The following is a 71,766-nucleotide window of genomic DNA, read 5'->3' as shown; positions in this document are numbered from 1 at the left end:
ACTTGAGCCATACCCCCAGCCCTAATCTACTCTTTCAAAATACATAGATCTGTAGTTTTTAATACAGAGTTGTGTCTCTATCACTATATTCAAATTCCAGAGTATTTTCATCATGCTTAAAATCAAATCCCATGCCTATCACTAATCACTTCCCATTTCCCCTTAACCCCTGACAACTACGGGTTTACTTCCTGTCTATAGATTTGCCTGATCTGGACATTTCATGTAAGTGAGGTCACACAGTAGGTAGCCTTTTGTGTCTGGTTCTTTTCCTTCACGTCATGTTTTCTAATATTCATCTTGTATGATGTATCCAAAACCTCATCTCTTTTTATTGCTATAGTGCATGGATATAGCACATTGTATTTGTTGCTAGAAATTTGGGTGGTTTCAGCCTAAAGGCTGTTATGGGAACATTTGTGAGAAGTTTTTGTGTGGTGGTGTTTTCATTTGTCCTGGGGATATAATGGTTATGTGGTAACTCCGTATATAGTTAACTTTTTGAAGATCTGCTAAACTATTTTTTCCAAAGTGGCTGAATTATCTTATATTCTCACCAACAACATATGAAAGGCTAATGCATCCTTTTTGTGTGTGTGTGTGCAGGTCCTGGGGCTTGAACCCAGGGCTTGGATACTATCCCTGAGCTTTTGTGCTAAATGCTAGTATTCTACTATTTGAACCATAGTTCCACTTCTGGTTTTTTAGTGGTTAACTGGAGATAGAATCTCATGGATTTTCCTGCATAGAGTTGGCTTTGAACAATGATCCTCAGATCTCAGCCTCCTGCGCAGCTAGGATTACAGGTGTGAACCACAAGCTCCTGGCAGGGTCATTTCTCCTCCTCTTCCTTCTTTTGCATGTGTGTGGGGGTGGGGAGGTTAAACTCAGAATCCTGCCCTTTCAGGGCCGGTGTACCCTGTGTCCAGTAAGAAGTCTAATTCTACCTTCCAACACTTGTTATTTTCTATTATTATTAATATTATTGATGCTGTTGTTGTGGATGTAAAGCAGTATCTTACTGTGGTTTCCAGTTCTACTTCCCTGAATGACTAATGATATTGAGGAGGCATTTATTGTATTTTATTTTTTGCCAGTCCTTGGGGTTTGAACTCAGGGCCTGGGCAATGTGTGTGTGCTCAAAGTTCTACCACTTATGCCACAGAACCACTTCTGGCTTCTTCCGAGTAGTTCATTGACTTTCCTGGTCAAGCTGGCTTCCAACCATGATCCTCAGATCTCAGCCTTCTGAGTAGCTAGGATTACAGGTATGAGCCACTAGAACCCAGTGGAGACTTTTTTTTTGGTCGGTCGAGGGGCTTGAACTCTGGGCCTGGGCACTGTCCCTCAGCTCTTCAGCTCAAGGCAAGCACTCTACTGCTTGAGGCACAGGGCCACTTCCAGTTTTCTAGTGGTTTATTGGAGATAAGAGTCTCACGGACTTTCCTGCCCAGGCTAGCTTTGAACCATGATCCTCAGATCTCAGCCCCTTGAGTAGCTAGGATTACAGGCATGAGCCACCGGCACCCGGTTTAGAGACATTATTTTTTATGATTTAAAATGTCTTGGCCAGAGAAGCATGAAAGCATTAATTGAGGAGCTTTTTACAAAATTTTTCTTCTGGGCTTTATACCACTTTTTTTGTTGTTGTTATTTTCAGAGTGATGAATATGTGTGTTAGAATGATCTATTTGAAGTGTAATAGAAACCTAGTTCTAAGCAGCTTAAACAACAGGAAAATTAATAATTTCAAGTAGTAAAGAAGTCCAGACTGAGACAATTATGGAGCTCAATACTTCCTTCTTTTCTGCTGTTATACTGGTTCTGGGGCTTGAGCACTGAACTTTTGTGCTCAGGGCTAGCAATCTACTACTTGAACCACTTTCAATTTTTTTTGTAGCTTTATTTTATTTTTTGTTTGTTGTGGGGCTTGAACTCTGGGCCTGGGACCTATCCCTGAGTCTTCAGCTTAAGGCCAGTGCTCTACCACATGACTCACAATACCACTTCCAGTTTTCTGGTGGTTTATTGGAGATAAGAGTCTCACAGATTTTTCCTGCCCCAGGCTGGCTTTGAACCATGATCCTCAGACTCCTTAGTAGCTAGGATTATAGGCTTGAACCACTGACACTTGGCAGAATGGGCATTTTGTGTGCATGCTTACCACAGTTCTACCAGTAAGATGGCATCTGGAATTCCAGGCAACCCTCTGGACTTGAAAATGTCCCCTGGGTGAGAAATCTTTCCCAGAAGCCTCTAACTTTTTTCATATTGACCAAGAGCTATATCACATGCCCAAATCTGAACCAGTCATGGGCAAAAGAAATGAGTTGTACATGAATATGACTTAGTAGCAGTGAAATTTACTATTCTTAAATAGGAGCTAAATGAGAGTCCTACTGACAGGGAGGGAGAAACTGATGTTAGATCAGACAAGTGATGGAGTCTCCACTCCAGCTGCAACAAGACGAGGAAAACTATGGATCTGATCTTGAAATAGTTGTTGTCGAGTCACTGACACAACATTAACTTTATATGGTTCAACTTAATAATTCCCAATGGTATTTTAGGCAGACAGATTGCAGGGATGGAGAGAAAATAATAGTGGATCTTATTCGTGTGTGTGTGTGTGTGTGTGTGTGTGTGTGTGTGTGTGTCTTGAACTCCTGAACTCAGGCCCATGTGCTCTGGTTCAGCTTGCTTATTTATGACTGGAGATCTACTTGAGCAACAGGAGATGGAGTCTTAACTTTTCCACTCAGACTAGCTTTGGACTTTCGTCCTGCAGGTCTCAGCCTCCTAAAGTAACTAGGATTATGGGGATGAACACTAGCATCCAGCTCTTGTTCCTTTTTTTTTTGGTTGGAGACCAGGACTTGAACTCTGACGCTTTTGCTCACTGGCTGGTGCTCTACCACCTGAGCCATGCCTGCAACCTCTCTTATTCCTATTTTTAATAACACAGAAAAATGCACATGATATGGTATTGTGGTAACGAAAAGAAGTGTACAATCTGAACTGTGTAAATTTTGGTATGCAGAAAAGAAGATGTCCCAAATGACCGTATTTAAAAGTTTATACTTTTCTACCATCAACTGTGCTTTGGTTTGGTTTGTAACCAGAAGACAATGAAGCAGTGGTTGCTGCTGTCCTTGGTATAAGTAGGACCAGATATGTCAGAGGACTGGGGTGTGGTTCAGCCTTAGAGCACTTACCTAGCCAGTACAAGGCCCTGGAGCCAGCTCTTCTTTTAAAGGACCCCCCCCCCCCCATGTGATTCCATTTCAGGCTAAATACCTGCTCCTCCCTCAGGGTTCCTTTGCATTCATTGGTTCAGACTCTGAGGAGCTGAATCAGCACCCAGACTAATTTGCTAAGAGTTAAAAATTACAACAGAAATAGTCTTTTCTTTTTCTTTTTAATCAATTGCTCAAATTTATCAATTTTGCATTGTTCACAATAGGCTTACATTTCACCTTCTGGCCTTCCATTAGTGTTTGTTCTTCATTAAGACTGGTTTAAAAAAAAATGATGGATAGACAGGTAGCTCATTGGTAGAGCATCTGCTCAGCATGTAGGAGGCCCTGGTTTTCATCCCCAGCACCGCAAAATAAGCAAGCGAGGAAACAAATAAACAAGTAACAGTTAAACCAGGCATGGAGGTGGGTGTGTACAATGCTCACAACCTAGGAGACTGAGGTAGGAGTGTCTCTTGAGCCCATACATTCCCGGCCAGCCTGGAGAGATCAAAATAAAATAAAAAGAACTCAAAAGCCAAAAGCCAAAACCATCTCCGCTCCCCCCCCCCCACAGCCCCCCAAAGTGCTGTTTTGCTAATAGTCTTCTCAAGGGCAGTAGCCTAAGGCATTCCCTCACTGAGGAGACTTGACAGAGCTCCTGGCTAGTCTTGCCCTGCGTCCACACAAAGGCTGATAGCTGTTGCAGTTACAAATTTCCCTCTAAACTCAACTCCTTTTGTTGACTCACAGAGGCTTAAATTCCAAAAAAGAAAAAAAAAGGTAATTTGAAAGTGCTGCTGAATTTAGATGCGTTTTGCTAATTTGTTTTTATTATGCATAGAAATATTGGTATAAAAGGTGTTTCAATTATTCTCTGAGGGAGGGACCCTATGCTTTCTCTGCAGCCACAAAGCTTCTAAATGGAGTTCTTTTTCTCAGCCTATAATCGTGCTCCCTTTTAAGTACCCCAGCAGCAAAAGTGAGTTTACTGCAGCCGGCACAATGGGCCTCTTCACTTTTTAGGTTTGGGAGACCTGGGTGACCTACGAAAGTTAATTAGAAGGTTGACAAAGACGAAGACGGAGTCGAATCCATCGCCTCTCCTGCAGCCAAAGATGTCATCCATTAATTAGGGAAATCTTAAAGGTGGCCTTCAGAGAATCCATAGAAAAATCCGCCAGTGGCAGTGCCACGGTTTGGGTCAGATTTTTCCTCTCCCCCATACGGCTGCCCTTACTGGTAAGGGAGGCGGAGGGCCGGCGGGGAGTGGGGTGCCCAGAGGGTGGGTTTCAGCAACTGTACAGTTAACCAGCCGCGGGTGGGGACGGCTTTGATTCTCAGGCTGCCCGGCATACTTGCTCCATGATGTCATCCTTATTGAACCTGCAGCCCAGCGACGACGGGAGGCGGCGGCCACCGCCTCGCAGCCGCAGCCACGAGAGGCCCCGCGCAGGCTGGGCTGTGCGTGCCAGCGCAGGGGTCCCCGCGCAGGCTGGGACGGCTCGGTGTGGGGGCGCCCTGGCCCCGATCGAGGGTGACTCTGGGGTCGATTTCTCTCCTCGGCCCTCTGGATCTTCCCTGGTCTTCCCTCTGGAGTCTCCGACACCAACACAGCACGTCAGGGAAGGGAGAAGGTCCCTGGGACTGGCGCTTTGCTCTCGGAAAGGCTGGGATGGGTGGAGGGATGTGCACCGACGTGACCCCTCTGCAGTCCGGTCTCCTGCCCCTCCCCTGTGAACTTGAATCTAGACTTTCCTAATTTAAACACTTAGAAAAAAACGCCTGCACCGTTTCATTCTGGGTACCAAATACAGAAAAAATGGAGTTAGCTCTAAATGTGCAATGCACAATTATTGTAATATTATTATTACCTTTTACACTATTCAAAAAAGTGCATTCGGAGGCTGGGAAGGTGGCTCAGTGGTAGAGTGCTTGCCTTGCATGCTGGAGGCCCTGGGTTCGATTCCTCAGCACCACATAAACAGAAAAAGCCGGAAGTGGTGCTGTGGCTCAAGTGGTAGAGTGCTAGCCTTGAGCTGAAGAGCTGAGGGACAGCGCCCAGATCCAGAGTTTAGGCCTCACAAAAAAAGAAAAAAGAAAAAGTGCATTCGTATTGTGCAGCCTCCGCCATCCAGCTCCAGAAATTTCGCAGCTTCCGGAAGGGCAATGCTGTAGGCGTGGCACTTAGTTTTGAAACGATTTTGAAGGTTGGTTCTATGGCTTGTCAAATCGCCAGTAAATTCTCTTTAAGGAATTAACTTCCATTAGTGAGTTGTCCAGGTCAAAGTTGGAACAATATAAGGTGGCCCTATTCACCCAGGAACAATTCCCAAGGATTCGGGAGCTCTCCCCAGATCACTGCTGAGTCATACTGTATAAAATCTCACCTGGGCTGGGATGTAGCTCAGTGATCAAGGGCTCGCCTACTGAGTGCAACATCCTGGATTTGAGCTTCAGTACCAAACAAGAAAAAAAAAAAGATTAAAAATAAAAATCTCCTTTGGCTACTAGGCTGCCCTGTTGATTTCCTCTTCACCTTTTGGTTCTGACACAGGCCCTAAAAGGGAAGGGTCACCGTTACCTCATAGCAGCACACCCCCTGTTCTGTGGCCCCACCCACAGCTAGGACCTCCTTTCTTGGCCAAGGCAGTTTCTCCCATGTCTTCCCAGCTTCTCCCTCCTCCTCACCCTGTACCAGGCCAGCCAAGGCACATATAATATTAATAATAACAAAACAGACCCTGCCAGGGCCCCTTTGCTCAAATCATCCCTTCTGCCTTGGTTGTAGGCAGAGCACTGGGGAAGAGGGGAGGGGATAGTGTTTTCCTCTAAGTTCCCAGATGAAAAGATGTAACTATCAAAAACCAACTCAAAGATTTTTTTTTTTTGGGGGGGGGTCTGGTCATGGGGCCTGAACTCTGGGCCTGGGCGCTGTCCCTCAGCTCTTGAGCTCAAGGCTAGCACTCTACCATTTGAGCCACAGTGCCACTTCGGGTTTTTTTTTTTTCCCTGCTTATGTGGTGCTGAGGAATCAAACCCAGGGCCTCATGCATGTAAGGCAATGGCTCTACCACTGAGCCACCTTCCCAGCCCAACTCAAAGATTTTTAAGGGCAGCAAACACCCCTATAAGTTTTGGCATAATTTATAATCTAGGTGGTACCGAATCATTTAAAATAAAACTCCACTGCCTTCACATAAAAAAAAAATGTTATCTTCCCCTCCCCACAAAGGTTTGTGCCTTTTATAGTTTTACTGTAGTCACACTTAGCACCTGTGTTGTTAAATTGCTTGAATTCCTTTATACTTAAAGCTAGAAGGCTATTAAGCTAGAAAAATAATATAATTAATGGATTGACTGAATAATCAATTAAATTTTGGTGCTGGAGGTTATACCCAGAGCCTAAGCACAGCTCTGCTACTTAGCTATGTTCCCAGCTCTGTAAGAGACTCTTCTGGGGCAGATCTCATGAAGTGCTTCTGTGTAGCATTGTTGCCTGCATGAACTTTGCTTGCTAAGGTAATATGGTTAGTCCTCTCTATTGCATATTAGAATCACTAGAGGGGCTTTTAAAACTCTTAAGACCTTAGCTGAATCTCAGACCAATAACCTAAGAATTTCTCAGTGTGAGACTACAGTAATTTTTTAAAGCTTTTTAAGGGATTACAGTTTGCACTTATGGATTTGAGAAGCATGAAGGTTAATTTCGTATTAACTTGATTGGGCCATAGGTTGCCCAGGTAGTCGGTGAAAACATCATTTGTTGGATGCCTGCAAGAGGTTTCTGTCTGAGACTAATGATTGGTAGGCTGCGTAAAGAAGATTGTCCTCCCTCATGTGAGTGGGTGACACCTAATCAGCTGAAGTCTGAAAAATAACAAAAATGCTGGCGGACCTTCTCATGAAGGAGAGGGACTCTTCCTACCTGACTGCCTTTGAGCAGGATATTTTTATATGTATTTTATTAGCTTGCATTAATTATGAAAGTGTGATTTCATTGATACATTTTCACGTTTACAATGTATTGCAATCTCATCCCCTCTATCACTTTCCCTGCTCCCTTCACCCTTTGCAAAGCAATTTCAGAAGATCTTGTTGTTCTATTTTCATAGTTGTAAACAATGCATTTAGATAATATTCTTTTTTAGGGGGGGGAGGGGTCCAGTCGTGGGGCCTGAACTCTGGGCCTGGGCGCTGTCCTTCAGCTCTTCAGCTCAAGGCTAGCACTCTACCACTTGAGCCACAACACTACTTCCAGCTTTTTTCTTTTTGCTTATGTGGTGCTGAGGAATCGAACCCAGGGCCTCATGCATGCAAGGCAAGCGCTCTACCACTGAGCCACCTTCCCAGCTCCTAAAATGTGTAGTTTCGAGGTACATGCTAGAAGTGTCTGCTGCCACGATGGACCTATTGGTAGAAAAATGGACTTTAAAGGTATTGTCAGGAAAAAGGTACACTGAAGAAGGGATGGATAAGTTAAAAAACTAGAACTTGAAGGTTTGGAAAATTCCTAGCCTGCCTTCATCGTGAAAATGGAAAAGGCATGTTTTGAAAGCACTGAAGGTTTTGCTAAGGGATCACTTAGTAGGGAGATTAACATGGGAGCAAACTGTGGATTTGATCTGACATCTCTGCAGAAGCCAAGGATAGAGGTGGGGTTTACACCAGTGAAAAGAAACTGGGCAGAATGAAGAGAGGCCGGCTACATGCCTTATCCCTTAAGAAAAGAGGGTACCAGAAGCCAATTCAGAAATCAGCAGACTTGCTCCCACCACAAGCTCAAAAGAGGCAAAGCTTTCCAAGTGGGCTCCTGGAGGTAACCACAGAGAAAAAGCAAGCAACCTTTTCAGCTACAGGCCTGCTCTTCCCAGCCAGTCAGCTAATGGGACTTACCTTATTCATGTGCCTGTACAGGTCACCCTTCCCTTCTTTCTTCTTTATGCTTTGTAGAGGGGGACTGTGTAACCTATGCCTGTCTCACCACTGCACTTGGCCTGTTTCAGGGACTCATCACTGGGGAGCAATTTTGTCTCAGAACTAGTTGTGCCTTGAATCTTACCTCTATCTGATTTATGTAATAGTTAAATAAGACTCGAGTTTTTGAACTTTAGAGTTGATGCTGGAATGCTTTAATATTTTGGGGACTCAGGATAGCATAAGTGGATTTATAAAGAGAATATGAATTTTGGGGATCAGGAGAATATTATAGACTACATGTTTGTGTCTTTTCAAAATTCGTTTTGAAGCTTAATCTCCATTGTGACTGTATTTGGAGGTAGGGCCTGTAAGAAGATAAAGAAGATTGAAGGTGAAGACTTGATATTCCCAAGGATGCTCCTGTGTGTGTGTGTGTGTGTGTGTGTGTGTGTGTGTGTATGGGGGGAGCGAGCGAGCGAGCGAGCGAGCGAGAGAGAGAGAGACAGAGACAGAAAGAGAAAGAGAGAGAGAGAGAGAGAGCTGTGAAAACACATAGAGAAGGCAGCCAGGAAAATCCTTCTGTTGTTTGAGCACCTAACTGATTGTGTGTGTGTGTGTGTGTGTGCATGCATGCATGCACATGCACTAGTGCTGGGGCTTGAACTCAGGGCCTGGGTGCTGTCCTTGAGCTTCTACTGTTCAAGGCAAGCATTCTACCACTTGAGCCACAATGCTACTTCTGGCTTTTTGGAGTAGTTTATTAGAGATAAGAATCTCACAGACTAACCTGCCTAGGCTGACTCTGAATCACAATCCTGAGATCTTAGCCTCCTGAGTGGCTAATATTATAGGGGTGAGCCAGTGATGCCCAGTTAATAATGTAATATTTTTAAAAACCTTTATTTAACAAATATTGCCAAAGTACCCTAGAAACACATTGTTAAACAGAACCAAACATGATTGCTGCTCTGATGGAGCTGATAATTTAGCACGCAACTGCATAAAAAAGGCAAATATGAGTTGGGTGCACCTGTAGTCCCAGCTGGGGTTAGAAGTAATTTGTCTAAGGAGATTCAGCTAGTGTATGGCAGAGGTAAAATTTAGATCTAAGATTTTGGAGTCAAGAGCCTTAAGACTAGCAAATCATCCAGAAAAAAATCCCCATGCTATTATCAATCTTCTTAATTGATAAAACGAGAGGGAACCTTTCTGTCCTCATCGCTCCCCACTGCCATAGGCAGAAGCCACTTTCCTATCGCACTATCCTGTTGTCTGTGTGTTTGCTTCTACAGCGTGAATCCTATACAACTGCTGATAGAAGCCTATATGTAGAAGCCTTGAATCTTATTTACTTTGAAATGGCATGTAACAAAAACAGTAAATCACATATTCTAAATCTGCCTAATTTGTCCTCTATTCTCAAATTTGTACTATTTCCTATAGATATGAGAGTTCTCACACAGGGCTAGGAGCACTCTCTGAGATGAAAATTTGAAGTAGCAATTTTTTGTGTTATCAGCTCAATTTAAGTGACAGAATACTTAAAACTTAGTTTAAAAAATGAAGTTTTACCTGGCACTGGTGGCTCACACTTGTAATCCCAGCTGCTCAGGAGGCTGAGATTTGAAGATTGTGGCTCAAAGTCAGCCTGGGCAGAAAAGTCTCCATGAAACGTTTTTTATCTCCAATTCACTACTCAAAAAACAGAAATGGAGGTCTGGGCAGGTGGCTCAGTGGTAGAGCGCTTGCCTTGCATGCCTGAGGCCCTGGGTTTGATTCCTCAGCACTACATAAGCAGAAGAGAAAAAAAAGCCGGAAGTGGCGCTGTGACTCAAGTAGTAGAGCACTAGCCTTGAGCTGAAGAGCTGAGGGACAGCGTCCAGGCCCAGAGTTCAGGCCCCACAACCCCCCCCCACCAAACAAAAAAAAACAAAAAAACAGAAATGGAGCTGTAGCTCAAAATGGTAGAGCACTAGCCTTGAGCAAAAGAGTTCAGGAACAGCCCCCAGGCCTTGAGTTCAAGCCCTACAACTGACAAAATAAATAAGCAAGTAAGTAAGTAAATAAATAAACAAATAAAGTTTCAGCCTTCTTGGCATTGGTAGCTTATATTTTTAATCCTAGCTACTTAGAAGGTTAAGATTTAAGGATCCTAGGTAGAAAAGTCTAAAACATTCTATCTCCAATTAATGGGCAAAATGCACACAGGACGAGAGGGGTGGCTCAAGTGGTAGAATGCTACCCCTGAGCAAGAAAGTGAGAGCTTGAGGCCCTGAATTCAGGCCCTGGTACTGGTACACACACACACACACACACACACACACACACACACACACACACGAGGTTTCAGATCTTTCTCTCTCACTGACTAGCTATTTGGGTAAATTGGGCAGAGGCATCTCTTGTTGGCAGAGACTTCAGTGGCTCATTCAAGAGCCTGGCAGAGGAAGAGGCAGTAGAAATGTGTTAGAAAAGGCTGTTGGGTCCCAGCCTTCGCCTTCAAGTAATTCCTCCAAGAGTATCACAGGCTCACTCTGCTCTGCATCATCATCTCCCAAACTGGCTAATCCTAATTTGTGATTGTGGCCCTTTAAGTGCACTTGATAACTACTCATTAAATGATTTAATGGTATAACCAGGCACCAGTGGCTCACACCTGTAATTCTAGTTACCCAGGAGGCTGAGGTCTGAAGATCATGGTTCAAAGCCATCCCAGGCAGGAAAGTTGTGAGACTCTTATCTCCAAATAACCACCAGAAAACTGGAAGTGGTGCTGTGGTTCAAGTGGTAGAGCTCTAGCCTTGAGCTGAAGAGCTCAGGGACAGGGTCCAGGCCCAGAGTTCAAGCCCCACGACCGACCGACCGACCGACAGACAGACAGACAGACACACACACACACACACACACACACACACACACACACACACACACAAATAGCTTGTCCTATGAAAAGGAGGAAAAGAACTTTTGTAATTTGAGGCACAGCACACATATCCGGTTGGAGCAAAAGGTTTCTAAGGACGCCTTGGTTCCCATGTTGGATGACCCAATTGACCACGGCTTCTGGCTGGACATTGACTTAGCCTGGAGACACAACAGTGGTCTCTACGGGGAGAACAGCCCTTGCCAAACAATTCCCAGCACCCTGCTGTGTCCTGCATGCTCACAGTGCTTTCTGGCAGGCTCTAGAGCTAACTGCTTCAGGATTTTGCACGTATTAGCTTCTAGCCTGCTTTTTGAAATAAAAAAGATGTCTCCCCATACACACAGCCCAGCATCTAGTAGGGCAGTCTCTGCTCTTGTCCTCACATTTCATCTCCTGGGGCAGGGGGCGGGGGAGAGTGGGGGGTGGGGGGTAGGAGTAGGGGTGGCAGCAGGACCGCAGCCTCCCTAGTCACCATGCTTGGTAAGGGGTCAGAGATTGGTGACTTTGTCTGCTCTGGCCACAAGTGGTCCCTTAACCTGGATCTCAGAAATCGGGGTCTGTGTGATTCCTGCCGTAGCTTCTGGGTATCTGGTTGTCCTGTCTTCAAGTGCAGCCTTCTTTGGGCAGGGTCAGAACGTGGGTGCTTTGAGGCTTCTTAGAGCAGGAACAGGAGGCCAGGTGGGAAGGGTGTGAGAGGCAGTGGCCCATCCTGGGGAAGATGCAGGACCAGCCAGGCTCCTGGTCATGAAAGAACAGAGGCTCAAACTTTCTGCTTGCTCCTGGATGTCTTGTTATTTATTTTACTTTTTTTTTTTTTTTAGTACCAGACATGAGGTTTGAACTCAGGTTCTGGGCACTGTCCTTTAGCTTTTTTGCTCATGGCTGGTTTTTTCTTGACTTTTTTTTTTTTTTTGTAGTTATTTGCAGATAGGAGTCTCACAGATTTTCCTGCCCTAGATGGATTTGAACCACAGTCCTCAGATCTCAGCCCCCTGAGAAGCTAGGATGCCTGGCCTTGTCATTTTAAAGAAGTACCTCCATGACTGGTCTTGCTCACACCTTGGTGGCATGTCCTAATTTTTATGCATTCACATATTTCTTCAAAATAAACACCATTCATAGGAATGCCTTTAGTTGTCAATCGGTCCTAGAAAGAAGCAACATGACCCCCATTTATTTATGTATTTATTCATTTTAGTGGTTGTAGGACTTGAACTCAGGACCTGGGTGCTGTCCCGGAATTCTTTTGCTCAAGGCTAGTGCTCTAGCACTTTGAGCCACAGCTCCACTTCTGGTTTTTGAATGGTTAATTGGAGATAATCTCATGGGAACTTTTCTGTCCATGCGGGCTTCAAACCACAATTCTCAGATCTCAGCCTCCTGAGTAGCTAGGATTAAAGGCGTGAGCCACCAGCGCCCCACCAGCATGACTCCTATTTATTAATAAAGATACTGAGGCTTCAGTGTGGCTGCAGTGTCGTCAAGCTTTAGTTACTAGTACTGATTTTAAGTTATTTCATCAATGGGCACCTAATACAGATTCTCAGAATAGATCCAATATCACTTAGGTGCCACTGTGAAATTTAAAGACATAGCGACTTGGTTCCTGCTGTCCTGGTAAAGAAGAGTTAAATGGTATGGTTTTTTGGGGAGTGGGTGGGTGGGAGGGGAGGACATAGGTTTGAACTCAGGGTCTTGAGTCTAAGTGCTCTATCACTTGTGTCATGCCTCCAGCCCTTTTGCTTTAGGTTGTTTTTTCAGATAAGACCTTATTCTTTTCGGGGGGAGGCTTGAACTCTGGCCCTGGGCGCTGTCCCTCAGCTCTTCAGCTCAAGGCTAGCGTTCTACCACTTGAGCCACGGCACCACTTCCGGTTTTCTGGTGTTTTTTTTTTTTTTTAAATTTTATTTTATTTTATTTGAGAACATACTGTACAGAGGGGTTACAATTACATGGGCAGGATAATGCATACATTTCTTACCAAGCATTGCAGCCTCCTTCTTTGTTTACCCTTCACCTCCCTTCCCAGCCTCCCCCCCCCCCCCATTTCTGGTGGTTTTAATGGAGATTAGAGTCTCGTGGACTGTTCCTGCCTAGGCTGGCTTTTAACTGAGATCCTCAGATCTCAGCCTCCTGAGTAGCTAGGATTACAGATGTGAGCTACCGGTGCCCAGCTAAGGTATTATTCTTTTGTACTGGTTTACATGGGGCATGATCATTCTACCTATGCTCCTTATGTAGCTGGGATTATAGTTGCAAACTGCAATGCCTGGCTTGACTGGCTTATTTGAGATGGAGTCATCACCGACTTTATTCCCAGGCTGGACTCAAAATATGATTCTCCAGATCTCCCAAGTAGTTCAGATTATAGGTGTGTGTGACTACATTATGTCTGCATTATGTGTTTTTAATGAGTTAATTGGCTTACTGGTTCAGAAAAAATATTTTTTGAGCATTATATACTGAGCACTAAGAATTGGAGATAGGAATACAAAAATAAAGGGGATATGTTATTATTCTCCAGTTCAACCTAGCAAGGAACTTCACTGCTCAAAAACTGTTTAGTGTCTTTCCTCTGTTTCCAAGTGCAATTCAAGATCCCTACCTGGCACATAGGCTGTGTGGACCTGATTTTGGTTGTCTTTCCACCACACTGGGTTTTGTTGCGTTCTCCTATTAGGCTATAGCTCACTTCTATGGCGCTCTGCATCCTGGAATGATTTCCTAGAAGTGTCATCTGAAGAATGATAGGTCTCTGAGCAGAAAGCAATGTGGAGGAGGGAAGGGAAATTTGAGGTAGAGGAGAATTTTGGGGAAGAGGGGTCGGAAGCATAAATAGCTGGAAAAGGCAGAATATTCTTTTAATATGATTTTTCAGTAATAGTTATTATTCTTTCAGTAATGATCCACTGAGTTGAAGCCCTGTTTCAGTGGTAGAGCGCTTGCCTAAGAAATTGTAACTAAAATCAATCAATCAATCTGCAGAGCACACCCAAACTTTGGAAGTTAAGACAGGCAGCAGGTGAAAGTACGAGAGTGCAGAAGTCTGGGAGGAGGTGAGCAAGGCACATTGGAAGGTGGTGGGAGGCCATGTTTTCTGTGATTGCAGGGCCTGGCAGGTAGAGATCTGAATTCTAGCTGTAGCTCACTGGCTTTTTTTTTTTTTTTCCATTTTGGTTCAGTCACATCCCTTATTTGGACCTCAGTTTGTGAGGAAGATCGAGTAAATGTCCAGGTGAAATATGCTCCCTTAAAAATTCAGGCGGTGACAGAGTTGCAGAAGCACTGGAAAAGAGGAGGAACTCCCACAGGGATAGACAGAGCCTGGTGTGGGGGAGCTGGGGTCCTGCAGCTCCCTGGGTTGTGTGGAAAGAGCTGGAGACTGGAGGAGAAGCCAAGGGCTTGGAGGTGGCTGTGGCAGTGACTCATCAGTGTCCACCGAGACAGATCAAACCTCCCCAGGATATTGTTATCCAGTCTGACTTCTCGTCACTCTCAGCCAGGCCACCTCCAAAAGAAAAGCTGCTGGAGCCCCTATAGCTGAAGGCCTAAGGGATGTCTGCAAAGAAAGAAGGTGTGGGGGAAGGGCTAGAGGCTCTCTTTGGACAGTCCAAGTGACAGAACAAGCCCACACCCAAGTTTCTTCTCTGTTGACCCCATTCTGCCCCATGGATGTCACTTGTTTTGTTTTATTTTTTTTTCTATCTCTCTCTTGTTCTTTTTCTCTTTGGGAGTTTTTGGGGAGGGGGAGAGTAAGGCAAAGGAGGTGGGAAGAGACTTTTTTTTTCTCACATGAGCCCTCAGAATTACAGTTCACAAACTATTCAGTAAACTAACCGGCCTCAACCTCCCTTCAACGGCCTAATCTAAGGGGTGGATCTATGTGTTTTGTTGCTTGTCAGAAACAATCGCCTCCCGGCCCATTACATTTACAGCACGTCGCCCTTTAATTGGTGTAACACGCTGAGGCCTGAAAGGAGGAGAGGCCCACAAAGGCACCGTGAATGAGCCTTGACTCACACAAAAACACTCTGCAGAAGTTCAGAGCTGGCCACTAACAAGGAGGTAGGGAGTTAGTTTGAAAAGGGGGTGAAGTTCAGAAATGTGTCACCTTGAGGAGCGTCCCATCAAAGCAATGGTCGCATTGACAAGCTGCAAAGAAAAAAAGTTAAACCTTCAGCGTTGTGGGCCTGCCTGCTGGATTTATTCTTAACACTTGAAGGAGAGGCAAAGAGGAGTTTTTTTCTTCTTCTTTTTCCCCCTGGCCCTGGGCTCTCTGCTCCTCTTATTTACTTCGGAAAGGCTTCAAATAGTCTGAACGAGGGGGGTGAGGGGGAGCATACCTCCAGCCCCCTGCCAAGATCTACTATTTAAGAAATAAATGTATGAAAAGTCATTCTGAATGAGACTGTCTAGAACTACTGCGTCTGATTTTGGCCTCTATGGGAATAACTATTTGGCCCTGTCCTCCTGTCTGTCACCCCTTCCCGTTCTCGCCCCCCCCCCCCCACTCAGGGAGAGCAAGTCCCTGCTTTTTAGGGGCTGAGGGCGGGGGAGGCTGCAGCCTCGACCAGGGTGCAGTCCAGGCTGGAGCATGGGCCCGGTCCCCCCAACACACACACGGTGGGGGCGACATTGTGCTTCGGGGTCCGGGGGACTGGTGTGCACTTGTTGGAAGTGCACATGGGATCCCAGCGTTCCCTTCTTCTGCCTGTCACACCCGGGGAAGCCCCCAGGTGCAAAATTAGACATTCCTAAAGGAAGATGCTAGGGTGTAAGGCCAAGGGTAGAGGTTGGGGACCAGATGGTACCTGGTGGAGGACCAGCGTTCCTCCTGAGCACCTTCCTGGCTCCAGAAGCCAAGAATTCCCGCAGTGGAAGCGGAGCTTGGCGTCAACCCACCCTGCTTCTCATCTCCTGAGCGCCCCAGGTCACCTGCCTCGACTTGCCCCCTGGCAGTCTTTGTGCGGCGCCGGGACCCCGCCCCCGGCGCTGTTCCTGTGAACCGGCTGCCCCGTGCGAAGGCGGGGGCATTTTTCAATGCAGCACCAGCAGCTCCCTCCAGATTTGTAATCCGCCAAAAAGCCGCTGATTGCTGCAATCGTTACTTTTCATTAAAAAAACTTAGAAGCAATTTGGGAGAACCCTTCTCAATGAATACATTTACCCCCGAACGGTCTTTCTTCTCCGCCTCCACTTGATGAGTTTCTCTGGCACGAATCCGTTCTTACAGGCACAGAATGGGCAATCCCTTGATCCCCGTCAATTGTCATCCCGAGTCGGGGCCACTTTGACCGCCAATAGTGGGGAAGTCAGAGCTAATCCTCAGAAGGAATCACGGGAAAAGAAAAGCAACAATAACCAAGTCAAGCGTAAAAAATGAAAGAGAAATCTCTATTATCACTCACTACATTTCCCAGCTATGTACTGAAAAAATCAGCTCGCTTGTCATGCGAGTCAGACACCCGCACAAGAATATGGGGTCGTGGTGGGTTGGTAGACTCACACGACGTAAGGAGCGATATTTGAGAGCGAAAGGCCCCTCTTCTGCTTCTGCCAAATCCGCCTCACATCCGCCATAACCATTAAATACAGACTGACTTTATTCTGTATGGGGAGGCCCAGGGGTGGTTGGTGAGGGAGCCCCCAGCTGCGCACCGACACACACACAAAAAGATCCCTGGAGAGCTGGATGGGGGCGGGGTGTGGATGCTAAAGAAGCGCAGGGCTCCGGGCTCCTCCCGTTCCAGCTCCGGCTGCGGGCCCCCCGGCCCGGCTCTCTCGGGCTCAGCAAGCTGCACCTCGCGCCCGCTCGGGCCCCTGACCACGATCCCCACCCCGCACCAACAGGCACGCAGCCCTTAGCGGCGCAGCTGCAGCGTGCACGCGGCACCGGGTCGTGGGGTCGCCGCCGGCGTCCGTGCATCCCTCCACGGGCGGCGCACGGGGCCGTGGCCAGGCGTGGGGCCTGAGCTCGTGTCCACGTGGCCGCTTTCCACGGCGATACCCAACGAGGATCTGCCACAGGCCTGGATTTGGGTCGTTACAACGGAGTGAGAGGCAGGCCCACGCCAGGCGGGCCCGCCGCGTCTCCAGGAGGGGTCGCCCCAGCAGCGGCCACGCTTTCCTTCCGGAAGGAGCTTCGAAGTCCGGGGCAGGCAGCTGTGGCGTCCGCGATCGCGGCGTGCACGCGGGAGGTGCCCCGCGCAGCCGGAAGTGCCTGGCGTGGAGAGCCCCCCCCCCCCCCGCCCGCGAGGTGACCGCACAGCGGCCTTTCTGCATCCACCTCTTCAGTTGTGCTCCAGCTGTCCGGGGCGCTTTGGGCCTGTCATTCAGTTGTTTTGGGCCTGTCATTCAGTTGAGGGAACGGTGCGTGGTCCAGGCGCGGGGTGTTCCTCCACTCCACCCCACCCCACCCCCGGCTTCGATCACTGGGTGTCCAGGGGGAGGGAGGCAACGAAGGCAGTCGAATCCTTGTTAGATCTCTGGGGGCCCTAGAGGTGCGGCCACACCCTTCTCACCCTTGCCACGTCTGTAAGGCGCCCCCAGGCAGATCCCTCTCCTACCTTATACCTGCCCCCTTCCCGCAGTGAAGCCTGTTGGGCGCCTTCCTCTGGGGAGCCTCTTCATCCTCTCACCTTCCCACTTTGTGCCACACTCACAGCACATACGTGACATGGCCACACACTACATCCCGTTCACGCCAACAGCCACACACCTGTGTACGCACATGAAGAATAAAGGCACTTTCAGCAGTGTGGTGTAACACGTTGGAACAAGAGCTGGGCTCCTGCACGTATGCGTGCATGCGTTCCTGCACACGCAGGCCTAGGCCTCATGTGCTACTCTGTGTGCACTAGAAGCGTAGGGGCACAAGCCCTTGGGTGCTCCTGGACAGGCGTTGCCCTCGATTTGAGGAGACTAGAGGAAGCCAAACAGGTGGGGCGGGGCATAGATTTTGGTTCTGGAATCTGGACCTCCTCTGAGGATCCTCTCCACAGCAAGTGTCCTTGAGACCATGCTGCACTCCTGTTCCCCATCTCCTGGACACTGACGTGGACTTGGGCCTGTCCCAGGGCACTCACTGGCCGGACTAAAGCCTGGGGCCAGGATTTCGCGGTGGGACTTGGTCAGGAAGACACCAGATACTCTCCCAAATGGCCCTTTCAGTGGATGGGCCTAACCTCCGAGGCTTGAGGGGCGGAAGTGGGATTGGAGGGCGGGGGTGGTGGGAAAAAAGACTGGAACAGAGTGACGCTATCCCTGCCTAGGTTTGGCGATTCAGGCCTAGAGTAAGGTGTAAAGGGCCAAGGGGGCGGTGTCGGTAATCTGTAAAGCCAGTGAGAGCTTTCAGCTCTGCCCCAGATTTACATAAATGGCACCTTCTCCTGGTTCTGTGGTCTGGAAAGGGTGCTTGCAGACAGGGCGACATTCTGCAATCCTAATTAGTGATTTTTGTCCCCTTGTTACTGGGCTCAGCATCTCATGCAAATGAACTCTTCATTTCAGCCACATTACCCCAGCTCCAGAATTAACTGACTCTTATCTTTAATGATATGCTGCTGAAGTTCTCCCAGCCCGGCTAGCTTTTTATCTTGATTACTCTAATCAATAAGAAATGATAGAGTAGAATTATAAACTCTATTGGCTTTTAAATGTTGCCGACAAGCCCTCTAGATGCCATTCCTGTTCATTGTTATTTATTAAAATGATCCTCAGCCTAACAGCCGATGTAAAATAGAGGAACAAGAATTACTTGGGACTTGTCCCAGCCAGTTCCTGACACCACTGCACACACGTGCACACACACACACACACACTCTCTCTCTCCTCAGTCCTCAGGGAAGGTTCATCAATGTTTGGACTTGAGAAGGTATAAAGACTGTTTTTTAAAAGATCATAGGAAGAAAATTGTGTTTCTGATGTTGCCAGAGAAACAGAAAATCAAATTAAGAAACACCAGACTCTTCCTTCTGCTCCAATCCAGATCATCTTAAAGGTAAAAGTTTTGAAAAATGGTACTCTGAAACAATTTCATGCCCTGAGATAAATCTGTAACACACACACACACACACACCTCACTGCTCCCCAATACATACGGACTATAGGCACATCTCTAGACTTTTGTGTATGTATGTATGTATGTATGTATGATCTCAGGCACACCTCAGAAATGCAATTTACCTATATACTTCTGGGTGAAATATTGGGCTTCAAGACTATGGGAGTAGTTTGATTGGTAGAGCACTTGCTTAGCTAGCAAAAGGCTTAGAGTTCAAACGCCAACACTTCCAAGAAAAACAAAAGACTTGAGTCCCTTTAAGTCTGCAGAAGATGCTTTCAGATTGGTTGTTGAGTGGTGGCTGACAACCTCCACTGGTTCCTGGACATTCAGCAGGAGGTGTGCTGGACCTGGTGACCATCCCTCCACCATCCACCTCTAGCTTTAGCTATGGATTTGGTGCCAGTTAAGGAGAGAGCTCCCAGGGAGTCCCTAAGGAGCCTAAGGGCTCAGCCATCAACATTCATCAGAGTCCAACACAGTTTCAACTAATTTTAATTTCCAGCCTATTCTGTCCTGGGCACTGTCAGCAGCACAGGCCCTGTTCTGGGGGCTGAGGACCCTTTTCCTGTTCTCTCGATCCTCTGCTCCTTCAAATCTTTGAGTTCTCAAGATCCATAGAAGCCAAACCTCTGAGACTGCAGTGCGGGCGGAGGGGGGTGGGCTGTGCACACAACTACACAGGCCCTGCAGCTGGGTCTGCCCCAGTCCTGCAGCCTCGTGAAACTCACAGGGATCATGCAGGCTCATTCACTGCCTGCCTTGCAGGCTGGCTTGCTTGTCGCTGATCGCAGGCTGGCTTGCATGTCGCTGATCGACCAAATGTCCAGTGGCTGCTCGGGCCTCCTACTGGGGATTCTCTTCTCTCCTCACTCCTTTCCAGCGCAGCCGGGGATGCAGGTTGGCACTCTGGTGTCGCTGGCCAGGAAAGCTACTTACTCGTTTCCCAAAGGCTTCTGGCCGCTGGACTGAGAACCAACTGCCAGCAAACTCCCCAGGCTGAGCTCGGGGAGTGGAAGGGGCGGGGTTGCAGATTCGAGTTTTGCCAAGGCCGGTAGGACCGTGGAAGAGTTGGAAATCACTAACAAGCTAAGCTTTAAAAAAATGATTCATGGGGGAAGGGCTGAGTGTATCAAAATCATGTAAAATTTCTGTTCTTAGCAACATCCTTGTTATTAGGAATGATGACTAAACCGCCAGGATTATTCTGGACTGTAAGTTATCAAGAGCCCACTAATTTCACATTAAAGCCCATTGACTGCAACGGCGTGATTGAAGGGTTTTTAACAATTAACATAATCAGAAAATGAGCTGAGATAATTTTTATTCAACTCATTACTTTTTAATCATGTATTTCTTTTAATTAATATCTTCTCCGTGAAACATAGCACAAAGCGGAGCCCCAGTGCTGGCCCACGCCAGCCTTCGGGACTGAATTTGACATAGTCAAACATTCTAGCAGCCGCATTCATTGCATCTCTATTGTGGTGTGGGTGAAACAGAAAAATCTTGTCCAGAAGTCACCATGTTGTTTTGAAACACAATTTAAGGGGAGGAGGGGGCGGCGTTGGGATGGCACAAGCAATAATACTTGCTTGTAATGTCGACTTGACTTTTATTTTGGGGCGTCTTTGTTGGTATGTAGCCAGAGGGCTACAAATGGGAAGACACAAAACAGGAAAAAGGACAAGAAGATGAAAAGGCTGTGAAGAACACTTGGTTCTGGGTTGGAAGGGACACAGGCTGTGGCTGTGGGCATCTCGTACATGGACCAGCTGGCTGGACATTGGAGGCACAGACCTCGGCCAACCAAGTGAAGCCACAACCCACCCACCTAGCTGAGATCAGCTGGGCGTTCACCCATTCCCCACCTGACCTTCACTGTGCTGAGACACCAGGAAGGGGAAGTTCTTCCTGCTTCCCTAGCCTGCCCCATCCAAGCAAGACTTGGTCTTTCTCTGTTGCCCTCTCCGGGACCACCCTTGCCACTGTGAGCACCTGCCAGGGTTCGCCTTGCCATCTCGGTGCCCAGGCTAACCTGTCCCCTAACGTGTTCTGGTGTTCCCTAACCCGATAGACTGGGTCCAATTCAAATGTGTTACATCGGAAGGAGGACAGACATTGTTGGAGGCATAGAAGGTTCCAGCTTCCCTCTTGGCTGGCAGTGTCTCCCTTCACCAGTAGGCTCTCCCCTGCCCGAGGCCTCGCCCCTCCAGCAGCCTGACCGATGGGCGTCACCTCCTGTTTGCGGACCAGGATTTCCCAATCTGGAGCTGCATCAGCCTCGGAAAAAAAGAAACAAAGCCGACCCCTGGTGGAAGAAAAGGAAAGTTTAAGAATTGAAGGCTTTGGAAACTTCTTCGCCAAATGTCAGTGCAGGGGTGAGAAGGGAGAGAGGAAAGTAGAGGGAGGGGAAGGATAATAACAGGGGAAGAAGCAGAGAACAAAAGATGCGGTAGCAGCGGGACTTCTGAGAGAGCGGGCTAAGACACTATTTGCTGCAGTGTTAGTATGGTTTACCAGGCTTCCTAGGGGTCAGACTCTGGCCTTAAGACAAGACCTCCTTTCTCCCACTGGAGGTCTGGAAGATGGGCAATTACAGAGATCACATGAAGGTTGGATGCTCATATCTGCAGCTATGAGGACAGCACCTAGATTCCAGAATCTTCCCTGTCTTTCTTCTAAACAGATTTCTGCTGCAAGCCCCATTCCTTTGGTGTCTGGTACTCATATTAATTAATTAACTAACTAATTAATTAATTTGTTGGTCATGGGGCATGAACTCTGGGCCCTGTCCCCGAGCTCTTCAGCTTAAGGCTAGCACTCTACCACTTGAGCCACAGTGCCACTTCCAGCTTTTTTCTGCTAATGTGGTGCTGAGGAATCGAACCCAGGGCCTCATGCATGCCAGGCAAGCACTCTACCACTACTTGAACCACAGTGCCACTTCTGGTTTTCTGGTGGTTTTATTGGAGATAAGAGTTTAACAGCTTTTCCTGCCTGACCTGGCTTTGAACCTTGATCCTCAGATCTCAGCCTCTTGAGTAGCTAGGATTACTGGGGTGACCCACGAGTGTCCAGCTTGGTACAATTTTTTTTTGTCGGTCATGGGGCCTGAACTCTGGGCCTGGTTGCTGTCCCTCAGCTCTTCAGCTCAAGGCTAGCGCCTTACCACTTGAGCCACAGTGCCACTTCCAGTTCTTTTCTGCTTGTGTGGTGCTGAGGAATCAAACCCAGGGCCTCATGCATACGAAGCAAGCACTCTACCACCACTGTCAACTTCCCAGCCCGGTACTCATTTTTAATAGGGGTCATCTTGAGCCCAAAAGATAGAGGTATTTTCAGGCCCTAGCGAAACAGTGAGAGAACCACTGTAAATCTTTGCTGATGTCCAAGGCCAAACAGTTAAAAATAAAAGAAGAAAAGAAAGGTGACATCATAAATAAGATCTCACTGATTAGAATGTCACTGTTTAGCTGGGGTGAGCACTTGAGGTTAATCAAGGAAGTGCAAAGGATGGCATTTGTGTCCTTGAGCTCTTTTTAAAGCCTCCTTTCAATTCTTTATGGAGATGTGACTGGGTGGCTCCCTCTTCATCCTTCTTTATTTCCCATGATTTCCTGTGTGTATGGATATTCTGCAAGGACTTTCTTCTCACATCCTATCTCTCCTGCATCCAGACAATAAAATAAGCATTTTATTCTCTTGGAAACCATCTATCCATTCATTTGGAGCTTACCCTTCCTTTGAGGTAAAGTTCAAATACCACTCTTCCATGAAGATGTCCTTGTTACTTCTTCACCTTTCAACTCTTCCCATATCACTAACTTTCCCTTTAATTTTCCTCTTTGATCATAACTACCTCAATAAGTATATGTAACATTATATGTATATATATATATATATATATATATATATATATATTCTTTTTCCACTAGTTTTTGTTTGTTTTGCCAGTCTTGGGGCTTGAATTCAGGGCCTGGGCACTATCTCTGAGCTTCTTTTGCTCAAGGCTAGCACTCTATCACTTGAGCCATTGAGCCAAAGCCCTACTTCCAGCTTTTTCTGCTTATGTGGTACTGAGGAATCAAACCCAGGGGCTTCATGCATGCTAGGCAAGCACTCTGCTACTAAGCCACGTTTCTAGCCCCTTCCACTAGTTTTTAAGTACAATGCGACTGGTATTACCCACAGCATCGAATCCAAAGATCAATTCACAGGAATTATTTGTTGAATGGTTAACCATTCTCTGAGATTCAGAGTCTGGGTTTCTAAGCCACATCTAGGAGTGGTTGGCTTGGGAATAGTCTTTCTGGGATCTAGTGGGAACTATACTTCTCAGCAAGTAAGAACTGTTGCTGAAATGATGAGGTTTTATTTGAGTGTGCAAGAGCAAGGAACATCTCCAGCTGTGTTGTGATTCTCCACTGTAAGTGCAAACATGGAGGAGAGAGGACGCAAGATACGCAGAATACATGGCCCAAGCTTGCTATAAGGGCTACCAAGTCAACAAGGGATTCCTGGCCAGTGAATAAGTTTCAGTAGTCATACTCAGACCCAGAAGTAGAGCTGTGTGGACCCAACTCTTTGTCTGAGAACTGTATGTCAAAACTCTGACCTGAGAATCCATTACTTCCCAGCAAGCCCTAGGTCTTTCAAGCTCCAGACTTTTCACAGTCCATTTCCTTCTCTACATCTCCAACATGATCAGATTACAAATCTGAGAGCCTTCCTCTGAAAGCATATGCTGGGACTTTTGCTTTGGATGCTTGGCTTGTCTCACTATGTTTCTGTTTTTCTCTACCAGGAAGGCCCATAGAAAATGCTGATAAAAAAATATAGTGTCAGTCTGGTACCACTGGCTCAAGCCTATAATCCTAGCTACTCAGGAGACTGAGATCTGAGGATTACAGTTCAAAGCAAGCCTGAGCAGGAAAGTCTGTGACTTTCCGATTAATTAACAGAAAAGCTAGAAGTGGAGCTGTTGCTCAAGTGGTAGAGTGCTAGCCTTGAGCACAAAAGCTCAGGGATAGTGTGCAGGCCCTGAGTTTAAAACCCAGGACTGTCACAAAAATAAATAATAAAATCATTTGATTCATTTTTGGATAAATAAACTAAGGTTCACAGAGATTAAGTGGCTAGTTTAGAGTTTCCCTGTTGTTAAATGAAAGGGATATAAATTCAATTATGGGGATTTGTATACCTATATTTACAATATTAGTGAACATATTCTATTCAGAAGAGATGAAAGATGCCTTCTTGTTAGTCCTTTAGTATCAATGAGAAAACAACTAAATTTAAGTTTGAGGGTTGGGAAGGTGGCTCAGTGGTAGAGTGCTTGCCTTGCATGCATGAGGCCCTGGGTTCAATTCCTCAGTACCACATAAGCAGAAAAAGCTGGAAGTGGCACTATGGCTCAAGTGGTAGAGTGCTAGCCTTGAGCTGAAGAGCTGAGGGACAGCGCCCAGTCCCAGCGTTCAGGCCCCACAACTGACAAAAAAAAAAAAAAATTGAACATTTCCCTTCCATCTCTAACATAAAACAAATTATCACAATGTTCTCAGCTGGGCCAAAAAAAAATTAAAGGTCAAGCAAATGATAATTACAAAGAAATGGAGTGCTTCCAATTTTACTGTAGCAGACACTGCAATTTCTATTCATAAGCTTATATATATTTATATATTTAATGTATCTTACTGTGCCTTTGTTGGATGTCTGTAGGGATGTGAGTGCTGATTCTGGGTCACAGAGATGGCCACAAGCAATAACAATCAATCCAAGATCTGCCATTACTTGCTCCATTTGAGCTCTTAGGTAGCTTATCAGAATCTAGGCCTGGATACACTCAGGTTAATCATTCCAGTCCTTAGCACAGGTATACCAAAGGTGCTTAATTATTTCCTCATGATGAGGGTAATAACTAACAAATTCTATATAAAGTCTATTCTATCATATCCTTAATGTACTAATAATTATAAAAGCTGGGCTGTATGTTGTGTTCCCAATCTTAAAGAAAATGCTAGGAGGCCACTGAACACACCTATAGCTCAGGCTCAATCAACTTCTTTTAGGAACTTATTTGATGAGCTATGAAGGGAAGGATAGGAAGGGCTTGTGCCTTTTTAAGAGACAAGAGATAAATAATTCTTCTTCCTCCTCCTTCTCCTCCTCCTGTCTGTTGTAGAGTTTAAATTCGTCCCTGAGCTCTTTTGCTCAAGATGAGCACTCTACCACTTGAGCCCCAGTGCCACTTCTGGTTTTCTGGTCATTAATTGGAGATGAGTCTCACAGACTTTCCTGGCTTTGAACTACTATCTTCAGTTCTCAGCCTCCTGAGTAGCTAGGATTACAGGTTTACACCTTCCTTCCTTCCTTCCTTCCTTTTTCTTTCTTTCTCTCTCTCTCTTTCTTTCTTTCCTTTCTTTTTCTTTTCTTTCTTTATTTTTGTGACAATCCTGGGGCTTGAATTCTGGGCCTGAGTGCTGTCCCTGAGCTTATTTGGCTCAAGGCTAGCATTCTACCACTTGAGTCACAGAACTATGTCTGGCTTTTTCTGAGTAGTTTATTGGAGATGAGTCTCATGGACTTTCCTGCCCAGGCTGGCTTCAAATTGCCAGATTTCAACCTTCTGAGTAGTTAGGACTACAGGTAGAGCCACCATCGCCTGGCTTAGGTGACATTCTTTATCAGTAAAAAATACATTTGTGTCACTAAACTCCCTGTACTTTTTTTTTTAAGATTTAAAATACTGCTGGTATGTGTATATGTGTGTGTGTGAGCATGTGTGTGTGTTGGTTCTGGGGTCTGGGCATGGTCTCTAGGTTTTTGTTTTTGCTCAGGGCTAGCATTCTCCCACTTGAGCTACAGCTCCACTTCTGGTTTTTTTTTTTTTGTGGTTAACTGGAGATAAGAGTCTCCCAGACTTTCTGCCTGGGATGGTATTGAATCATGATCCTTAAATCTCAACCTCCTGAGTAGCTAGGATTACAGACTACTGGTATCCAGACTGTGACTGCTTCTTAAAAGAAACTAGAGTGCATTTTCTGACATTCCCAGAATGGCACAAGGAAGGAAATCCATGTTCCTAGAGTTTTTCTTTTTTAAAAAATTTTGGTGGGGAGCTGGGAAGGTGGCTCAGTGGTAGAGAGGTTGCCTTGAATGCATGAGGCCCTGGGTTCGATTCCTCAGCACCACATAAGCAAAAAGAAAAAAAGCCAGAAGTGGTGCTGTGGCTCAAGTGGTAGAGCACTAGCCTTGAGTTGAAGAGCTGTAGGACAGTGCTCAGGCCCAGAGTTCAGGCCTCACAACTGGACCTCCCCCCCAAAAAATAAATAAAAATAAAAAATTTTGGTGGGGGCTGGGAAGGTGGCTCAGTGGTAGAGTGCTTGCCTCACATGCATGAGGCCCTGGGTTCAATTCCTCAGCACCACGTAAGCAGAAAAGGCTGGAAGTGGTGCTGTGGCTCCCCTTGATCTAAAGAGCTGAGGGACAGCGCCCAGGCCCAGAGTTCAAGCCCCATGACCAGCCAAAAAAAAAATTGGTGGTATTGGTTTTGAACTCAGGACCTTGTACTGGCTATACAGGTGCTCTACTGTTCAAGCTACTTTCACTTCCAGCCTGATTATTTTTATTTCTTAACAATAGTGAGGCTGCAGTATGCAGTTATCAGCAATCAGTGCTGCTGTGAAAGTATTCTGTGGAAATGGTTAATATCTACCAAGAGATGACTCTCAGCAGTGCACGTGGGCCTCATCTCATCAGTGGACAAAACAAGCAATAACTGAAGTTTTTTTTTTTTTTGGTCGGACATGGGGCTTGAACTCTGGGCTTGGGTGCTGTCCCTGTGCTCTTCAGCTCAAGGTGAGCGCTCTACCGTTTGAGCCACAGTGCCACTTCTGGTTTTCTAGTGGCTTATTGGAGATGAGAGTCTCACCGACTTTCCTGCCTGGGCTGGCTTTGAACCATGATCCTCAGATCTCAGCGTCCTGAGTAGCTAGGATTACAGGCATGAGCCACCGGCACCCGCTAACTGAAGCTTCTTAAGAAGAACTGTTGCCTCAAAATTCTGTCCCACAAATTTCAGACTGGCCAGGTGTCACAGTATTCTTATTTATTCCATAAATAAATCTCTTTATATCTTATTGGTTATATTACTGATACAATCTGCTTTATAGTGAACAATTCTTTTTGTTGCTTTGTTTTGGTGTTGCTATTGAACTCAGGGCCTGGTAAAAGTTAAGCACACTCTGCTTTTGAACATTATGTGTAGAACATGTTGCAGATTAATATGGCTTCTTTTGATTTGGAGTTTTATTAGTGTAGAACTTTAACTGGCATGCCAGGTGCTGGTGACTCACGCCTGTAATCCTAGCTACTCAGTAGGCTGAGATCTGAGGATCTGGCTTAAAGCTAACTGAGGCAGGAAAGTCCATGAGACTCTTATCTCCAATAAACCATTCAGAAAACCGGAAGTGGTGCTGTGGCTCAAGTGGTAGAGAGCTCACCTTGAGCTGAAGAGCTGAGGGACTGCACCCAGGCCCAGAGTTCAAGCCCCACAACATAAAAAAGAAAAAAAAAAAAAAAGAACTTTAACTGGTAGATGTACTTACTCTTTATTGGCCAGTAAAGGGCTTGAACTCAGGGCCTGGGCATTGTCCCTGAGGTCTTTTGCTCAAGCTTAGTGCTCTACCACTTGAGCCACAGCTCCACTTCTGGTTTTTAGGTGGTTAATTGGAAATAAAAATCTTGCCAGGCCTGGTGCCAGTGGCTCACGCCTGTGATCCTAGATACTCAGGAGGCTGAGATCTGAGGATTGTGGTTCAAAGCCAGCCAGGTCCAGGAAAGTCTGGGAAACACTTATCTCTAATGCGCATCCCCACCCCCCGAAAAACCAGAAGTGGTACTGTAGCTCAAGCGCTAGCCTTGAGCTGAAGAGCTGAGGGACAGTGCCTAGGCCCAGAGTTCAAGACCCTTGACCAAAAAAAAAAAAAAAGTCTTGCCAGGTGCTGGTGACTCATGCCTGTAATCCTAGTTATTCAGGAGACTGAGATCTGAGGATCACAGTTTGAGGCCAGCCCATGCAGAAAAGTCCCCATGAACCTCTTATCTCCAATAAACTAATCAGAAAAAAACAAAAGCAATGCTCAAGCAGTAGAGTGCTGGCTTTGAGCACAAAGAAGCTCAGGGATAGTACTCAGGTCCTGAGTTCAAGCCCCACAACTGACCAAAGAAAAGTCTCAGACTAGGCTGGCTTTGAATCATAATCCGCAGATGTTAGCTTCCTGAGTAGTTAGGATTATAGGTATGAGCTGCCAGCACCTGGCTTGGCAGATATTACTTTGAAGGCTAATGTTTTAACATCTCTGAACAAAAGCCATAGATCAAAAACTGGGTGAGTGCAAGGGAAGGGTGACATTGTCCAACAAGAAATATACTTTTTAGCTGACTTAGGTTACTGTGACTCCTTTGTATCACCTTTATAATAAAAAATTGAAAGCCATAGATTAATGGTTTATCAAAAAATAATAACACATAGCATCAAGAAGCATGTACTGTACTCTGGAATCTCATGCTAAATACACTATGTGTGCATCTTTAGCTCTGCTTTTTTTTTTTGGTGGGGGGTGACTAAGACAATGATAAATTGATAAAATGAAAAGTTTTGTGTTTTTAATGATAGAAATTTATTATTGAAGCACTGCCTCAAAACAATTGAACCTGTGATTAGAAAGAAAAACTTAAAATCAGTCATACTAGACTGCAGCAATGTTTCCTCATTCAAAGAATTTATACTCAGAAATCCAACATACAAAGAAGTTCTTTGACTAAAACAGTATTTTTGTGAGAGTGCACCTAGGGTTATTGTAACACAGTGTCCACGCTTAGCCAACAAATGTATTGTCTCACCTATCTGAATGTAGAAGTTTGGGATGAAGGTGTCCACAGGCTGCTTCCTTTTGTGGGCTGTGAAGGGAAGAACCTGTTTATGCCTCAGTCCTTGGCTTGTATAAGTCTAGATTTTCCTGTATTGTTACACTGTCTTCCTTCTATGTGAATCTGAGTCCAAATATTTCCATTTTTGTGAGAATACCACTTATCTTGAATTAGGGTTCCCTCTAAATGACCTCATTTTAATTTGATTACTTCTGTCAAGAGCTTTTCTCCAAATCAGGTCACATTGTGAGGTACTAAGGGCTAATACTTTAACTTAGGAATTGGAGTGGGATTCGGGAAGTAGAATTTCCCAGTCAGACCGAGGATTTAGTGGAGTGACAGAATTACTTGCAGTCCTGGAACATTTTAACTCAGTATTGAAAGTATCCTGTCCCATCATAGTTCTAAATGGATTTTGCCGAGAAGGTAGCCGTTTTATTTATTTACTTATTTAGTCAGTTGTGGGGCTTGAACTCTGGGCCTGGGTGCTGTCCCTGAGTTCTTCAGCTCAAGGCAAGCGCTCTACCACTTGAGCCACAGTATCATTTCTGGTTTTCTGGTGGTTAACTGGAGATAAGAGTCTCATGGACTTTCCTGCCCAGGCTGGCTTGAACCGTGATGCTCAGATCTTAGCCTGCTGAGTAGCTAGGATTACAGGCATGAGCCACCGGTACCCGGCAAGGTGGCCATTTATAAAAATTGTTCCCAAGGAGATAATCTATAAATGCCTGAAAGCATCTATGGCTTGATTTTGCCAGTACATCTCTAACAGCACTTATGTGAAAATTTAATGTCTAGGCCGTTTCCAATCCTTTAGCTTGGAACATGCCCTCAGCTTCTTACATTTCCTTGTCAGAAGAAATATCATGGACATTAATCTGAATCCTGTGTCCTCAAAGCACTTGAAAAGCTTTCCATGACTATTGATTCATGTAACCACCTTTACTTCAAAGCCACAACAGATTGTTCATTACCATGTGCACTAATACTGGATTTCAACTGGTCAACACTTCAACAATGCTACAGCTCACTATGGAGCCATTGACCACACTAGACTAACAAATGATGGATGATCTATCCTTACCTGGTATTGTGACTTCTGAAATTCTCAGGCAGAGATAAGGTCCAGAACCTGTTTTATTGTCTTTAAAATATTAATTTAATTGTTTCCCATAAAGTCCCTGAAATAGAAACAAGGCAAGAATGAGAAGGCAGGGGAACCTGAATCTCAAATGACTGATACTGATATATTCTATATTCTGCAGAGTGAGTCTTTCCTTTTCTTCTTCCTTCATCTTTCTTCTTTTCTTTTCCTTCTTTCCTTCTTATCTTCCTTCCTTCCTTTCTTTTGCCAGTACTGGGTCATGAACTCTGGGCCTGGGCACTGTCCCTGAGTTCCTTTGGCTCATAGCTAGCACTCTACCACTTGAACTGCAATTCCACTTCTGGATTTTTTTGTGATGACCTGGAGATAATCTCATGGGTTACCTGCCAGGGCTGGTATTGGAAACAGTTCATAAAACACTCATGACCTCAAAGTACAATGGCTGACTTGTGGTATAGATCTGTTCAGGAAATATCTGGCCAGGCCTGCAGTCTTACAGGGTCATATAGTTCCTTCTATGTCTAGCTGAATCTCCTATTAACCACTAGTACAGAATGTACACATTTTTTTCCATTCCTAAAGTTACTGTATAAGTTTGGAAAATTTACTATAATTAATTAGATATACTTACTAATTTGGGTCTATCAAAATATATTCCTTATGACAAGTTTATACTTATGAAAATTCAAATGTTAATGCTTACTTTTAAGGCTTCTTTGTGCATTATTTTAATTTTTCCTTTGTGTGTGTATGTGTGTATAAGCCATTTTATGAGAGCCATTTTGATTTCCTCTTAGAGAAAATCCAGTATAACAGTGTTTCTTTCATTTCATAATGAATGGTACAATTAAGATTTAATTAGAAGCACACTAGTAAGGAAATTGAAAGCTATTTTGAACCGGTAAATGAAATGTTAGACTTTCAAATTGCTTACATGTTGCCACCCTCCCTCCTTAGAAAGCTACTATATGTAAACTTAATTTGAGATGGAGCTGTTTAAAATAGCATGATTGTGTGGTACACTAAACTCCTTCCTTGTCATGTGTCCACCAAAAAGAGCCTGTTTTTTTTCTAAAGAAGAAAAACTCGCAGATGCTCCAAAGAAGAAAATAATTTTCCGTACATTTGCTTTACAAAGAACATTCTGTACATGCATTTTAAGGGTGTGAAGAAAACCTTACTCTCCTTCACCTTCCTTCTTTTTATTGCCTCACAAAGAACATTTAAGAAGTGATTTGTCCATCATATATGAACAGATTTTGAATAAATACCTAGCTTTATATTTAAACAATGCTTTGAAAAAGTAATGTGAGAATTTAGGTCTTCATTTTTGCTTCTCTCCTCATAAACTTTTCTTCAAATTTAGAGGTATCATACCTCAGAGTAACATGGAGGGACCAGTTCTAGTGATTTGCAGGTGTGAGCCTTCTCATTTGACCAGGGCTTACTCTTCTGCAAGGTGGATTGGAATAGCAGTGTAGTAGAGAGCTACAAGCCTTGTAAGGGGAGATAGAAGAGCTCAAGACTGCTTAAAATGACCTGTTGAGCCGGGCGCCAGTGGCTCACACCTGTAAATCCTAGCTACTCAGGAGGCTGAGATCTGAGGATCATGGTTCAAAGCCAGCCTGGGCAGGAAAGTCTGTGAGACTCTTATCTCTAATAAACCGCTCAGAAAACCAGAAGTGGCCCTGTGGCTCAAGTAGTAGAGCGATAGCCTTGAGCTGAAGAACTGAGGGACAGTGCCCAAGCCCAGAATTCAGGCCCCACGAACGGACCCCCCCCCAAAAAATAAATATATATATATAGCTGCCTAGGGCTTGAAGGATTTCTGATAGGCTGGACTATACAAAGAAAATTAATATCTTTGAAATCTTTCCTCCTCATTTTGTTCATTACATCTGGGCCCAGGGGGCCTATTCACAGGATGAAAAGAGAAATGACCAAGTGTTCAGGATGGCTATAGGAATCAGAAATTGCAGGCAATCCTGCACATCTAAAATCTTGATATTCGCAGGATGGCCAGATGCCTACTCCAAAGGCAGAATTTTATATTTCCAGGTCTCTGTCACTCAAACAGTATGTTACCTAATTAATAGAACTTCTCCTAATTGGGTAGATGGTTATTTTAATATATCTTAAGAGGAAAATGAAGGATCTTCCAGAGATTATTTTAGAGAGATGACTACTTACCTTAGATTTAAAGACTTCTAGGAAAGATGACTTTGAGCCTTAACTTTCTTTCTAGTCTCTAGAATATAACCAGAGTAATTTCTCCGAGGAAGATGTTTTATCCTCACTAAAACCCAGGTAGAGGTTTAATTCTCCCAATGTAATGTTGTTGAGAGGTGGTAGGGCCTTTAAGAACTAGTTAGACCAGGTGCCGGTGGCTCACACCTGTAACCCTAGCTACTCAGGAGTCTGAGATCTAAGGATCATGGTTCAAAGACAGCCGGAGTAGGAAATATGTGAGACTCCTGTCTCCAATTCTCCACTAAAGAAAGCCTGAGGTGGAGCTGTGGCTCAAGTAGTAGAGCACTCTCCCTGAGCACAAAAGGTCATAGATTGTACCCAGACCCTGAGTTCAAGTCTAAGGACTGGCGCACGCGCGCACGCATGCACACACACACACACACGCCAGGAGTTGATGGCTCATGCTTGTAATCCTAGATCTGAGGCTCACAGTTCTAAATTACCCAGGGCAGGAAGATCTGTGAGACTCTTATCTCCAATTAACCACAAGAAAACTGTAAGTGGTACGTGGCTCAAACAGGTAGAGCACTATCCTTGAGCAAAAGAACTCCAGGACAGAGCCCAGGCCCCAAGTTCAAGCTCCAAGAGCTAGTTAGGTCATAGAGGATTTATGCTCATGAAGGAATTTAATGAAGCTCCACCAAAAGGAAAGCAGTTCTCTACCACAGGAACAGGTCATTGAAAGGGAACCTGGCACCCTCCTCACTTTCATCTGTGCACTGTTTTTTTAGCACATGCTCACTTGTTATTCAACTTTCCACCATAAATGGAAATAGCAGGCTGGTAATGTGGCTTAGTAGTAGAGTGCTTACCTAGCATTCATAAAACCCTGGTTCGATTCTTCAGTACCACATAAAGAGAAAAAGCCGGAGTTGGTGCTGTGGCTCAAGTGGTAGAGTAGTAGCCTTGAGCAAAAGAAGCTCAGGGACAGTGCCCAGGCCCTGAGTTCAAGCCCCAAGATGGGCCAAAAAGAAAGAAAGAAAGAAAGAGGAAGAAAGAAAGAAAGAAAGAAAGAAAGAAAGAAAGAAAGAAAGAAAGAAAGAAAGAAAGAAAGAAATGAAGGAAGGAAGGAAGGAAGGAAGGAAGGAAGAAAGAAAGAAAGAGCACTAGTCCCAGAACTAGAGCAGATGTTGGCATCTTGCTCTTGGACTCCCAGAACCATAAACCAAAATAAACCTGTTCTTGTTTAACCACCTTATATCATGTATTTTGTTATAGTAACAGAAAATGGACTAGATGGTATTTATTCAGAATTTATTTAACCAACTGTTTGTGTATGTGTTAAATGACATTTTAAATCATAATCATGATTTGTTGCTTATGGTTGATATAATTTCATTCTAAAGCAGAAAATTTTGATGGTTTAGATAGTCTATCACAGCTTTGTGCCAGGAAATTTATTATTTTCTTGGAACTTTATGAGATATTTGCAATAGCTGATAGGGCTTCAGTTCTAGACATCTCTACATGTCTAGGCCATTCAGGCTGGAACTCACTGGTTTATAGGATGGAAACAAATAAGTCGCTGCTTGCAATTATGGTCATTTCAGGCACCAGAATAGATGAGTTGAATCTCTATAACATTCATCTGGGTAATTTATATACCTTTGCATGTCAAGTTGGATCAAATCCAAGAATCAATGGAATCTTTTTCTATGGATAGCCTTGATAAGCTGTCAAAAATTATACACATGGTATGAATTGAAGGGGTTCACAAAGGTCTAAAGGCTCAAAAATTCCTCCCTTTCCCAACTCTACCTTAATAGCATTCACTTCCTTTTTCCCAGAAAGAATGACTGGCAGAAAGCCAGTGCTGGTTCTGGGTCTTGAACTCAGGCCTGGACGCTATTCTTGAGCTTTTTCACTTAAGGCTAGCACTCTACCACTTTGAGCCACAGTTCCACTTCTGGTTTTGAGTGGCTAACTGGAGATTATTAATTGGGGACTTTTCTGCCCAGGCTATCTCTGAACCAGATCCTCAGATCAGGTTCAAAGATCTCAGCCTCTTGAACAGTAATTTTCTAAATAAAAGCAGTAATGGCCAAAAAAAAAAAAAAAAAAAAGATCTCAGCCTCCTTGGTAGCTGGGGTTACAGGCATGAACCACCAGTGTCTGGCTAGCAAGCCACTTTTTAAGATCAATATTCCATTAGATAGAAAGAGAAGGTCTTGCAAAAGACATCTAGTAGACTCACCACCAGGTCAGTCCCTTTTCTCTGTAAATTTCTCCTTTTCCTCCTTATCCACATGGTCAAAGGATGACCTGTCAGAAGCTCTGGCTATGCATCATAACCTTCTAACTTCCATTTTGGCAAGAATTTGGACTGAGTAGGGAATCTGAGAAAAATGTAAAATGAGAATAAGGGACATGATCTTTATCTGGGTTGAAATCTTTATTACAGAATATAAAAAGTGGGGTTTGTGTAGCTTTTTTTCTGCAAAGACTGGGGGAAAAAAGAATACATGGAATGGAACAAAGACATGAGAGTCTGGTGCACACTTCCACTTCCATTCTGTGGCATGGCCTTGGTTTCATCCTATCATGTCTCACATTTTTTTTTCTGAAGTAAACTTGAGCTGGTTTCTTTTTCTTTTTTTCCTTTTCTTTTTGCCAGTCCTGGGGCTTAAATTCAGGGCCTGGACACTGTCCTGAACTTCTTTTGATCAAGGCTACCGCTCTACCACTTGAGCCATAGCACCACCTCCAGCTTTTTCTGTGTATGTGGTAGTGAGGAATTAAACCCAGGGCTTCATGCATGGTAGGCAAGCACTCTACCACTAAGCCATAGACCCAGCCTCTAGCTTCTGTTTCTTAAAGCCAAAAAGAGATCCAACAAATAGTCTGTCCTAATGGGATTCTATTGGTCAGTTCCAGAGTAATGTTATCACTTTTATCAGATCATCCATTAGTTTTCTTCAAATACAAAGTGAACTGAATCTCTGAAAACCAAGGAAGACCAATAAGACAAAAACAATGCCCTATGACAGTCAAAATGCCATCCTCACTTAACATCTGAGTAGTACTATATATATATATAATGTGTGCACATTTCTTAGCTGAAGAACAAAGTGATTGAATAGTTGTAACAGTCTTTAAAATGTTATCAGATTAATTAGAGGGAAGCGACAGACAGCCATATCCTTCATGATATTACAGCAAAATTTGGGAGAGAAAAGTCCTTCCTTTTTGTGGAAGAAAAAAAATGACCTTTTCAATAATATTATCATTCAAACATTGAAAGTGTAATTCTCTATACTTCAGAAAAAAACTGTGGTGGACACAGCTGGAAAGGACTAGACAATTAAAATACCAATCAGAACAGGGGAGTTTAAATGACTTGACTTGAATAGAAAAATTTGAGCAGAATTAGAATTGGAAGGAAAATAAAATAGCTCATAAAAGAAAAAAGAATTTTAACATGGCCCTGTGGAAGCAAGCATTGTAGGACGATGATAACAAGTGGTACTTGTTCCAAATACTGCCTTAGGTAAATTCAGGAACATCCATTTCTCTGAGATATGGACATTCGCATACTCCATCTTCTATCTGCAATATTTGCTTTTTACTGCATCTGTTATGAATGCTGTAAATATGACTTATTTATGAAGAATTCTTAAAATTGAGTGTTTTAAAAAAGGCATACTGTATAGAAATTATGTTTTGCTGGTTTATTTAAAAGTCTTTATGTCCAAGGAAATGAAATTACAAAAAATACTTCGAAACTCTCAAGCATACAATTCATGTGTAGTTATTAATACTTGAATAATTGATGAGATTTAAATAGTGCAATCATTTTATAAATAAGGTATCTTCATGAGTCAGAGTTCTCCAGAGAGAAGTAAAACCAATAGGAGATGTATAGTTAGATAGATGAAATTTATTGTAAGGAATTGGCTCAGATGGTTTTGGTGCTGAGAAGTCCCAAGATCTGCAGCCAGCAAGCAAGAAGCCCAGGAGCCCCCATGTGTAGTTTCTGTCTGAAAACCAGTAGAAGTAATGGTGAATGTTTTAGTCTAAGGGCCTTATTTCTGGGGCTGGGAAGGTGGCTCAGTGGTAGAGTGCTTGCCTTGCACGCATGAGGCCCTGGGTTCCATTCCTCAGAACCACATAAGCAGAAAAAAAAAAAACAAAACCCAGAAGTGGTGCTGTGGCTCAAGTGGTAGAGCACTAGCCTTGAGCTGAAGAGCTGAGGGACTGTTCCTAGGCCCACAGTTCAGGCCCCACGACTGACAAAAAAAAAAAGACCCAATATTTCTAAGGTAAGAAAAAAACCGGTGTAGCAGCTTGTATAAGCAATCAAGCAGGAGTTGTTTCCTCTTACTCAGCCTTCTGTTTTCTTTTCAAGCTGAGACTTGCCTACATTGGGCAGAGCAATCTGCTTTACTTAATCTAACAATTAAAATGTTACTCTCATCCAAAAACACCCTCACAGACACACCCAGAATAATGTTTATCAAATAAGTTAACCATCAGAAGTCCACTCCTCTTAACTTGGCCCCTATTGAAATATTCAAATAAAGACAATAGCAAGATCATAATTTTACCCAATATGATATAACTATCTACTTACAACTGAAAATGCACTAAGTCCTACACTGGAAGAAGAGATAATATCCTTAAGTAATGTTTAATCTTCTTTTGGTATCCCATAATTTAACACTATGATATAAAATTATTAAAAGTTTAAATATTAAATATAGTCTCAAGTGGTGCTGTGGCTCAAGTGGTAGAGAGCTTGCCTTGAGCTGAAGAGCTCAGAGACAGCACCCAGGCCCAGAGTTCAAGCCCCATGACCGACCAAACAAACAAACAAAAGTCTCAAAATAAAACCAGCCTAAGGCTGGGAAGGTGGTTCAGTGGTCAAATACTTGCCTTGCATGCATGAGGCCCTGGGTTTGATTCCTCAGCACCACATAAGCCGGAAGTAGCACTGTGGCTCAAGTAGTAGAGCACTAGCGTTGAGCTGAAGAGCTGAGGGACAGAACCAAGGCCCAGAGGTCGGGCCCCATGACCAACCCAAATACACACACACACACACACACACATACACACACACACATATATATGTACACACATATATATATATGAATATATATATATATATTTTTTTTTTGCTAGTCCTGAGGCTTGAACTCAAGGCCTGGGCACTGTCCTTGAGCTTTTGTGCTCAAGACTATCACTCTACCACTTGAGCCACAGCTCCACTACTGGCTTTTTGTTGGTTAATTAGACTCACAGACTTTCCTGCCCTAGCTGGCATTGAAGCGTGATCCTCAGATCTCGGCCTCCTGAGTAGCTAGGATTATAGGTATGAACCACCAGTATCTGGCTAGTCATTATATCCTATACGATGAAAACAAGAGAGGGAAGAAAATCAAGATATCACATATACATTTGTAACAAAATAAAGAAGAATATCTATGATTTCAGTTTTGTTTTAATCATAAGGCTTGAGTTCAGGGCCTGGGAGCTGTCCCTGAGCTCTTTTGCTGACGGCTAGCATGCTATCACTTTGAACCTCAGCTTCACTTTCTTATTTTTTGGTGTTTAATTGGAGATAAGTGTATCACAGGCTTTCCTGCCATGTTTGCTTTGGACCACCATTTTAAGATCTCAGCCTCCTGAGTAGCTAGGATTACAGGCCTGCGACACTAGTGCTTGGCTTGTTTTTATTTCTGTAGCTAATCATACAGTCATGGCTGGTACTTAAAACTACTTTTTTTCTATTATATATTGTTTTGTCTTCAGTAAGCCCATTAGCTGACTGTAGTTCTTTGACCTTGTGGGATGTGCCAAACATTCATACCTGAAGAGTTTGTACCCTTTGTAATTCTGGCTGGGTTGTAGTTTCATGGACTTTAAGGGAATTTCATACTATGATATGTTCTAAAGGGTCTTCTATGAATTTCAGAGGTACTCTTTCTTAATTGCATTATGAACCAGTTCAAGATCAATCACCCTACCCAGAGAAGTAAACCCTTTTCTTTGCCTATTGGCCAAGTAATATGAGAAGTACAAAGTGGCTAGTTTAATGGAATCTTTGCTGTTTCCTGGTGGAAGAGTTTTGCTTTTGAAATGAAGATTTCTAGGTCAGCAGAAAACGAAGTCATGGAAAAGATTAATACAATTTTTGCTAGTGGATAAGAAGGTATGATAGTGAGTGATGCCATTCTTATTTCTGTCCCTTAGATCTTAGATCTGTGAATTATGACTGTGGGAGAAAGCACTATATATTCGCATTCAATTAATAGCAGTATTGTATTATATTAGGAAATAGAATAAGCAATCAGATTTTGGTTACTGATTATATGCATTTCTTTAGGTGCATATACTCATACATATTTTCATTTCCTTATGTAGAAAATATTAAACTATGTGGATACAAACGCGAAGTTCTATTAATTTTTAATCTGTTGCAAATAAACATTTACAACCAGATAGTCTGTCAGGTAAACTTAATTAAACTTCATTGTTAACAAAAGTCTCCTAATGCTGAGGCTATAAATAATTTGGAGTGAGAGGTTTGGAAATGAGATTAGCCACTGGAGCAAATTTATGAGACATCTGTCTAAGTTTCATAAATGAATAACATGACTTGCAGGTTCCATGTTGTAAGGTCATTCTGTTTAATCATGTAAATTTATGGGCATTTGCAGTTAAGTTAAAGTGTTGTTAGTTGTTTTAATTTTTGCATATTAAGAAAGTAAAAACTTGCCAGCCCTGGTGGCTCACGCCTGTTATCCTAGCCACTCAGCAGGCTGAGATCTGAGCATCTCGGTTCAAAGTCAGCCTGGGCAGGAAAGTCTGTGAGACTCTTATTTCCAATTAACTACCAGAAAACTGGAAGTGGCCCTGTGGCTCAAGAGGTAGAGCGCTAGCCTTCAGCTGAAGAGCTGAGTGACAGCGCCCAGGCCCAGAGTTCAGGCCCCTCGATGACAAAAAAATTTTTTTTTAAATTTAAAAAAGAAAGAAAAAGAAAAAGAAAAACTGTTTCCACCAATCAATGTAAAAAGCATTTAAATGTAAACAACATAAAGCAGGTGTTTACTGTGGCACATAAATTTGGTGTAACAAATGCACTGTTTTATTTTTTTTTTGTAAGAAGTTGGGCCAGTTACTTCTTAGTGCACAAATATAAATTGGACACAGTTCAAATTCTCCAAGAGATTATCTCCAAGAAATGACAAAAGATACACATTCTGACTTTAATCAAGAGTGAAGTTAAGCCAGACACTGGTGGCTTATGCCTGTAATCCGAACTACTCAGGAGGCTGAGGTCTGAGGCTCATGGTTACAAGCCAGCATGGGCAGAAAAGTCCTTGTAAGACTCTTACCTCCAATTAACTACTCAAAAAACTGAAAGTGGAGTTGTGCTTCAAACTCGTAGAGGCTAGTCTTGAGCAAAAGAGCTCAGGGACAGCACCCAAGCCCTGAGTTCAAGCCCCACAACTGACAAAAGTAAATAAAGTTAGTCAAGTTTAAGATATCTAGAACAGCATGTTGAATGAAAACTTAAATCTTCCTTTCTCTAAAATCTCACTAGGATGAAATTTATAAAGGTTTTGTTTGTTTTTGCTAGTCCTGGGCCTGAACTCTGGGCCTAGGCACTGTTCCTAGGCTCTTTTTGCTCCAGACTAGCACTCTACCACTTGAGCCATAGTACCTCTTCTAGCTTTTTCCATGATGAACTGGAGTTAAGAGTCTCACAGACTTTCTTGTCCAGGCTGGCTTTGCACTGTGTTCCTCAGATCTCAGCCTCCTGAGCGGCTAGGATTATAATGAGCCACTGGAGCCCAGCTTTAAAATTTTTTTTTTTTTTTGTTGTTGGTTATGGGGCTTGAACTCTGGGCCTGGGTGCTGTCCCTCAGCTCTTCAGCTGAAGGCTAGTGCTCTACCTCTTGAGCCACAGCACCACTTCTGATTTTCTGGTGGTTTATTGGAAGTAAGAGTCTCATGGAGGGGCTGGGAAGGTGGCTCAGTGGTAGAGCGCTTGCCTTGCAAGGCCCTGGGTTCGATTCCTCAGCACCACATAAGCAAAAAAGAAAAAAGCCGGAAGTGGTGTTGTGGCTCAAGTGGTAGAGCGCTAGCCTTGAGCTGAAGAGCTGAGGGACAGCGCCCAGGCCCAGAGTTCAGGCCCTACGACCGGACCCCCCCCCCAAAAAAAAAAAAAAAAGAGTCTCATGGACTTTCCTGTCTGGGCTGGCTTTGAACCATGATCCTCAGATCTCAGCCTCCTCAGTAGCTAGGATTACAGGCATTAGCCACCGATGCCTGGTGGAAAAAAAAGATTTTAGAAAGAGATATTGGGTCCAGTGCTGGTGGGTCACACCTGTAATGCTGGCTACTAAGAAAGGTAAGATCTGAGGACTGAAATTCAAAGCTAGTAGAGGCAGAAAAGTCTGTGAGACCCTTTTCTTCAACTAACTACTAAAAAGGTAGAAATGGAGCTATGGCTCAAAGTGGTAGAAAACTAGCTTTGAGCACAAAAGCTCAGGGACATCATCCAGACTCTGAGATCAAGCCCCCAAACTTGAATGAATGAACACACACACACACACACACACAGACACACACACACACACAGACACACACACACAGACACACACACACACACACACACGAGCCAGAAAAACAGCATCCAGACTCTGAGATCAAGCCCCCCAACTGGAATGAATGAACACACACACACACACACACACACACACACACACACACACACACACACACACACACACACACACACACACACGAGCCAGAAAAACAAAGGAAGAGAAATAAAAATATTAAAAGGTAGAAAGCAGATGGGCTAGCAATAACTTATTTAGCAGAAATAAGAAAACTAGATTCTAAGCTTGTACCAGAAAAACAAAAACACAAAATCTGAATTATAGAATCCTCAAATCCTCCAGGACATAGAAGACATCAAATACTTATGAATGAGCAGTATGACAAAGTTTACAATGACCCCTTCTACAGTTCTGTCCCACACTGACCCAATCAGAAAAGGCCTGAAGTTCAGTGCTCCAAAGAGAGACAGAGTGAATCTGGACCAAGAATCAGAAGCATATTTGGAAAGCTTAGGCATTGGTGAAAACAAGAGAATCATTTTCCTTCTTTTACTTCCTTTCAGTCTATGTGTATGTTTATCTCTGAGATGAGTTTCTTGTTCACTTTAAACATTTTTATTTGTAGTACAGGGGATTGAACCCAGGCCATGTTAAACAGGGGCTTATCTATTTAAGTTTGCCCCTAGCCCTGAGGTGAATTTCTTGTAGACAGCCAACAGTCATATCTTGTTAATTCATCAAGTCAGTCTACATTTTTTTGGGGGGGGGGTCCGGTCGTAGGGCCTGAACTCTGGGCCTGGGTGCTGTCCCTCAGCTCTTCAGCTCAAGGCTGGTGCTCTACCACTTGAGCCACAGCGTCACTTCCGGCTTTTTTCTTTTTTCTTATTTGGTGCTGGGGAATTGAACTCAGGGCCTCATGCATGCAAGGCAAGCACTCTACCACTGAGCCACCTTCCTAGCCCCCCAGTCTACATTTTTTAGTTGGAAAATAAATATCATTTATATTTAGGATAATTATCGGAAGGTATGTAATAATGTTCCCCTTCCAGTTTAATGGCTTACTGAGTTAATAGTGCTTGATTATTTCCTAATTCTCATTAGTATATCAACTCTCCTGGTGACATTTTGCTTTCCTGAGAGACCATGATTGTGCATATACCTCTTTTAATTTAATTCTGCAATTCTGGCTTGCTGTTGATAAATTGCTTTTAGCTTATACTTAATATGAAAAGATTTTGTTTTTTCTTTTGATTTTATTTATTTTTTTCAGTCATGGGGCCTGAACTCTGCCCCTGGGCGCTATCTCTCAGCTCTTCAGCTCAAGGCTAGCACTCTACCACTTGAGCCACAGCATCTCTTCTGGCTTTTTCTGCTTAGGTGGTGCTGAGAAGTCAAACCCAGGGCCTCATGCATGCAAGGCAAGCACTCTACCACTGAGCCACCTTCTCAGCCCTTTCTTTTGATTTTAAAGAATAACTTTGCTAAACATAGTAATCTTGCTGCTGTTTTAGAATTTAAAATACATCAGCTCATGCTGTCCTGGCCTTCAGGGTTTCTACCAAGAGGTATGATGTTGTCCTGGTAAGTTTGTCTTTGTAAGCCATGTGGCACTTTTCTCCTACAGCTCTTGGTAGTTTTTGTTCTGTTGTATTGGCATTTTAACTATTATACGACATGGAAAGGTTCTTTGCTATGATGTCATGCCTATTTAGGAATCTAAATGCGTCCTGTTCCTAAGCATCTATTTTTTTCCTAGGTTTCAGAAATTTTCTGCTATACTCTCACTGAATAAGTTTTTAATGCCATTGGTCCATATCTCAGTTTCTTCTTTTACATCACCAGTTCCTAGGTTTGATCTCTTAATTATGTTCCAAAGATCTTGAATATTGTCATGATTGCTTTATTGCTCTGACTAGTAATCCCTCAACCTTGTCTCAAATCTTTCATATTCTTTCTTCTATCTGGTCTAACTTTTGGTGATGCTTTCCATCGAGTTTTTAATTTGATTTATTTTTTTCTTTCCAGAGCTGACGACTAAACTCAGGGCCTTGCACTTGCTAGGCAAGTGCTCTTCCACTGAGCTAAATTTCCAACCCTTCTTTTTCTTTTTTTCTTTTTTTTTGGGGGGGGAGGTCCGGTCGTGAGGCCTGAACTCTGGGCTTGGGCGCTGTCCCTCAGCTCTTCAGCTCAAGGCTAGTGCTCTACCACTTGAGCCACAGCGCCACTTCTGGTTTTTTTCTTTTTGCTTATGTGGTGCTGAGGAATCAAACCCAGGGCCTCAGGCATGCAAGGCAAGCGCTCTACCACTGAGCCAGCTTCCAAGCCCTTGTCTTTTTTTTTTTTTGCTGGTCGTGGGGCCTGAACTCTGGGCCTCGGCACTGTCTCTCAGCTATTCAGCTCAAGGCTTGTGCTCTACCATTTGAGCTACAGCACCACTTCTGGCTTTTTCTGCTTATGTGGTACTGAGGAATCAAACCCAGGGCCTCATGCATGCAAGGATTTCATTTCCTAAGATTTTCATATCCAAGATTTCTTCTTCTTTTTTTTCTCTCAGAATTTTTCTTGAGTATTTTGTCCAAATGCTGAGTTTCTTATCCAAGTATTGAATTAACTTGTTTACTTCCTTCATTCGTTTATTTTAATCCTCTCTGGAGTCATTGATCCTTTTTAAAACTAGATTGAACTTCTTTTTTAATATGTCACCATTTTTATTGACAAGTGGCCATTTTTGTGAGGGTGGGGAATCTGATCTCAAAACAATATTCCACATAAGGCAGAAATTGCCATCATGACCGATATTCAAAATATCCACAGTCTTGCAAGGCTCACATAGTAAACATAAAATCCTTAAGAATCTATACAGATAACAGGTATGAATACTGAAGTACTAGGATAAATTGATGACACAATTAATGAGCTTAATTAACATTCCTTTTAGGAGATTTAACTCAATACAAAAAATGTGCTTTTAACAAAGTGTTGTATCTGTTCTGCTATGTCACAAAAACAGGCTGCGAGGCATATAAATACTCCAGTGCCTTGCAAAACTGCAATAAAATACAACTATAAATAATACTGAAAAAAGTTTACCATCTGACAAGTGGATAATATTTTCAAGGCATTTACTTTGCAATATTCTAAGCTTTTCACATTGACCACATTCACTGTAGTCCTTGCTGCAAGGGAGGCATAGAACCAGTTGTTTTGGCTAAAATAAGTCAAAGTCATTGCTTGGGTTCTGCATAAAAGTGACTGTATTAAACAGTCTAATGGCAATCACTGATAGGTTACTAAAATGAATGCTCTCTCCTTGAGGAAAATGGCTAAAAGACAGTGCCGAGGCCCTCAGTTCAAGACCTAGAACCAGAAACCAAAAAACAAACAATAAAAAAAGTTTTCCAAGTCCTTGGCCTTGACCAAGTGCTATAGGGATCCAAAGTAGGATGTTTCCTACAATTGCCATGGGCCTGTCATAAACGGGGAGTTGAAGGGGATTGGATTTGCCCAGGATTTCTTGGATTCTATCATTGAATGTGCAGCATCTGAGAAGCCTCACAGTTCAGGCAAACCTGCAGGTTGGTCTCGCCCAGACCTGACCCAATACAGTTGCCACCAGCCACCTGTGGCTATTTACATGAAATGAAACTGAAGATGCAGTTCTCCAGTCTCTGCGGCGACCATTTCCAGGACTCAACAGAAACACATGGCCAGTCGTTACCATCATGGCAGAAAGGCATCTACAGTTGAGGCCACACGTTCCAGAATCAAGTCCCCAGGCTAACAAACACCACGTGACACCCAGCCAAGGCGCACCTGTCTTCGGACTTCCGGGATACTCACTAGGCTGGGCGCAGATTGTCCGTACAACTTTCAAAGCCTTGGCGGGCGTTCAGAAACCAGATTCGGAAGCTGTAACTGTCCTGGGTGCTGGGCGAGTGCTTTAATGCCGACAGCGACCTCCATGTCTGCTGCAGGGTCGCTGTGTGGGTCTGAACTCACAGCCTCGCCATCCCCAGCGTATAAGTGGGCCCAAGGCGCGCTCCCGGGCTGAAGGGGGACGATGGGCGGGGCTCCGCACCGTGGGGGCGTGGCTATAGGCGGGGTCCGCGCCGCGTGACCCAGCGCCCGGCGTGCGCCCGCGGAAGCAGGAAGCGGCGGCTGTCTGTCACCGGCTGGGGGCGGGGAAGCGGTGGTTTGCGACCTGCGTCTTGCGAACCGGGTGATGGATCCCAACCCGACCGAGGCGCGGCGAAGGCCGTCGCTGCCGTGGTGGCTGCCGCTGGTGCCGCTGCTGTGGTCGAGGGTGGCCCGGGGCGCGCTCCCTTTCGGCAGCAGTCCGCATAGGGTCTTTCCCGATGTGCTGTCGGAGCAGCAGTTGCTGGAGGCGGAGGACATGACCCTGTCCCTGCTGCAGGACCGAGGGCCGGGGCCACTGTCGCTGCCGCCCGATCTGCCGGACCTGCGTCCCGAGTGCCGGGAGCTGCTGCTCGACTTCGCCCACAGCAGCGCGGAGCTGACCCGGTGCGTGGTGCGCAGCGCCCGGCCCGTGCGCCTCTGCCAGACCTGCTACCCGCTCTTCCAACAGGTCGCCAGCAAGATGGACAACATCAGCCGAGCCGTGGGGGTGGGTACGGACGCATCCGGGGTCGAGGGCGCTGGGGACGCGGGGAGGCGATGATGGAAAGGGGTTGGGCTGTGTCCGGAACTTGGGCATTAGAAAATGCAGATGACACCAGGGGCTTGAGGGTAGGACTTTTCCTTTCCCTCCATGGATGCGATGTGGGGTATCTTGTGGAAACATGCTTGCAGATGGATAGACTGGTTTCCTTGGCGGGCCTGCCTTCCTGACCTTTTCCCACGCTCCCCCCACCTCCCCCCCCCACCCCAGCTTCTTCCCATCTTAACTTGTACTTTTCAGAAACGCTCAGATCAACTAATTTCTAATGATGTGACCTTGAATTAGTGACTTTTTAAAAAGCCTTAGTTTTCTACTCTATAAATGGTGTGTGTGTATGTGTGTGTGCGCATTAAAAAGATTAAAAACGATGGAAATTCCTTTTCCTGATTAGTGATCATGACAATCTGGAGCTAGTGTACTCTGGGCCAAATTATATTCTCTTGCCTTTTTTTTCTCATTTGCAAAGTTGAGGATAAAGGGAGGTAATAGAAAGCTAGCAATTAATAGCTAGGAAACAGTAAGATTGGGTCATTCTTAGTCCCCTGGGAACTTTTCTGATCATGTAATAGGTGCTGTGAAGGATTTAACTAAAAAAAAAAAAAAAGGAAGACACAGTTCCTGCCCCTAAGTACTGTAGAGGCCTAGGACTAGGAAAGGATTACAGTGCCTGGCTAGTAAGAGTCACAGGACTTGTGTTAAAGGAAAAATAAGAATGATATTGGAAGCCAGGCATTGGTCTGTAATCCTAGCTATTCAGTAGGCTGAAGTCTGAGGATCATGGTTCAAAGCCAGACCAGGCAGGAAAGTCCATAAGACTCTTATCTACAGTTAACTACCAGAAAACCAGAGGTGGAGCTGTGGCTCAAAGTTACAGTGTTAGCCTTGAGCAAAAATAAACGCAGGGACAGCACCCAGGCTCTGAGTTCAAGCCCCATGGGGGGTGGGGTGGGTGGGAGAAGAATAACAATGGAATTGGGGACTAGAAAATTTCCTTTTGTAGTGAGAGCACAGCAGATTGTCTCATGAAAATGTGGTTGAAGTTATGTCTTGTATCATATTTGATTTGACCAAATACAAACTTGTACATAGTTGCATATTGTCTTAAGTCAGCCTGAAATTGGATTTCTTTGCACTAAATAAATTTTGTAGCCAAGCACTCTGTAAGGAGCTAGTTTTCAAAGCAGCTTAAATAGATTTAAGTTGTATGAAATGTAAAATGTCTACTTCATCAAGGTATAATATGGCATCATATTTAATTTTTAGTTTTGATTAGATAAGTTGTTTTTAGTTTTTTTTGTATTCTAAATAACAAGTTTTGTTGTTACAAATCAAGATATAAAGCTTGAGTCTTTATTTTTTTCAATATAGGGCTTACTCAATTCCTGCTTTCTTCATGAATCGTTCCAAGTTTCTTCCAGTGACACTAGTATTTTCCCCAACTGAACTGTTCCACATATTAAGCACTCATTTGACTCTATTGTATTAATTTTTTTAATAGCCAGTCATCTACTTATGAAGATGCAACTTAAGTAACAGACCACGTTTAGGTGATTACATCAACAGCAGCACTTCAGGTGGCAGTAGGGTAGCTAGGTCAAATTGCCATTTATCAGTTGCTCTGTGTCAAGCATTGCACCAAGTGATTACTATGTTCTTTCATTTATCTTAGTTATAGTACAGCCCTAGAGAGGCTAGGTCATCAGCTAGTGACTCAAGCTTGTCTGATTCCTTAAGTCAACACTATATAAGAATTAATAAAAGGCTAGGGATGAGCTCAGTGACAGAGCACTGCCTAATGAAGTTCTGGCTTTGCTCCCTAGACACACACACACACACACACACACACAGAACTAATGAAGATTTTTTTTTTTTCTGTTACTACGGATATTGCTCTAAAACCAATTCCCCAAAAGGAACTTTAAAAATGTTTGTTTCCTGTCTGCAGTGGCTCATGCCTATGACCCTAACTACTCAGGAGGCTGAGATCAGGAAGATTTGTGACTCAGGCCAGGGTGGTCCAACAGTTGGAGAGGCTCCATCTCAACCCATAAAAAACCCAAAAAACTGGTTGTGATGGTGTGTGCTTGTCATCCTAGCTCTACAGGAACCATTAATAAGATTGAGATCCAGCTTAGCTCAGGCACTGGTGAGATCCTATTTTGAAAAGTAACTGAAACAAAAAATACTGGCTAACATGGCTCAGGTGGTAGAGTGCCTGTCTACCGAGGCTCTAAAGTACCAGTACCTCAAAAATTTTTTTCTTTAATTCACTGTTTAAAACCAAGCAAACCAGGTGCCAGTGGGCACGCTGGTAATCCTAGCTACTCAGGAGACTGAGATCTGAGGACCACAGTTCAAAGCCAGCCCAGGCAGGAAAGTTCCTTAGACTCTTATCTCCAATTAGCCACCTGAAAACCGGAAGTGGCACTGTGGCTCAAGTGGTACAGTGTTTGCCTTGAGCTGAAGAGCTAAGAACAGAACCCAGGCCCAGAGTTCAACCTCCAGAACTGACCCCCCCCCCCCAAAAAAAAGGAAGCAAGCATTTTTTAAGATTCTATTTATTTATTTTTTATTTTGTAGATCCAGAGATTGAACTCAAGGCCTTGTACTTGTTCAGCAAGTACTCCTTAAGCCATGTACCAGTCCTTTGGCTGTTCGTTTATTTTTCAGGTATAAGGTCTAGATTGCCCTTTGCCAAAATACTCCTATTTTTACTTTCCAAATGGTTTGAATTACATGTATCATCATACCTGGCTAGATCAATCTTTTAATGAGCCACAAGGAGGATTGCTTCCCAAAATGAGTGTCAATGATATTTTAAAGCAAGAGTTCTTCCAGTAAGTCTGACTTCTGGTTCTCATCTCACATAGCTGGTGGCTTCTTTCCCCGCAGTTAGCAGTTTGTCTTTTTTTTAGTTTCCACACCATATAATCCCTCATCTCATGTCTACGGAGGTTCTTGCTTTAGCATTAGTGGTGTTTTCTTATCCTTGAAACTCCAGGATTTGTTTAATGCCTGACAAGTAGTAGGGTTAAATAGCTTTGAAAGAATGCTCAGTGGGACTTAGTTCTTTGCTTGGGGACAAGAAAAAGGAAATAGATAAGGATGAAGTAATTTAGACATTTGGGTTTCTTACTTACATAGCCTCAATTTCTTTCATAATTAAAATGATCTGTAGAAAACACGTTTTTCTGAGCACAAACTAAGAACTAAATGGATATGTGATTTGATTTACTTGTGGATTATAAAACTGCAAATTGCCCAAAAGATGAAACCAATTAATTTGAGATTATTTATCCAAGGATTAGTATATATATATATATATATATATATATATATATATATGTACATATATATATATATATATATTACATGTTCACTATAGAAAAATTTAGACAGCTGGGTGCTGGTGGCTCATGCCTGTAATCCTAGCTAAATCAGGAAGCTGAGATCTGAGGGTCACAGTTCAAAGCCAACCTGGGAAGGAAAGTCCATTATACTCTTATCTCCAATAAACCACCAGAAAAACCAGAAGTGGCACTGTGGCTCATTGCCTTGAGCTGAAGGGCTGGTGGACAGCATCCAGACCCAGAGTTCAAGCCACACGACTGACAAAAAATAAAAAAATTGGGCAGTATGAGAGAAGCAAAAGTGAAAATAAAAATTGCTACACTTCTGTTACCCACAGCTACCTACTGTTATGTTTTGATCAAAGTTCCAGAATATTCTCCCATGTAAAAAAGAGAAGAGATAATAGCTTAGACTTAAGTAGCTGAGATCTTCCTATAGAACAAAAAGTCAAAATGCAAAGATTTTCTTTTCTTGCCACTGAATTCCACATTCATAAATGTTACCTCCTAATTGTTTTATCATCATGGTTATTATTAATACCACCATTAACTGGCCATACTTAAAAAGTTTCTAATAAATAGTTTAATTATCTTTATAAGGTATTTATCTCAAGCTGTTGAAAAGTCTAAGAATATTCAGATTGTACTTTTATTTTTGTTGCAGAATACCTCAGAGAGTCAGAGTTGTGCCAAAAGCCTCTTAATGGCAGATAGAATGCAAATAGTTGTGATTCTCTCCGAGTTTTTTAATACCACATGGCAGGAAGCAAATTGTGCAAGTAAGTAATTCTTTCATTTCTATTTTATATTTGTGTCTCAGTAGTATAGTTAAGATTTTATTTTATTGAATTTTAGATTCTCTGAAGCTAGACAATACTCATTACTAAGCTTGAATGGATGGTCATTAGCATGATGTATTAGTGTAAATAATTCAATAAATACTGAAAGTCCAAAATGTATAGCAGTTAATATGAGCTTTAGTCAGCCATGGGTTTGATTCTGACTGTTTCATAGTAGCTATCTGGTTTGAGACAATGACCTTTACCACTTAGAACTCTCATTTCCTTAGGAAATTGTTGCTAATATCAGAACCTCTATTATCCAGTTGCTTTAAAATTAATTTTCTTTTTGTCAGTTGTGGGGCTTGAACCCTGGTCCTGGTCCTCAGCTCTTCAGTTCAAGGTGAGCACTCTACCACTTGAGTCACAGCACTACTTCCGGTTTTCTAGTGGTTTATTAGAGATAAGAGTCTAATGGACTTTCCTGTCTGGCTGGCTTTGAACCTCGATTCTCATATCTCAGCTTCCTGAGTAGCTAGGATTACAGGCATGAGCCACCAGTGCCTGGCTAAGTTAAAAAATTTACAAATAACGTAAGTGTTCTCATTTAAGCAATATAGCTTCTGGCAATATAGTGAGAGACTGGGAGCATGAGAAAAGGAATAACAAATCAACATTGAATTAAATAAAATTTCCCAATTTGTTTCATAAATCTTGTCTCATTTGAGCTTCACAAAAGTCCTGTGAGAAAGAATGAAGATATGAGTGTAAATGAACTTTAGAGTCTAGAACTCAGTTCAGAAAGCTTTGTGACTGTTCATCTGAATAGACAGGGGCTGGGAAGGTGGCTCAGTGGTAGAGCGCTTGCCTTGCATGCATGAGGCCCTGGATTCGATTTTTCAGCACCACATAAGCAAAAAGAAAAAAGCCAGAAGTGGCGCTATGGCTCAAGTGGTAGAGTGCTAGCCTTGAGCTAAAGAGCTGAGGGACAGTGCCCAGGCTCAGAGTTCAGGTCCCACGACCGGACCAAACCAAACAAAACAAAACAACAACAACAAAAAAACATCTGAGTAGACAATGTTTTCTTATGAATTTATGCCAAATTTTTTTCCCTTGGGGAGTTGAAATCTTCAAGAATACTAAACACATGCTGTACCACAGCCTCTTTTATTCCCCCTGATGGTACCAGGGCTTGAATTTAGAGCCTTACACTTGCTCAGCTTGCTTGCTAACAGTTGTTGCGTTACCACTTGAGCCATGCCTCCAGTCCAGATTTTTCTGATTGATTAGAGATAGAGTCTTACGGACTTTTCTTTCTTAGGCTGGCTTGGAACCTTGATCTCCAGCTCTCAGCCTACTCAGTAGCTAGGATTTCAGGCAAGCGTTCTACCACTGAGCCACTTTTCCAGCCCATACTTTGTATTTTAGAAAACCTAATCTTATATTAAATACATAAAAGATTATCCAAGAATGGTGATTCATACCTGTAATATTAGTTACTCAGGATGCTGCAACTAGGAGGAGTGTGGTTTTAGACCATCCCTGGCAAAAGTTCATGAGACACCGCCCCCCTCTCCATCTCATTGGAAGAATCTGTGCCTAGTGGCATGTTCCGTCCATCCCAATATGGCAAGAAACATAAATAAGGGCTGGGAAGGTAGCTCAGTGGTAGAGTGCTTGCCTTGCATGCATGAGGCCCTGGGTTCGATTCCTCAGCACCACATAAGCAAAAAGCAAAAAAAAAAAAAAAGCCAGAAGTAGCACTGTGGCTCAAGTGGTAGAGCGCTAGCCTTGAGCTGAAGAACTGAGGGACAGCGCCCAGGGGCAGAGTTCAGGCCCCACAATCGGACCTCCCCCCCCCCCAAAAAAAAAAAGAAATCGGGGACAGGGGGTGTGCTGGAAATGTGGTTTAATAGTAGAGTGCTTGCTTAACATGCATGAAATCTTAGGTTTGATTCCTCAGTACCACATGAACAGAAAAAGCTAGAAATGGTGCTGTGGCTTATGGTTGAGTTGAGTGCTAGCCTTGAGCGCAGAGAGTCTCAGGGACAGTGCCCAGGCCCTGAGTTTAAGCTCCAGGACTGGCAAAAATAAAAGGGGGAGAGGGGAAAGGGCTACAGATGTGACTCAGTAGAGAATACTTTCTTACTTTAATGATGTAAAATGCTTCCTTTTACCTTTGCATTTAAAACCAACTCCCAGTGAACAAATGTAACAATGGTACTCACTAGACACTATGTTGAAAAGGAATGATATAACTTGTCGGAGGGGATGGAAGGGAAAAACTGACAGTGAAGGAAGGAGTAACATTGTCCAAAAGAAATGTACTACTAGCTGGGGGCGGTGGCTTATGCCTCTAATCCTAGCTACTCAGGAGGCTGAGATCTGAGGATCACGGTTCAAAGCCAGCCTGGGCAGGAAAGTCCGTGAGACTCTTATCTCCAATAAACCACTAGAAAACCAGAAGTGGTGGCTGTGGCTCAAGCGGTAGAGTACTCGCCTTAAGCTGAAGAGCTGAGGGACAGCGCCCAAGCCCAAAGTTCAAGCCCCACGGCCGACAAAACAAAACAAAACAAAAGAAATGTACTATTTACCTGACTTATGTAACGGTAACCCCTCTGTATATATTATAATAGACATTAAAAAATTAAACTAGCAAAACAAATTCCCTACTTACTGAGGCATCATTTTTTTTTAATATCACTGACCCCTTAAAACTGTGTAAAAGGGAATAGGATGTAGCTCAGTGGTAGGGGGCTTGCCCATCACGTGAGGTAAGGTGAGCTTAGTCACCATTGCTGCAAAACAAAACAAAAGAAAGAAAAGTAAAAGAATATAAAGTGTATTTGCTTATCTTAAGTTTTTAATAAACTGGAAGAAGATAATCTTGTCGTGCTAAAATTTTAAACTAATTCTGAGTGGTCAGAAGTCTGCCTAGGATGCTATAATTTTATATTCACACAAAAATCAGAATGTAAATAATAAAAACCTAATTTCTTTATTACCTGTCTTTGTTAAACAGAAAAAAACGGCTGATACTTTTTTTCTATGTATATGAAAAAAATTTTTTTGAATAAAGGAAAGGTTATTTGAAAGTGAAAGACAAGTCATAAAAGAAAGTGACAGCCGGGCGCTGGTGGCTCATACCTATAATCTTAGCTACTCAGGAGGCTGAGATCTAAGGGTTGTGGTTCAAAGCCAGCCTGGACAGGAAAGTTTGTGAGACTCTCATCTCCAGTAAACCACCAGAATACCGGAAGTGGAACTGTGGCTCAATTGGCAGAATGCTGGCCTTGAGCTAAAGAGCTGAGGGATAATGCCCTCAGGCCCACAGTACAAGACCCACAACCGACAAAAAAAAAAACAAAAAAACATGACAAACTCTCCATGTGGAGAGGGCCTCAAAGAGTAGTCTGTATATGAAATTGTTAAAACACTAACCAGTAACTCAGGTACCTTTGTCCAGTGATCAAATTATTACATTTACATATAGCACAGCTTATAAATGATGCCAAAAATAGGAATCTTGGTAGTAAACATTGATTCCATACAGTGTAGCACCTAAAAGGAAAGCTGGAAGAAAATGACCGAGAACAATATCCACTAATTTATTAATTTTTAATTTAATTTTTAATGATTATTATAAAGGTGATGTAGAAAGGGGTTACAGTTACATAATACAGATAATGAGTATATTTCTTTTCGGACAACATTACCCCTTCCCTTATATCCCCACCCACAAGTTGCGTATAGTTCATTTTCAACCTAGTATCTAGTGAGTACCACTGCTGTATTTGTTCACCTTTTGAGCCTCCATTTCTGTGCCCCCCCTTACCCTCCCAAAGACAGATAAACAAACAAGAAAACAAAAAACAGCAAAGGAAAAACTCTTGTTTTCATTTCTTGGAGTTCATGTCAATAAGTATTATTGTATATGATCAGATGTACATAGGCATTGTGCCTTTGTGTTCCTCTCCTAAAACTATTCTCCTTTGGTCTTACTGTGTATAAATAACCACCAGTTGTTTTTTTTATTTATTTATCTATTTATTTATTGGGTCTGGGGCTTGAACTCTGGGATTGGGCATTGCCCCTAACTCAAGGCTAGTAGCACTCTACCACTTGGGCTACAGTGCCACTTCCAGCTTTTTCTATGATTAATTGCCCAAGCAGGCTTTGAACTGTAATTGTTAGATCTCAGTCTCCTGATTGCAGACATGAGCCACTGGTACCTGGCCCACTAATTTCTTAAAACCTTGTTCACTAAGGCTTGAGGTAGTATGTGATCCATTTGATATAAAATGTCTGTTCCTTGTATCTTTTTTATATACAATGTCTGTACCTTTCTCCTTCCTTTTGTTAGTAAATGCAATAAATGCTATTTTGTTAATAAATGCTATAAATATTCAGGTAAAAACTCCTCCCCATCCTGCTAGATATGGAAGCTAGGGCAGGTCTAGATGAACTATCTTGTCTAGCTTGAGCCATACCTTCAGCCTGGTAAAATCTGTTTACATTGCTATAACAAAACACCACAGTGAGCTGGAAATATGGTTTAGTGGTAGAGTGCTTGCCTGGCATGTATGAAGCCCTGGATTCAATTCCTCAGTACCACATAAACAGAAAAAGCCAGAAGTGCAGCTGTGGCTCAAGTGGTAGAGTGCTAGCCTTGAACAAAAGGAGTTCAAGGACAGTGCCCAGGCTCTGACTTCAAGCCCCAGGAGTGGCAAAAAAAAAAGAAAAGAAAAAGAGAAAAAGGAAAGGGAAGGAAGGAAGGAAGGAAGGAAGGAAGGAAGGAAGACAGGAAGACAGGAAGACAGGAAGACAGGAAGACCACAGACCGGGTGATTTATTTCTCACAGTTTTGGAAGCTGAGAAGTCCAAGATCATAGAGCTGGTAGGTTCAGTGTTTGGTGAAATCTTATTCTTTAAAAATGGTACTACCTGTTCTGTTCTCATCTGGTGGAATGTGCAGAAAGGGTAAAAGAGGGACAGTGCTGTATCTTCACATAGAAAAAGAGCTAAAGAGTCATAAATCTATGCCTGCAGTAAGCACCACATGGACACTGCCAAGGTTTATAGCTTGAACTTTATGGAGTTTTGATCTGAGCTGTACTTGGCCTACTTGAACCATGGCCAGGATTGTTGGGTCTTCGTCCATCCCATGAAAGACAGACGGGGTCTGAGGAAAGGTCAGCCCAGGAGACAATCAGACACAGCGGGGAGTCAAGTCAAGCAGGAAGAAAACTCGTTTATTAACACAGAACAGCCCTTTTTAAAGTAAAAAAAGAGCGGGTGGCATGGCAGAGGAGGAAGAGGAACCAATCACTGTCAAAGTCACACCCTATCATGCACCTAAGCTTCCATGGGCTGGTTAACACTGAATGTAAGGCAAATTGGGCTCTGCCCACTCTACTCTCTCTCAGCACCATCTTTGCTGCCCATGTGCTCTACACAGGATGGCATAGGACTAATGTCTTGCGAAGTCATAGATCTCATTAAGATCTCATTAAGTTCTTATGCCCTTGAGAATCTGGCTCTGTGTGCCTGTGATGGAAAGCCAGTCTTGAACATGCTATCTGGATTGTCTTCTCATTGTCTTCTTGGTGAAAATTGGGCTCCTTCTATCTATATTAATCTCCAAGTCAAAAGGCCACTTGGCCACATCCTTGGTTTTCTCTTCTAAGCCTACTCTTTTTTGGGAATTTTCCAAATCTACATACTCTACATATGTTTTGATTATAAATTCCAATCCTAGCTCATTTTGTTACCAGTAGTTGAGAGGCTGTAGATGTCTTTGGTTCTTCGGTGCAGAATGTAAAATGGGGACCCTGTCCTGGGTGCAACAACAACAACAAGAAAAAAACCCACAAAGAATAAGAAAATGGTAAAGAGTGATTTATCTATCTATCTATTTATTTTTATTTATTTATGTATTTATTTATTTTGGTCCGGTTGTAGGGCCTGAACTCTGGGCCTGGGCGTTGTCCCTCAGCTCTTCAGCTCAAGGCTAGCGCTCTACCACTTGAGCCACAGTGCCACTTCCGGCTTTTTTCTTATGTGGTGCTGAGGAATTAAACCCAGGGCCTCAGGCATGCAAGGCAAGCGCTCTACCACTGAGCCACCTTCCCAGCCCCTATTTATTTATTTTTAAAGAGTGATTTAAAGCAAAAGTATACCTCATGGGCCAAGGTGGGCAGTTTGAATAAGAATGGATTGCATGGAAGCTGTTAGGCTTGAGTTTTTATCCAATAAGGTAGGGCATGAAATGAGGCCACAAAAATTATTTGTAATGTAATGTAGCCAAGTAGCATATACCTGCAGTGAAAATAATGTTAAAATATTGTTAGAAATACATGAAATTGGAAGTGGAGCTGTGGTTCAAGTGGTAGAACACTAACCTTGAGCTAAAGAAGCTAAGGGACAGGGCCAAGGTCCCGAGTTCAGGACTGGCACACACACACACACACACACACGCACACACACACATGCACATCAAGACAAATATTATTTAAAAAAACAAACAAACAGGAAATACATGGAATTGTATCGGAGCAGCAAAGTAAATAGATTTTCAGTAGATAGCCCAGGAAGAACACCATCACATTACTAAATCTTAAGAAGAAACTACAATATAAAGATATATAAGCAGTATTTATTTATTTATGTCCATTGTGGGGCTTGAACTCTGGGCTTGGGTGCTGTCCCTGAGTTCTCAGCTCAAGGTTAGTGCTCTACCACTTGAACCACAGCACCAATGCCAGTTTTCTGGTGGTTTATTGGAGATAAGAGTCTCATGGACTTTCCTGCCTGGGCTGGCTTTGAACCACTATCCTCATATCTCAGCCTCCTGAGTTGCTAGGGTGACAGATGTTTGCCACCAGTGCCCAGCCTAGCAGAATTTATTTTTATTGGGTCAATAGTCAGAATGTGTTATCCTCGTTATGCTCATGCCCCAATCTGCTGTTTGGAAACTGGGTAAATTTAGACTCCACTACAAATAAATATGTGAGACTAACTGGGGTCAGTTGGCTTACCCTATAATCCTGGTTCCTAAGGAGGCTGAGATCTGAAGATTAAAGTTCAAAGCTAGCCTGAACAGACGAAAGAGACTCTCACTTCTAACTAACCTGCAAAAAGCTGCAAGTAGAGGTATGGTTCAAGTGGTAGAATACCAACGGTAAGTAAAAAAGCTAAGTGAGAGGAAGAGGCCCTGAGTTCAAGCCCTAGTACTGCGCGCGCGCGCACACACACACACACACACACACACACACACACACACACACACACACACACACACACACACACACTATGTGAAAATAGACTTTTCCCTTTAAATTGATGACAGTCACACATGCATACTCTTTCCTTTCTATTTCTCATTATTCAAATTTCAATCTTACTATTTGAATTTTTGAATTAGCATACATTAATATGAGGGGATTTCATTATGAAAACTATGTAGATGCATAGGACTTTGAAAACTCCTTTGTTTTTGTTTTTTTGGTTGGTGGCACTGAATTTGGAATTCAGGGCCTCCTGCTTATTGCTCAAGTGTTCTCCACTTGAGCAATGCCCCAGCCCTTTAATTTTCTTATTAAACTTAAATATGGGGGTTGGGAATGTGCCTTAGTGGTGGAATGCTTGCCTAACATGCATGAAATCCTGGGTTCAATTCCTCAGTACCATATACACAGAAAAAGCTGGAAGTGTCACTGTGGCTCAAGCGGTACAGTGCTAACCTTGAACCAAAAGAGCTCAGGGGCAGTGCCAAGTCCCTGAGTTCAAGCCCTAGGACTGGTGAAAAAAAACCCACAAAAAACAAACTTATTTATGAAGTTTCCATAGTTTGTTCTGTACTAGATTTGAAAACAGCAGAGATCTTTACACAAACTGGCAATAGGTGCAAAACACTATTTAAAGATGTACAATTCCTGTTAGAGTTATTTTAGTAGGTTTCTGATAAGGTCTTCACTTGAATTTTTGAACCTTTAAGAATGCCTCTCGAGCTGAGGGCTCTAGCCCTCCCTGTGACAGACGCTGGGCTAATTTGTCCTTGATGAGGTCCCATTGATTATCTGAGATGAGGAAAATTTATAATGACTACTTCACTTGGTGCTTATAGGAAGCTTTATTATTGCTAATATTCTTTAACTTACCGCTTTCTAAAATACATAGCTTCTTACTATTTATAACTTTATACTCTCAATTCCTGGAAAAGGATAAAAGAAGGATGCACTAGGGTTTCTTTATTTTGAATTGCAAAGTCAGGGTTCTTTGGATAATGAAGACATATTCAACTTCATTTATAAATGAACTCCTTTGTGTCTTCTAATTCCACTGCCTAACAATTGTTAGAAAAAAAAAATTGGTGATACTGCAGTAATGTGGTACTTAACCAGATGCCCAGGATACATTAGTTTTAGTTTCATTTTCGAATTACTTTATGTGAAAAGCAACTGACTGTGAGTAAAGTGGAAGAGATCTTTGTTCTTCAAGAGAATTTCTTAATAAATTACCATATATATATATATATATATATATATATATATATGTATATATATTTGCTAGTACTAGGGTAAACTTTCTCAAGACCTTGCATTTGTAAGCTTGCTACTACTTGATCCAGACCTACAGCCTTGCAAGTTGATGATTATTTTCTGCCCAGCCTTGCTTCAAAACACAGTTTTCTGAGCCAGTGGCTCATGCCTGTAATGCTAGCTAATCAGGAGGCTAAAAACAAACAAACCCACAGTCTTCTGGATCTTAGCCTCCTGAGTCACTAGGATTACAAGGCATGAGCCACAGGCACCAGACTTAAATGAATGTTTTTTGTTTGTTTATTGTGCCAGTCCTATAGTTTGAACTCAGGGCCTGGATGCTGTCCCTGAAAGTCTTTTGATCAAGGCTAGTGCTTTACCACTTGAGCCAGACCTCCACTTCTGGGTCTTTTTTTTGAGTAGTTTATTAGAGATAAGTGTCATACTTAGGAGGCTGAGGTCTGAGGCTCTTGGCTACTCCCAGCTTGAGCAGGAAAGTCCATGGGACTCTTATCTCCAGAAAACCAGCAGAAACCAAAAGTGGCTCTGTGGCTTAAAGTGGTAATGCACTAGCCTTGAGTGAAAAAGCTCAAGGAAAATGCCCAGACAGACCCTGAGTTCAAGTCCATGACACACACACACACACACACACACACACAAACACACACACACACTTTCCTGCCAGGGCTGGCTTTGAACCAAAATCCTCAGATTTTAGCCTCCTAAGTAGCTAGGATTACAGGGATAAGCCTGGCTTACATTACCTTTTTATTTTTAAAAAATATTTTTAGCTAGGGACACAAGCGGGTTTTTCTTTCTTGCTATTGTTTTTAACATATAATGTACTATGTGATTTTTTTTTTGTTTCTTTTGTATGTTCTTCCCCCATGGTATAACTCTTGATTTCACTGTATTTGATTCTGGTGCCCTTCATCTTGTATATACATTTTTCTAATTTGAGGAGGGTAGGGGAAATAACAAAATGTTGAAACAAGGATACAGGTTGACCCATTGTAACAATGAGATATACAAGACACTATGTTGGAAACAAACTTTATAACTTGCAGGGTGTGTGTGGGGGAAGGTTGAGGAAGTGGAGAGAGAAGCAATTGTAGGGGAAAAGCAAAGGAGGAGGTAGCAATGCTCCTCAATTGGAAATGTACTATATTACCTTACTCATGTAACTGTAACCCCTCTGTACAGTATTTTTACAATAAAAAAATATAAATTTTTTTTTTCAGGGCTGGACCATTTGTAAGGAAATGGAAAGATTTGGGAAAAAAAATCTATGGGTTCCCTCATTTGTAATTAGTATATGTCTAGCATAGTCATAGATTCGGATCACAATAGCTCAACAGCTATGTAAATATGACCATATAAGACGATGCTAAGTTACTGTGAAATTTGGGAAATTATGTAATCACTTAACCACAATCAAAAAAAAAAAAAAAAAGAACCTCGGGGAAGGGAGGGAGGGAAGGGATGGTGGGGGGTAAAAAAAAAAAAAAAGTGATGCTAAGTGAAATAAACTCCAAGATATGGAAACAAGAGATTTTTCTTTGTTACTGTTTTTAATGTACTATGTAAGGTTATTTCATTTTTCTTTTGCTTTTTTTCTTTGTTTCTGTAGTTGCTTATATTTCATAAAATAATCTTCAAGATTTAGAATAAATAACAATAAAAAGAAAAAAAAATATTTTCAGGGCTGGGAAGATGGTTCAGTGGTAGAGCGCTTGCCTTGCATACATGAGGCCCCAGGTTTGATTTCCTCAGCACCACATCAGCAGAAAAAGCTGGAAGTGGCACTGTGGCTCAAGTGGTAGAATGCTAGCCTTGAGCTGAAGAGCTGACGGACAGTGCTCAGGCCCAGAGTTCAGGCTCCATGACCACCACCACCAACAACAACATATATATGTATATATATAAATATATTTTTTTCATTATCTGCAGTTATACAAAGGAGTTGCCATTCAATGTATACAATGAATGTTGATCAATGTTACCCTTTCAACGTTCTCATCCATCCTTCCGATCCCACCCCTTCCTTTTCTTAAATTTGGTAGAATATATGTTAAGGTGGGGGTTTGTTTTGTTTTGTTCTTTGTTTTTTTACTGCATTCTTTCCCAGTTCTTCTGTTCACTCATCTAACCCTTCTCCTTTACTTTGTCTCACCACTTTGAAGTACTTTTTTTCTTGGTGTTTATTTTGTTAAATTACCTTTAAAGAAATGATTGATTTTAATTGCATATTTTGCAAGGAAAAAGTTACTGTTGCTCTCTCTGTCTAAAATGGAGAAATGGTAGCTTTTGCCTCATAAAATTATTATGTGAATTAAGTGAGTTAATAATGTGTTTAAAGTGTAAACAGTGCTCGGAACATAAGTGCATAGCAAATGCTTTCACTGTAATGATGTCATTTCTCACAGCACACAGCTAGCTTTAGACATGTCCTAGGGTTATTATTCAGCCTCTCTTAGACAACTAAGCTCTTTGCATCACCACCTTCTTCCTCCATTCTTTCAATATTGTGTTGCTCTCTCCTCTCCCTAGCTTTCTGAGTAAGGTGGGTGCACTATAAAACTATGTGTTAAAATTAAGGGAGCCAGGAGTAGGGCTGACCAGAGATAGGAGAATGCAAATGTTTGGAGCAACCCCTGTGAGACAATTCATATGCATCTATAAGTATTGTTTTATGGCTCAGAAACCAGGAGATATGAATTTGAATTGGGTCCTGTATGGTGATTTTAGATTTTTCTTCAATAGTGTTCTTTAAGCAGACTGGGAATCGAGAATGCAGGATGTTTGTGGGTATCTTGTAGGAAAAGAGGAGGGGGTTGATTTTTTTTTTTTGTTTGTTTTTGTTTTTGTTGGTCATGGGGCTTGAACTCTGGGCTTGGGCGCTGTCCTTCAGCTCTTCAGCTCAAGGTGAACACTCTTCCACTTCAGCCACAGTGCCACTTCTGAGAGTAGGGTTTGAGAGAGTGAGATGCAAATGGCTGGCTCCAGTTCTGGGACATGAAGCCAGACGGTTGATAGCAGGCTGTCACACAGGGAGAGCAAGACAAAGGAACAACGAGCAGCCTCACCAGATGGGAATTGGACACATAAGTGGTATTATATTCTGACATCGAACTCAAAAGGAATGAATGAGCCTGAGCTAATGCTAAGCAAGTTGCAGAGAAATACAATTTATGTAACATGTTTAGAAATAGATACAACTATTCTGGCAGGGTGCTGGTAGCTCACACTTGTAATCCTAGCTACTCAGGAGGATGAAATCTGAGGATCATGGATCAAAGCCAGCCCAGGGCATGAAAGTACTTGAGACTCTTATCTCCAATCAACCACCAGAAAATCAGAAGTGGAGCTGTGGCTGTTTAAAGTGGTAGAGTGCTAGCCTTGAGCAAAAGAGCTCAGAGAGATCACCCAAGCTCTGGATTGAAGCCCCATGACCAACAAAACAAAAACAAAAAAAAAACCTCAACTATTCAGTGTAATTTCAAACTTGAAGCCTTTTTTGTCAGTATTTTAGACAAAATTCTTACTGGTCTCTCTGCACCCTTAACTCGATAGAAAAAACAAATGAATCTAGTAGCTTAGGAGTAGAATGTTTGCCTAGCATGCACAAAACTCTGGGTTCAGTGCCCAGTACCTTTCCTCCTAAAAAAAATAGTGAAAGGGACTTGTGGAAGCATGGCTTCAATGGTGGAGCACTTGACTACCAGGGACAACACCCTGAGTTCAGTCACCACTAGTGCCAAAAACATTTTAAGAGAGATGAGGGGAAGGGACTAGAAAGGGTATTAAGGGGATGAATTTGATCAAAGTACATTATATCCATGTTGTAAATATTACCATGAAGCCCCTTTGTACAGTTTATTTATACTGATTTTTTTTTTTAAAGAAAGAGCACATTGGGACTGGGAAGTTGGTTCAGTAGTAGAGCGCTTGCCTTGCATGCATGAGGCCCTGGGTTTGATTTCTCAGCACCACATAAGCAAAAAGAAAAAAGCCGGAAGTGGCACGGTGGTAGAGCACTAGCTTTGAGCTGAAGAGCTGAGGGACAGCACCCAGGCCCAGAGTTCAGGTCCCATGAATGACCCCCCCCCCCAAAAAAAAGCACATTTGCCAGACAGCAGTGGCTCACGTCTATAATCTGAGGATCATGTTTCAAAGCCAGCTCAGGCAGCAAAGTCCCCAGTAAACCACAGAAAACTGGACGTGGTGCTGTGGCTCAAGAGGTAGAGCGCTAGCCTTTAGCTGAAGAGCTGAGGGACAGCGCCCAGGCCAAGAGTTCAAGCCCCACTACCAACCAAAAAAAAAGAAAAAAAAAGAGCACATCCGTACTCACTAGACACTATATTGAAAATGAACTATATAACTTGTGTGTGGGAGGGAAAAACTGGGAGCAGGGAGGAAAGGGGTTACATGGTCCAAAAGAAAAGTACTCATTACCTGAATTATGTAACTGTAACCCTTCTGTACATCACCTTTATAATAACAATAAAAATGGAAAAGAAAGCAAATTAAAAAGGCTGTCAGTTGGTACAATAAATGAACTTTAGTGAAGTCGGAAGAGATAAAGAGCTACTAAATTTGGCACAAAAATAAAAAGGCATAAAAATTTAGCGAAAAAGTTTTATGCCTAAATAGCATTTTTAAGACAGCATATGAAGCCAGCCACTGGTGGCTCACACCTGAAGTCCTTGCTGAGATCTAGAGGATCTCCATTTGAAGGCCATCCTGGGAAGAAAAGTCCACAAGATTCCATCTCCAGAATAAAAAAAAAAAAAGCTGGCCTGGAGTCATGACTCAAGTGTTAAGACCACCAACTGAGGAAGCAAGCTGAGAGAAACAGCATTTGATAGCTATTTTTCATGATTATGACATTTCACCATTAAAGGTCAATATTAATTTTATTTGGTTCTGTATATTATTTTTTAAGATTTTCATGGAAATGGTTATGATTTAAAAGAAAACTTTTAAGTGGTATGAGTACTAGCCTTGAGCTGAAGAGCTCAGGGGCAGCACCCAGTCCCAGAGTTCAAGCCCCATGATTGGCAAAAAAAGAAAGAAGAAAAGGTAAAGAAAAAGAAAACTTTTGGAAAAGGTAAACTTCCTGTATTTGGAAAATTCTCTAATGCAGGGTACTATGTGTTTATTAGAATAAAGAATTACCATAGCAAAAACAGAAGGTGACAACATGTAATTATTGCTTGTGATATATTAACTTACTTTTCTTGGCAGATTGTTTAACAAACAACAGTGAAAATTTATCAAATAGCACAGAACATTTCCTCACTCTATTTAACAAGACCTTGACCTGCTTTGAAGATAATCTTCAGGTATTTCAACTACTGTCTTATACAAATGTATGTGCTCCAAGTTCCTTATATATTCTGGATATTAATCCCCTATCAGAAGAATATTTATTCCCTGTTGGAAGAATAGCCAGGAGAGATTTTCTCTCAGCTTATTGCCTGTCTTTTTCTTTTGGTAATTGTTTCCTTTGCTGTGCAGACCTTTTAAATTTGATATAATTTTATTAGTCAAATTCTTGCTCTTATTTTCTGAATCATTGGATTGCTGAATTCAGAAAGTTGTGGCCTATCCTTATGTCTTCAAATATTTTCTTTTTTTGTTTGTGCTGATACTGGATCTTGAACGCAGAGCCTGAGCATTATCCCTTAGCTTTTTCTGCTCAGGACAGGAACTCTACCAATTGATCCACACTTAATACTTCCAGGTTTTTTAGTGGCTAGTTGGGAGATAAGAGTCTTCTGGACTTTCTTTCCTGGGCTGGCTTCAAACTGTGATCCTCAGACCTCAGCTTCCTGAGTAGCTAGGATTACTAGTGTGAGCCACCAGCTCCCAGCTTCTTTGATCCATTTTTATTTTATTTTATTTTATTTTTATTTTTTTGATCCATTTTTAAATTGGTTTTTGTACAAGGTAAGGAATGGATCTAGTTTCAATGTCCCACATGTGGATTAACATATAGGGTATCCAGTGTTCGTAGGCCTATTTGTTAAAGATATTTTCCTGTCTAATTCAGTTTTGGCATCTTTGTCAAGAATAAGAGAGCTGGGGCTGGGAAGGTGGCTCAGTGGTAGAGTGCTTGCCTTGCATGCATGAGGCTCTGAGTTTGATTCCTCAGCACCACATAAGCAAAAAAAGCGGAAAGTGACACAGTGGCTCAAATGATAGAGTGCTAGCCTTGAGCTGAAGAGCTGAGGGACAGTGCCCAGGCCAAATACAAGTCCCATGACCGACAAATAATAATAATAATAAAGAATAAGAGTATGTGTGTGTGTGTATCTATAACTGTGTGGGCTTATTTCTGGGTACAACCAGCTTTTTTTTTTTTTTTTGGCCAGTCCTGGGGCTTGAACTCAGAGCCTATGCGCTCTCCCTGAACTTCTTTTAACTCAAGGCTAGCACTCTACCACTTGAACCACAGCACCACTTCTGTTTTTTTCTGTTTTTATGTGGTACTGATGAACTGAACCCAGGGCTTCATGCATGCTAGGCAAGCACTAAGCCACATTCCCAGCCATACAACCAGCATTTTTAATACACTATGCACCATATTGTCACTGTCCTCTGGGCAAGAAGGAGAAGGCAAATAATTCATATTGCAAAGATGTGTGTAATGTTTGTGATGTGTATTACTTCTTCCCTTCTCATTTTAGGGGAGCTCACACAGTCTACTACCACCAAAAAATTACTCTGAAGTTTGCAAAAACTGTCATACAGCGTACAAAAGTCTCAGTAGTTTGTATAATGAAATGCAAAAAATGAATGACCTTGAGAAGAAGGCTGAACCTGGAACACATTTGTGCATTGATGTAGAAGATGCGGTAAGTACTTTGCCATGGTATGATGCATGCTTTGCAGGGTCCATCAAAGTGTCTTCACTGGTACTATCTCTTGGAGATAGCTTGGAGTATGCATATGCTCTTGTCAACAGAAATAGCTAAAATACTTAGGCTTTAGAATATCCTGGTCTGTCAAACTAAAATAAAAATCAATCAAGGGCTTTATAAGTGAGTTGACAATTTGGCATTACTGGGATTGAAACTCAGAGCCTAGACCCTGTCCCTTAGCTTTGTGTGTGTGTGTGTGTGTGTGTGTGTGTGTGTGTGTGTGTGTGTGTGTGTGTGTGTGTGTGTGTGTGTGTGTGTGTGTCAGTCATGGGGCCTGAACTCTGTGCCTGGGTGCTATCCCTCTTCAGCTCAAAGCTACTGTTCTACCACTTGAGCCGCAGCGCCACTTTCGGCTTTTTTTGCTTATGTGGTGCTGAGGAATCAAACCCAGAGCCTCATGCATGCAAGGCAAGCGCTCTACCACTGAGCCACCTTCCCAGCTTCCTTTAGCTTTTTTTGCTCAAGGCCAGTATTCTACCACTTGAGTCACATCTGCACTTCCAGCTTTTTGCTCGTTAATTGGAGATAAAAAGTTTCCGTCTTATATTTATGAACTTGTTGCTAATTAAATAAGTTTCTATGTTTTACTAAAATATTTTTCAAAAGCCATTCCTAATCTATGTCCACCTATTGTGACCCTAAACCATTTGTCTTTAGTCTGTCTCATCTGACTAAAATATAAGCCACGTGAGTACAAGGATGATGATTTTGATGATTTTGATGATGATGATGATGATGATGATGATGATGATGATGATGATGTTGATGATGTTATTGTCAATCATGGGACTTGAATTCAGGGCCTGGGCACTGTCCCTAAGTTTTTCTGCTCAAGGCTAATGCTCTATCACTTTGAGCCATAGCTCTACTTCTAGTTTTCTGGTGGTTAATTGGAGATAAGAGTCTCATTGACTTTGCTGCCTGGGCTGCCTTTGAAACATGATCCTCGGATCTTAGTCTTCTGAGTAGCTAGGATTACAGGCATGAGCTGCCAGTGCCTGTCCACAAGGGTTATTTTATTTGCTCATCATTCAGTATGTCCACTGATGCCCTGCATAAATGGTCAAGGAAAAAACTTTTTCTTCCCCATTGTATAGCTTGCCTTTACACAGGGCACCACTAGATGGCGTTGGCACGAATGAGATACCTGAGAAAGCATTAGAGGAAAACAGAAACTGGTTCAATGTAGAGAACTTGAGGTGAAAATTGACAAGTTTACTACTAGTTGAGAATAATGAGTGTGAGTTATTGTAGCAGCTCAGAGGAAACTAGTGAACAAATAATATTTAAGAAGGCAAAAAGTAGGGCTGGGAATGTAGCTTAGTGGTAGAGTGCTTGCCTAGCATGCATGAAGCCCTGGGTTTGATTCCTCAGTACCATATAAGCAGAAAAAGCTGCAAGTGGCACTGTGGCTCAAATGGTAGAGCACTATCCTTGAGCACAGAGAGGCTCAGGGACAGAGCCCAGGCCCTGAGTTCAAGGCCCAAGAATGGTTAAAAAAACCCAAAAAGGTAAAAAGTGCTTATGATGGCTACACCTGAGAACATTTGTTTGTTTGTAATTCACTTCTCCTTTAATAGTACTTGACTTGTAACAGGCTCTCAATGTATTCTTGTTAGCATAGTTCTCTGAAAGATATGAGTAGTTAACATTCTAGCATACATTGGTCAATATTATGAGTTTCGAATATGGCATTTCTGTGTAGATACAATTTGTACACAAGACAGTCTATTTCCAAGTCAGAAGAAATTATTCTCAACCATCAATAGTTTTTTTTGGGGGGTGGTCCTGGATTTGAACTGAGGGCCTGGGTGTTGTCCTTTAGTGTTTTTGTTCAAGGCTAACATTCTGCCATTTGAGCCACAGCTTCCACTTCTAGCTTTGTGTGACTGTGTGTGTGTGTGTGTGTGTGTGTGTGTGTGTGTGTGTGTGTGTTTAATTAGGGATAAAAGTCTCACAGACTTTCCTGCCTGGATTGGCTTCAAACTACTATCCTCAGATCTCAGTCTCCTTCGTAGCTAGGATTACAGGCATAAGCCACTGGTGCCGGGCCACCAATAGATTTTTTTTTTTAGGACAGTGTATTTAGTCTAAATTCTGAATGCCTATTTAGATATTAACAAAATATTAAGAAAATTTCAGACAAGTTCAATGTAAAGTAGAATAACGTTGTTATTGGTCATTGTTTCAGATGAATATTACTCGCAAACTCTGGAGCCGAACTTTCAACTGCTCGGTCCCTTGCAGTGATACCGTGCCTGTCATTGCTGTTTCTGTGTTCATCCTCTTTCTACCTGTTGTCTTCTACCTTAGTAGCTTCCTACACTCAGAGCAAAAGAAACGCAAACTCATTCTACGTAAGTTTCTTTTTACAGCTGTTTGTTTAGATAACAGTCTGTATTTAAAAGTTTTAGGGGACTGGGGGAATAGCTCAGTGTATAACTTTTGCTTAACATGCATGAGGCTCTCTCTGCTTAACACCAAAAACAAAGGCCTCAGGCACATTTTAGAAATGATGAGTATATAAAGGGCTGGGAAGTTGGCTTAGTGGTAGAGCGCTTGCCTTGCATGCATGAGGCCCTGGGTTCGATTCCTCAGCACCACATAAGCAAAAAGAAAAAAGCCGGAAGTGGCGCTGTGGCTCAAGTGGTAGAGCACTAGCCTTGAGCTGAAGAGCTGAGGGACAGCGCCCAGGCCCAGAGTACAAGCCCCACGACTGGACCCCCCAAAAAAAATTGTGGATAGAAATGATGAGTATATTAGCTTGAAATGTCTCTCTACATCTTAGATATAGGAGTTTTCTTAGTGCAGATAACCAAAAATCAGAGAACCAAAACTCAGGTGAGTATTTGAGAAAGCTAGATTGCCCCCAGATGGGGCAGCAATGGAGCAGAGTGGTGTCAATAGTGCAGTCTGCAATGGTAGAACCTCCTCAGAGTGGTAGGCAGGAGGATGCCATTTGTTGATGAACAAGTTAGAATCGTAGATCCAAGGATGCTACATGGCATGCAGCACAAGTTCTGTGTAGAGGCATGCCTTTCCTCTCTCCCGCTAGAGAGAGCCAGAGCATTGAGCTAGAGAAGAAGGGTTTCTGGGTCACATGAGCTTTTCATTCCCTGTCATAATGGCAGATTGTTCTCACACCTTAGGCTTTCAGTTTTTAAGAAATAATGTTTTGAGGAAAATAAGGTTAATCCTTTTTTTTTTTACTCTCAAATAGTATTCCTACTCTAAAAATATATAAAAATTCTTTCCCCTTCGACTTATTTTGTTGTTGTTGGTGGTGGTGGGGCTTGAACTCTGGGCCTGGGCACTGTCCATCAGCTCTTCACCCTAAGGCTTGCTCTCTGCCACTTGAGCCACAGCGCCACTTCCAGTTTTCTGAGTAGTTTATTGGAGATAAGAGTCTTATGGCCTTTCCTGCCCCAGCTGGCTTTGAATCTCGATCTTCAGATCTCACCCTCCTGAGTAGCTAGGATTACAGACGTGAGCCTCCAGTGCCCAGCCCCCTTTGACTTCTTTCTGGTGCTTCTTTATTTAACTTTTCTTCTCTAATATGCCTATTTAAAATGTTTGTTTTGATCTACAGATCAGATTGATCTGAGCTTGTAGTATCTCGTCATCTTAAAATGTTGAGTAGTGGGCTGGAGGCGTGCCTCAAGGCTGAGGGAGCATGAATCCCTGAGTTCAAACCCCAGCACTGGAAAAAAAAAACCAAAAGCTAGCCAATAAAGGGGAAATTCTGTGATAGTTTATTTGTTCTTTTTTAACGTTGCCAGCCTGTCTGTCCATCCATCTATCTGTCTATCCATCGATATCTTAAATTTATAGCTCAGTCCTGAAGGCACTTATTTAGAATAACAGCAAAATGCTGTGTGAATCTCACTGATGAGAGACTATTTTACCTTTAAAGTTTAGAATCTCATTTACCTTGTAAATCTAGTAACATTGTGAAAACATTTATAACACATGATGGGCGTTTTGCTTGTGTTTACAATAAAAGTCACAAGCATCCATCTTCTGTGAAAGCCACAAAACTTGCAGTTATTTCTCAAATATTTTCTTGCATTTAATCTTCATTTCTTTCCCAATCATCTTTCAGTTCCTCTGTAGATATGCTGGCAGTTCTGCTTTCAGACATTGGTCTGAAGTTGTCTAGTCTCTCTTTTATTATGATGCTTTACAGTACTTTTATAAGTAGTCTAGTTTTAGCGACATTTACATATGTAAGATTGTGATGTTCAAAAAGGTAGGAATGAGGTCTGTTGTAGTTGCTACTGCTCCTGACAAAGCCATATGCAGTTTCTAATTATGTTTTTTAAGGTTCATAAAAAATAGGCTTAGATTTTTAAATCTTAGGTGATTAAATCTATCCAGCTAATTCTCAATCTATTCAATACAAAAATGGGATAGCTTACATAGAAATAACGAAAAATGTCAAGAAAATTAAATCTAAGTTAAAACATAACATCTTTTTCTTATCTAGCCAAACGTCTCAAGTCCAGTACCAGTTTTGCAAACATTCAAGAAAATTCAAACTGAAACCCACAAAATGGAGATTAACCTGGCATCACACAGATAAGTGGTAGAAGATTGAGGTTGGTCAGAAAGAAGATGGCCTGGAATCGAACATACCATGTGCTTCGGAAGTGCAAGGACTTCAGATTTATCTCTAAGGATGAATGTTTCAATTTTTGTTTCCCTTTCCCCCCACCTTATAAGGAGTTAGACATTTTAAACTTTTTGGGGTAGCAATTTTGTGTATTTTGAACTATACTTGTTATAATGACAAAAGATTTAAGAAGAACTTCGTTTTATGTTGTTGGTATAGTATCATTATTTGAGACTTCTGATACCAGCTTATAGTTGTTGAAGGCTAACATGTACAAATTTAGTTATAGCAAAGAAGTTGAAAAAAGAAAATATACTTGCCAAATAGTAGTAGATCCACAGATTAAAATGACTTCCTATTGCAGTATTACTGTTACGGATATATGAAATATATCATGTATTACAACAATATGTAATGCACTCTCTAGTTTCCCTAAAGTCGTGTGTGTGTGTGTGTGTGTGTGTGTGTGTGTGTGTGTGTGTGTGTGTGTGCGTGCACATGCATGCCAGTGCTGGGGCTCCTGCTCTTGGCTTTTCTGCTCAAGGCTAGAGCTCTACCACTTGAGCTACACAGCTCTACTTTTCTAAAGTAATTTTTGAAACCATTTATTGTCAACCTCCTTAGCAATTTGTGAAAGTGGCAAGCCACATTACATTTATCTTTATAAAAAGATTTTTGGTAATTGGTTTCTTACTTGACTTTTATAAATATTTTTGCCTTTATTTCACATTGTCACTGAACTTGTTTATTATATTCAGGATTCTTTTTATATCAAGGATTTGCATAGTTAAATTATTTGGCATTTTATAATTTATTATTACCTTAAATCAAATGTTGCCTCACATTGTATTTATATCATGATCTTTTTTTTTTTCCCTTGGTCATGGGGCCTGAACTCTGGACCTAGGCATTTCCCTCAGCTCTTCAGCTCAAGACTAGCGCTCTACCACTTGAGCCACAGCACCACTTCCGGCTTTTTCTGCTTATGTGGTGCTGAGGAATCGAACCCAGGGCCTCATGCATGCAAGGCAAGCGTTCTACCACTGAGCCGCTACCTTCCCAGCCCTCATGATCTTTTTTCTAATGGAATTATTTTCTTGGGCCATTTGAAAACTTGAGGAGGATAGAGAAAGAAGAAAATGAGCTTAAGGTTCAGAGAGTAGACAGCGATTTGGCAGGAGGCTCACGGTGAGAGAGCTGAGTGGTTTATGTTGAAGAGAAATATTTTAAATATTTATATCAACCTTTAAAACAATGCTTTGTTTCAGAATTGTTCCCAATTTTATTTCTCAGGGTTTAAGAGTTGGAAGTTTCATTTTCTCTTCCTTTCTTTATTGATGGAAGTAACAGATTTTGTTTGTTTTTATCAGTACTGGAGTTTGAATTCAGGGCCTCATGCTTGCTCAACTGGCCTTCTACCACTTGAGCCATCCTATCAGTCCTGCTTTGTGCTAGTTATTTTGGAGATGGAAGTTTGAAGACTTTTCTGCTGGGGCTGATTCTAGACTATGATTCTCCCAGAACTCAACCTCTTGAGATTACAGGCTTGAGCCACCAGTGCCCACCATCATCAAAAACATTGTTTTAAACATTGAAAATTTGCAAACTCTTCTGTGTGGAAATGAGAGTTTGGTTAAATAGCAAGAGAATTTGAGTCCTTTCATATGGTGTAAAATGCTCTCTTTAGAGCCAATAGAGTGTTTTGATCATTTAAAAATGTTTACAATGTATACAGAGTGAAGAGAAGGCTCATCCCTGGATATGTGACATATCCAAAGCTGTGAGATTTTCCAGTCTTCTGTGACCCACTTAAATGTGCGGCAGTTTGTCTGCTCTCGCTGGTGCTGTCGCTGATACTAATAGGCTATCTTGATTTGAAGCA

At 42.6% G+C, this 71,766-nt stretch overlaps 1 protein-coding gene and 1 long non-coding RNA gene across 2 annotated transcripts; one reads left to right on the top strand and one right to left on the bottom strand.

Annotated features, from left to right (window-relative positions):
• Window positions 1–20,450: 20,450 nt before the first annotated feature.
• Window positions 20,451–45,041, bottom strand: LOC122118338. Its single transcript, XR_006149337.1, has 3 exons — window positions 44,840–45,041; window positions 30,162–30,258; window positions 20,451–21,455 (listed from the first exon to the last, which is right to left on the bottom strand). It is a non-coding gene; the product is annotated as an uncharacterized LOC122118338 (long non-coding RNA).
• Window positions 45,042–45,155: 114 nt separating this feature from the next.
• Window positions 45,156–70,606, top strand: Ostm1 (osteoclastogenesis associated transmembrane protein 1). Its single transcript, XM_042692237.1, has 6 exons — window positions 45,156–45,623; window positions 49,692–49,806; window positions 63,594–63,691; window positions 65,039–65,206; window positions 67,464–67,629; window positions 69,759–70,606. The coding sequence occupies exons 1-6, from the start codon at window positions 45,222–45,224 to the stop codon at window positions 69,812–69,814; spliced, it is 1,005 nt and encodes a 334-aa protein (XP_042548171.1). The 5' UTR covers window positions 45,156–45,221; the 3' UTR covers window positions 69,815–70,606.
• The last annotated feature ends 1,160 nt before the right edge of the window (window positions 70,607–71,766 follow it).

The sequence above is a fragment of the Dipodomys spectabilis genome, unplaced genomic scaffold (genome assembly GCF_019054845.1).
Source record: "Dipodomys spectabilis isolate Male_0828 unplaced genomic scaffold, ASM1905484v1 ptg000001l, whole genome shotgun sequence".
Taxonomy (NCBI): domain Eukaryota; kingdom Metazoa; phylum Chordata; class Mammalia; order Rodentia; family Heteromyidae; genus Dipodomys; species Dipodomys spectabilis.
This window is presented reverse-complemented; position numbering and strand designations above follow the sequence as displayed.

Excerpts from the sequence above, each read along its gene's own strand:
- Ostm1 (XM_042692237.1), top strand. The coding sequence starts at position 45,222 with ATGGATCCCAACCCGACCGAGGCGCGGCGAAGGCCGTCGCTGCCGTGG. Across the intron at positions 45,624-49,691 it reads ACATCAGCCGAGCCGTGGGG|AATACCTCAGAGAGTCAGAG; the intron begins GTGGGTACGGAC and ends TTTTTGTTGCAG. Across the intron at positions 49,807-63,593 it reads GCAGGAAGCAAATTGTGCAA|ATTGTTTAACAAACAACAGT; the intron begins GTAAGTAATTCT and ends TTTTCTTGGCAG.